At 48.6% G+C, this 59,166-nt stretch overlaps 2 protein-coding genes across 4 annotated transcripts; both read left to right on the top strand.

The window, feature by feature from the left end:
• The first annotated feature begins 861 nt into the window (after positions 1-861).
• Positions 862-27,308, top strand: LOC144724032 (SLAIN motif-containing protein 2-like). Of its 3 annotated transcripts, none has more exons than XM_078602856.1 (9): positions 863-1,587; positions 4,341-4,636; positions 9,642-9,781; positions 15,580-15,840; positions 17,011-17,295; positions 18,936-19,523; positions 19,963-20,133; positions 20,545-21,094; positions 22,323-27,308. In XM_078602856.1, the coding sequence occupies exons 1-9, from the start codon at positions 1,099-1,101 to the stop codon at positions 22,387-22,389; spliced, it is 2,847 nt and encodes a 948-aa protein (XP_078458982.1). In that variant the 5' UTR covers positions 863-1,098; the 3' UTR covers positions 22,390-27,308. The 3 variants fall into 3 exon arrangements, with proteins under 3 accessions (XP_078458983.1, XP_078458982.1, XP_078458984.1); XM_078602858.1 differs by lacking the exon at positions 863-1,587 and adding an exon at positions 1,620-3,912; XM_078602857.1 differs by lacking the exon at positions 15,580-15,840 and having other exon boundaries at positions 862-1,587.
• A 3,577-nt stretch (positions 27,309-30,885) lies between these two features.
• VAMP7 (vesicle associated membrane protein 7) lies at positions 30,886-55,131 on the top strand. Its single transcript, XM_078602855.1, has 8 exons — positions 30,886-31,064; positions 36,890-37,077; positions 38,001-38,058; positions 38,660-38,797; positions 39,327-39,417; positions 40,175-40,242; positions 42,044-42,136; positions 54,040-55,131. Exons 2-8 carry the CDS (start codon positions 36,932-36,934, stop codon positions 54,106-54,108), a joined length of 663 nt encoding a protein of 220 aa, XP_078458981.1. The 5' UTR covers positions 30,886-31,064; positions 36,890-36,931; the 3' UTR covers positions 54,109-55,131.
• Positions 55,132-59,166: the final 4,035 nt, after the last annotated feature.

Raw genomic sequence — 59,166 nt, 5'->3', positions numbered from 1 at the left:
GGTGGGCGTGGTCAGATATTTGATTGACACCCACCCTGCCCCATGCAACCCGATGGTGGGTAGGCGTGGTCAGACGTTTGATTGACACCCACCCTGCCCCATGCGACCCGATGGTGGGTAGGCGTGGTCAGACATTTGATTGACACCCACCCTGCCCCATGCAACACGATGGTGGGTAGGCGTGGTCACACATTTGATTGACACCCACCCTGCCCCATGCAACCCGATGGTGGGTAGGCGTGGTCAGACATTTGATTGACACCCACCCTGCCCCATGCAACACGATGGTGGGTAGGCGTGGTCACACATTTGATTGACACCCACCCTGCCCCATGCAACCCGATGGTGGGTAGGCGTGGTCAGACATTTGATTGACACCCACCCTGCCCCATGCAACCCGATGGTGGGTAGGCGTGGTCAGACATTTGATTGACACCCACCCTGCCCCATGCGACCCGATGGTGGGTAGGCGTGGTCAGACATTTGATTGACACCCACCCTGCCCCATGCAACACGATGGTGGGTAGGCGTGGTCACACATTTGATTGACACCCACCCTGCCCCATGCAACCCGATGGTGGGTAGGCGTGGTCAGGCGTTTGATTGACACCCACCCTGCCCCATGCAACCCGATGGTGGGTAGGCGTGGTCAGACATTTGATTGACACCCACCCTGCCCCATGCAACCCGATGGTGGGTAGGCGTGGTCAGGCGTTTGATTGACACCCACCCTGCCCCATGCGACCCGATGGTGGGTAGGCGTGGTCAGACGTTTGATTGACACCCACCCTGCCCCATGCAACCCGATGGTGGGTGGGCGTGGTCAGACATTTGATTGACACCCACCCTGCCCCAAGCAACACGATGGTGGGCGTGGTCTGCCGGCACGAGGAGGGAGCGAGGAGCGAGCCGAGAAAAAGATGGCGTCCGTCCGCTAGGCGGTCTGGGAGCGGCAGCGGCTGCGGGATGTCCTCCCCTCTCGCATCATTTGTCTCGTCTCGCTGCCGTCTCGCCGTCTGTTAAGAGCGACGTGGGTCGCTTTGTCGGTAAGGAGGAGGAGGAAGACTAGAAGGCGCTACGTTGGTGGAGGCGACAAGAATGTCAGCCCTGGACATGTTAGGCGAGCTCGGATACGTGGCCGCGGCTGGAGGCGGCGGCGGTGGAGTTGGTGGTGGAGTTGGCGGTGGAGGCGCGGCCGCTGGTGGAGTCTTTGGTGGCGTCGGAGGTGCTGCTGGCTTTAGAGGAGGAGGAGGCGGTGGAGTTGGTGGTGGTGGTGGCGGCGGAGTCGGTGGTGGTGGTTATGGAGGAATTGGCGGTGGTGGTGGCTATGGAGGAGGAGGTGTAACTGGTGGTGGTGGAACTGGTGGTGGTGGTGGCGGTGGCATCAGCGCCGAACTGGAGGTGAAGAAGCTCCAGGAGCTGGTGCGCAAGCTGGAGCAGCAGAACGAGCAGCTGCGCAGTCGCTCGGGTCCCCTTCATGGACCTAAGGCGACCAAAGCTGCGCCCCAGGGCCCCCTCCGCGAGCTGCCGGGCACCCTCCCCAGCCCTGGGAACGGCTGGGCACGGCAACCCGGACTGGCCTGCGTGGTGAGCTTCCCTCATACAGATGATTCCCCACCACCACCGCAGCAGCAGCCGCTGGTCGTGGTGGCACTTGCTATTTTGCTCTCAGCGGTGACTAAAACTAGACGTTGTTGTGGTAATGTCCACCGAAAGGTGCCTTCAAAGCTGTGAGGGTGGTGGTTGTTGTGGCCTCAAATGCTCGAGACACTTGCTACTTTGCTCTCAGCGGTGACTAAAACTAGACGTTGTTGTGGTAATGTCCATCGAAAGGTGCCTTCAAAGCTGTGATGGTGGTGGTTGTTGTGGCCTCAAATGCTCGAGGCACTTGCTATTTTGCTCTCAGCGGTGACTAAAACCAGACATTGTTGTTGTAATGTCCAGCGAGAGGTGCCTTTAAAGCTGTGATGGTGGTGGTTGTTGTGGCCTCAAATGCTCGAGGCACTTGCTATTTTGCTCTCAGCGGTGACTAAAACCAGACATTGTTGTAATGTCCACCGAGAGATGCCTTTAAAGCTGAGGGTGGCTGATGTGGCCTCATGCTCGAGGCGGTTTGAGAGGGGACGCGGTGCCGTTATTTCGTAGTCGAGGCCAGCGTGCACCGTTACTTCTTCTATCGCCTTAAACTTTAAAACGCCTTCTCTCTCTCTCGTCTCTCCTGTCATACGAGATTTTTTGTGTTTTTACCCGGGGTGTGGCAGCAACACACACACACACCACGCCTGTGGTTAGCGACAGCTTCCCCGGGGCATTCGTTAGTGGCTCGCGCAGAATTTGTAACACAAATAAAACACCCCAACCACGTTGTTTGGGCTGGGAGAGGGGCTATGATGTGACAGCACCGCAAGTGGTGGGGGGGTCATCAAGCCGTCTTGTGATCACCCGCGATGGCCGAGTTGTCATATGTCTCTTGTGAAGAATAAAAATTGTACATCACTACAGCCCTCGTGGATTTGTAAACGCTATCGTCGATTATGTTTTGTTCCATCGCAGACCTTTCTAAGGTTTCGCTTCATTTAATATAAGGGAGCCGTTTCTTCTTTTAAGTTTTTTGTTTTTACAAAGGGTCAGTCTCTTCCGAAACGTTTGGCCGGCATGGAAGAGTAGGCCAAATTACCCTCTAGGAGCAATAGAGAAGGGTTTGCTTGGGCAGTGATTTTCAACCGGTGTGCCGGTGTTGGTATTGTGAAAGAACTGAATTGTGAAGGAAAGAGCCCTTGCCACCCGCTCGCTGACCAGCGCAAGTTCTCATTTGCAAGGGGGTGTGGGGGATCATTGGGTTTTTTTGTGTACATTACTGTAATTTTATTTCATCTATCTATGTTGGACTTCTTTCGCACCGTACGTAGCCAACCGGGCTCATCGGACGTGCGAATCAATGTAATCGGTCGGACCGATGTTTTCATTTGAAAGTCTTCTTTTGCATGACGGGGAAATGTTTATAATGGGATATCTAGTTCGGCGATCCACTCGATGACTTCCTGAGATGCCGAGTGGAGTACTTGAGTGCCTCCCGCAACAGATATTAGTGGGCAGGTTGATGCGATACGTCCCATGGGCTTGGGACTCGTGACCTCAGTCGCTACTTGGGGGTCATCCCTCAACTTTCACTTGTGATGCAGGTGGGCGCTTCTTCGCCCCGTGGTCCGTGCGGATTCGGTTGAGTGCCCATCCACTGCCTTCGAGGGAAGGTTGAAGCCAGGGGGACCTCTGCTGCTGTTGGATCGGTGATGAGGTGTTGGTTATTTATGTTGCGTGAGTCCCACGATGGTTTGAAAGTGAGGTGCTGTGGAATAAGAAAGGTTGGGGAAGCACCGCTGTAGACGACGTTTGAGTTGAGGCTCTTTTTGTCGGCAGTGGCGTGTGCAAGACATTCCAGGGCTACAGCTTTTTACCTTTTTAATAATAATGCAATTCATAAGGTGCACTATGTCACAGGCAGAAAATTACCGCCACTCTTGAGTTAAGCAGTTGGTCTTTTTCCATGAATATGCGGGACAGTTGTCTCGCTCGGAATTTTCGGATTTGGGGAGACAAGTAGGCTTTGATGGCTAACGTCTCTTGTATTAAACACTGTTATCAGAGCTTGGAAAACACGATGGAAGTCGAGCAAGGCTAGGTTAAGAAGCAGGTTAAGAAGTATTTTGACTTGCAGTTTGGTGCTTGAACATAGTATGGATGAGACGAAAACTGTACAGATGTACGAGCAAAGTTCACGGGCAATAAACATTGCAGTCGTATAAAGAGGCGACTGCCCACCGGTGAACAAGTAACTGGAGTGAATTAGTGAGTGCTGGATCTTCTTCAATAAACCCGGACTGTTTTACGTTGAATTCTGTCAACTACAGAGAGGTAGGAACTTTGATCGCGACTGTGTAAGCTGGCCCAAGATTGTAACGTGGTAATTATGGCTGTTGTTGTGATGGAGTTAAAACAAATATTTCCGGCCTGGTGTTTGAGCGAGAGAGCGAGTGGCCCTTTATCAGAATGTTGCAAGTTCACTTCCTGGTTTGAGGTTGATTTAGCCCATTACCCTCTGGGGTCGATAAAACAAGTACAGTACAACTATGTGAGGATGTCAACAGTGGTTGTCTTATGATAGACTTTCCTGTGTTATGGGAATGAGGAGTTTCGACCACTCGCTCAGGGCTGCAAACATAAGATAAGCAATGCCTCCAGTGCTCATCTGAGCAGGAAATCACTGTGACTCGACTGTATTAAGTAATAGAACGATTCTGTTTGTTTGACTTGAACCGACCCCCCCCCCCCTTTACGTCCAGGCCGACCCCGACAACTGTTTTGGTGGCGGCTTCATGAGCAGCCCCCGCTTCGGTAGCCCCGAGTTGGGCCGTCGGGCCCTGCGAGACGGCCTCGTGATGAAGGCCCAGCCACAGGGTGGAAAGAACTCCCCCATTCTTCCTGCTGGCGCAAGGACGGCGCAGGGCGTGAGCGAGGACGAGGATGGCGGCGGTAGCAGCGGCAGCAGCAGCAGCGGCAGCATCGGCAACCTCACGCTGGACGAGGTGGAACTGCTGGACCTCGCCAGCCTGAGCGGCGAGCGCGAGGAGGACAGCTGGTGAGGAGAGCAGATGACTGTACCCTTGCATTAAGTGGCTCATTTAGCATCGGGCAAGGGAAAGGTTGCAGCCCTGCAATTTACTTGCTCGTACCACTGCTGGGGGAAGGGCCTCCATTTACACAATAAGCAGCTCATCTGCATGTATGCACTTTAATCAATTCCTCCCAGACCGCTCCACCAATCGTGATAATTGAGGACACGTATGCTTTCATGACCAGTATTATTATTAACATTTTACATACGCGATCTAACCCAAAAAAGCAATTATGAGTCATGTTACCTTTGTCCCGATAAGGCTAGTACTTCCTATCTCGCCCAGAATTGTTTATCCTATCTACCATTGCAATACGTCTGGTGGATATATGCCATTCGGGAGGGGTGTGTGCAGTGGGGCATGGGGTGGGAGCTGTGGAATCTGAATGGGCTTCCCGCTAGCATAATGTAAGAGAGAGTGATGCACCCGCAGTTGAACCTTATGGCGTAACCCCGGGGTACCATAGTACCCCGGCTCTCGCATAATGTCCGTGATGCAGTCATTCTTAGTTTGTTGATGGTCGGCGATGCGGCAATAGACTCATCTCGACGAGCTGTACACGATGCACTATGGAGCATACGAGCGTTCAGGGTTTCGGCGAAATCGTCCTCGCTGCGTTTCGACATCGCGGAGTAGCACTGATTTCGGATTGATTGGTACCCCAGTCGCAGAGTTAAGTACACCCCTGGAAAAAAGTGTCCCAGAAATTAAATATTTAATTGCCGCAGCCATTTTGTATTATTTTGTACCTCGTGGTACTGCCATAAGGATCAGTTGATCGGTAAGGAAAGGTCACATGTGCTCCAGCTGGTGAGAAGGATGCAAAATCAGACAAGTGGCCAATTTATATAAAACAAACATGGTCACTGCAACGCGCTCTTTCAGGTGTGCTTCTGCGACCGTCTGGAATGCTCTTCCGGTATTATTAAGAAGCCACAGGAGCTATGCACTTCTAAATCTGCGTTGAAAATTATTTCTTTAGAACTGCTTTTTTCTGTTTAGTTTGTCCATACCTCGCACCTCCGATTAGCACGGTTGGCTACGTACGATGCGAAGTTCAACATTCATACTTACGTCTTAGGTGGAATTTCTTTTAGTTCATGCTGGTTTTACATTACAGTAGCAAGGGGAAATGCCATGTAAGGTCGTTGATAGGCATGTTACACGTTACCCCCTCCACTCCAACCAAGGTGATGCAATAAACGAATTACTTGGGTGACAGGGTCATTATTGTAGTCATCAGCTTTTTTGTAAAAAAAATCCTGTCACATTGGTACAGTTTTCTCTACATGTCCAAAATGTAACCTCGGCATATGAGAATATAACAATGGATTTTAATCGATTATTTGACACATCCTTGTTTGCTGAAACGTGTCAGAAGTGGAGTAAACATTACTATCTTGTACAGTACAATTTACAACGTTTTATATGGGCTTTGAAGAGTTGTTGGCAGGAGGGTTGTTGTCATTCCTTCCATTGGGAACATTTTTTATGTTAAGTTGGTGCTTGTTGAGTCGACATTGCACGAGCTTTAAGCAGGTTACATCAAACACATTGTTAAATTGAAGTTACAAAATCTGATTGCTTTCAATGCATGTAAACTGTCGGTATTTATCCATTTAAATGTTTCAGATAAAAGATTGTGAACCTCTTCTCTTCATTCCTGGCATTGTGGAACGAGTTAATTTCACGAAATATCGGTTGTAGCGTCGCGTCAAAGCATAGGTGGAATGTTTAGCACGCTGTTGTACGCACTCACTCTTTCGAGTTCATTTCCTTGCCAGGGATAACCTCGGTGGACAGCAGCATCTGAGCTAGTCCTGGCACACTGTACCAAGCCACACTAACCAGCGTGGTGAAGCATGGTCCAACAATCCCCACGACCGACATGGCATGGGGAGGCCTTCATTCAGCAGTGTATTGACATAAAAAAGAAGGATAATTTAGTAAACCTATATAACCAAGTTATGGGGGAAGCGGTTTGATCAATTATTTTCGTGCTGCGTTCGAACATGATTCGCTGAGTTAATTTCCTTACCACGGCTAACAGCAGTGGTGAGTGATATCTGAACCGATTCTACACTGACCATGATGGGGAAGTATAGTAAAACAACTCGATGACTTGCACGGCACGGGAAGGCTTTCATCCAGCAGTGGATTGACAAAAGACTGAAAATTATGTTTTTTTATTTTAACTGAGCAATAACCTATTTGCCCTCATCATCAGCCATAGTCAATGTACTTCTGGATGAAGGCCTCCCACAGCTGTCACCATCCCTCATGGTCTCTCGATGTAACAATCGACCTAGTCCATGCGTAAATCTATGTTGGGCAAACCAGCGGCGGATATTTGTGCAGACTCAGGAGGCAGGAGATTTGGCTGCAGCAGAGTGTTCCGTGTCGTAGTGCGCTAACGCATGCGATGGTCAGATGATCACGCAGAATTTTCCTCCGCCCCCTCCCGCTAAACAGAGGCTGTAATTCACCTTGCATAGTTAGCGTGTCCATGCGTGTACTTCCATGCGTTCTTCGACTGTGATTACCCACAACATCGCCGCTGAGAAGGTTGCACGGTGGCATCTTACGCTTATTTAAATTCCTCCGCGATCACAAGTTTACAAGACCGTGGTAATTGTGATTTTTATTTAAAGTCAAGCTGACGTGTTACGAATACTGAGGTTTTCGCGGTCATGCCACATTGGCTGTCGGATATTGTTTACGGGTTGTATCGCGTGCTGTTCGGCATTACATCCAACGTTTCTCTCCAGGTGTTGGAACCCGGTAACCTAAGTTTGATTCGGCCACGGCTAAACTAAACTTAAAAACTTAACAATTTTTTTTAAACCAGGTAAGGCTCACTGAGCTATATAGCTTTTTTTCAGAAGCGACCTGGCCACATGATAAATCAACAGAGTGGCTTTTGTTGAAATTTCTAGTAGCCAAATATTCTAAACACACATTGATTCTAAATGTGGAGGGAAAAAACGGAGGACACGGATTAAAATCCACGCGACCACGGGGAGAACATGCAAACTTTAAATATCAGGCATCGGAGTCGGTATTAAACCCATGACCTCCTGTATACCGGCAAGGTAGTTAACATCTCGCCACCGCGGCTAACGTGAGTGGCGAATGTATAAACTGGTCTTGTGCCTCCCATAGGTCGACTCGGCCTTAACTGGTATGTAAACGTCAGCATTGGGGAGACAAAGGCGACCGGATGTGATACTGGTGCAGCACCTCGGACACCATGCTGGCCTTAATGTGTGCTCGCTAACACCACTTGCTCCAATTGTCCATATGGTATTGGGGAACCTTTGTTTTTGTGTGTGCGAGCATGTGAGTGTTATAAATACCTGTCGATAGATGGATGACTTATTTATAGTAAAGTAAGAGGCCATTTATACCAGAATTCTATTATTAGATGTGGCCTTGTGTTTAAATAAGTACAGCTAAAGAGCTAAACATTCGAATGTGTAAACGAAAAAAACATTCTCAAGCGATTCTAAGCAGATCTGCTCACTTCCCTTGCTGGCTCTGTAGTGAAAATTCCACATTGCTATGGGCAGAGACGAGTATATCCAAAGCATAACCGCTGGTTACTTGACAAATTAATACTTATTTTATCTAACGTAGTCAACACATGTAAACACATGTAAAGTTACGTGACGTTAGTCAGTTTATGTTGCTCAAATTTTTTTATTATCAAACCCCTGCGTTCCTTCAATCATAGTTCCAACTCAGTCTGGCCTGCGTGTATATTTTTGTTTGAAAAGAAATCCGGTTGCTAAGCGCCAAAGCCTTAACTGCACCCACAGTCTGAAGATTGTCGGCAATAAATTATTTTCACAAAAACCAGAGACGATGAGGGCGTTTAAATCCCCCAGCTGGTTAAGGCCCACATTGTTTAACAGCTGGAGGTTGTAAGTCTCGGTAAAGGCACACGGGTTGACGGAATGCGCGGCGTTGTCTACGTGTCACCCGCACAAGCGGTCACAGCTGGCACCACCGTTCCACAGAATCGCGCACTTCGCATGAACACACCGCCTCTTGCCAAAATCACCAAGTTGCCAGTCTGGTACACCGTCGCGTATCCGCACCGATCAATTAATCGCCCCCACCCAGTCCAGTATTTGCGTGCAGGACAAAACCGTGTTGCTTTCTGTAGCCGTTCACAAATCCGACCTGTTTTGCATGTCTGCCTATCCCTCAGTTTCCAGCCAGTCAAGATATGTGACGTTGCACTGCATTGAAAATTAGTAGGAAATATAATACGAGAAATGTCACACGACATACAACATAGCCCATAGCCCCATCGTCGCTGCACAGTAGCAATGTGACATACAGTATACGTTAGCATGATTATGGACATCTGTGAAATACTGAAAATCTATTAAAAAGGTCTTTATAGCTCATCGGATTTGTCCAGTATATATAAATATTCTGATTCTAAAAAAATATTCTAATGATGCAGTGGCAAACTTACTGCACTCTGAATTCCTCATCCTGAGTTGAATTCCTGACCACGGCTAATGTCAATTCCTGAACCTCAAGTCCCTCTTACTTACTGAGGTATGTTTAAACAATTTCCATGACCAATACGGATTGGTAAGGCCTCCACCTTTGCAGTGGGTGGATAAAGAGCTGTACATTATTGCAGTGTTTAAGGCATTGCCCCTTCTGCAGAGCAGGGAGAGAGAGTGCAAAGAGATGATCTGACTTGTGTTTGGAGATCGCACTGTACATTTTGAAAAGATGGGATATTTTTTTTAAAGTTGACTTGTGTGCATGAACAGATCATGCACGGAAGTGTGATGAAGACCCAGGGTGGCCCACGGTAGATGGCAACGGCATGGCGAGGCCTTCATCCAGGAGTGGGTAGACCATTGCCGATGATGAATCTATGTATGTCGTGGTTGTCCCAACGCTGGTACCTCCTTCATTGTCACCCGCCCGCCTGTCCCTCAGGCTGTACGCGTCGCCCGTGAAGGCCGGAAGCACCTCCCTGAGTCCACTGCAGTGGAGTCGCCAAGTCCTGGACCACCCGAGTCCGCAGATGGTGGCCGCCAAGCGCTCGCTCGCACAGAGGCTCGACGCCAACATGTTCGGTGAGGCCCAGCCGGTCTCGCCTGCCTCGCTCGGGCTTGCCTACTTCGCTCGCGCTCACCTCTCCCTATTTCTGGTTCGCAGCCACGGTGGCGAGAGGTTATCTCCCTCGCCTGGTGTGCAGGAGGTTGTGGGTTCGACGCGGACCCTGACGCCTGCTGCATGTTTGGAGGTTGCATGTCTCGCTCCCCGTAGACGCGTGGAATTTTTCTCCGGGTCCACCGGTTTTTTTTTTCCCCCCTCCACATTTAGAAGCATTCGTTTAGAGTACTGTATTTGGCTGCTGTTATGAATCTCCACATGATAAGCCACTTGGTTGAACTATCATTTGTGGCCAGGCCGCTTGGGAAAAATAGCTATATCGCTCAGTCGGTCTTACCTGGTAAAATTAAAAATAGTTCAGTTTCAATGGCACATTTCTGATTCGTGGTGTGTTTGCCAGTGCTGTTATTTAAGAGTCCATGAATTTTGACACCCTACCACCGCTGATGGTGTTAAACACCAATGTAGCCCAGTCACTTGCATAGCATCTCATGGCACTTTAAAAAAAATGTCGTTTATTTTCTGGTTTAACTTTGATATATATTTTTAGGCTTGTCACGATTCGATTCTATAACCGCTTGTTCTTTTTGGTGTAATATTTACAGGACAAGTAAATGTTGATACTGTGTGACTCATGTTAAGATAAAAGCTCATATTCTTAGGTCTTCTTAGGTTTTTTCGGTAAAGTCACGTAGGTAAAACATCAAAATGAATGAAAATAAAATAAAATAAAAAATCACGACGTTTCGGAGGCAACACAAGTCTCCGTCATCAGGTGGGACCGTCACAGCCAGATTAACTGCATGATGCAGCTAATCTGGCTGTGACGGTCCCACCTGATGACGGAGACTTGTGTTGCCTCCGAAACGTCGTGATTTTTTATTTTATTTTATTTTCATTCATTTTGATGTTTTACCTACGTGACTTTACCGAAAAAACCTAAGAAGATGATTCCTTGCAGTCACGAAAGCTTCAAATCTAGAAACATATTCTTAGGTTTTTTCGGTAAAGTCACGTAGGTAAAACATTAGAAGATAAGAGCTGTTTGTTTTATGGTGTTCATCTTTCTAAAAAACACCACGTGACACATTCGCTCTAAAACTTGCAATATCACACCTCTACTTAAATACCCAAATTTCATAGCCAAACAGATCATTTACTGGCCAAAAAAAAGTACATTGGCTGAAACTGTTAATTATCATCATGATACTAATTACACATCCGAGTGAAATGGGGCAGACCTGGCAGTCACGTTGACGAATGGGGCTTAACGCAGAGAGGCATGGGGCTAAATTTTTCCTTCTCGCCGCGGTACACATTGTGCCGAAATGCTCCTTCGCTGTGGAGCGAGGGGGATGGGAGGGGTATGGAGAGAGGCTGGGTGCCGTGAGTGTTCTGGCTGCTGTGCCGTGTCACTGCCAGTGCCAAGCGATGCGGTAGGAATGCGTGAGCCCCTCCGGCAGAAGGGCAGAGTAAACGACCCCCGGCCACTAGACACGTTGGGATTTGTCGAATCGTCGATTATAATTATTTGTTACGTCAAGTATTGATGCGAAATGTACCCCTTAGATTGATGGCGACAAACGAATGAGATATGAACCGTCGTGACAGGCAGTAGAGACATGCCGTAGACTACAGTTGAGACGCGGATGGTGCTGGTGATATTTGGTGCAGAGGAGAGATGCGGTGTACAATCAAGATGGTGCAGATGAGACAGCAGAGACGAGGTACAGTAAAAATGGAACATACAGTGTTAAAGGAGCAGAATACATGAGGCAGGAAGGTACAGTTAACCGTATGGACATGATGGTACAAACAAGATGCAATATGAATGTGACAGACCAGCGGTGATGAGAAAGACAGTATAAACGAGACATAGCAAAGTGGACGGATTGAGATAGAACAAACAAGGCAGTACAGATGTAACAGGCAGTACAGACAGAATATCCAAGACAGAAGAGATTGATGGTTAAGACGAGAGAGCATAGTTGAGACGTACTGTACAAATGAGAAACACTGCACCAAAGACGGATTTACTTTTGAGACAGTAGACATGAAACGGGACATATGAGAAATACCATATACACGGGACAGGATGAGACAGAATGAGAGGCATGATAATACAGACAGAAGAGTACAAAGACAATACGAAGCCGACCAAACAAATGAGAAAGAGGCTCTAAAGGGGATACAACAAAGGAGACGAGACGATTTGGAACAAACGAGACGGTGCACACGGGGCAGACAGGACATGAAGTGCAAAATCATCGGGACACTACAAACGAGACGAGAGAGCGATTCCTGAACTGGGTGGAGGGGGGGTGAATCGTTAGCGTGGTCATGCGCCCACCCTCCCTCCCCTAACTACCACACAGTCCCCCCCCCCACGAGACCCAACCCTGAGCTCTGTCAACAAATGAGCTCATCTCTCCCGCGACCCGTGACTCTTGACCCTTGTGCATTTTGGGAAGGAATTCATCCTGTCGGCATGACGACATCCCCCCCCCCTCCCCGCCCCCCTGCTGGTGCTGTTGTGAATATCGCATGAGTTGTAATACTTTGGCAATAACGGCCCTTTATTTTATCCTGGAAAGCTTCACTCACCGAGTCTCGAAACACTCTCTCCACTCGTATTGGGCACGTTTGACTATTTCCGCTTTTGAGTAGAGTTTGTTCCGGGGGGCGGGGGGACGACGACGACACCACCCTGTCAAGTCCATACAGATGGATTCGCGATCCCACTTGCTGTGCTGCCCATCTCCCTGGCCATGGCGGAATTTCACCGATCTCAGAGCGATCCGCCAAGTCTTGCCTCCCCCGAAACGCTGGATCGGAGATGAGTTCGCCAACCACGCCCGGCTTTGTCCCCCGGAATAAAAACAAACGGCTCCTTCACAAAAAAGCGTGCCTCACCAGTGAGCTGCCCACCCGCCCCATCGTGCATTTGCTCAGGTCAATAAATCGCGCCCGCTGCTCATATGGCTGCCGGACTTGTGACCCCGCGTTGTTCGAGTGCCTTTGTTCCATGTACGTGACTCATCATCAGCCAGCAGAGCAGGGGTGCAGCAGCTGTTCTTGGAGTAGACGGTCAAAGGAGACGGTGTCTGCCTGTGCGTGTGTCCGGGGAGTGCTCGCTTAACAGCACTTGCCCCAACAGTCTGTGAAGGCTATGGGGGGGGGATCTTTGTCTTTGGAGAGGAGAGTGACGGTGGCCGATGGCCATGTGTGTCAGCCTTTTGTCGGCGAGTCGCTCACCTGTGGTTCTGGTGGCTCTTAATTTTAAAAAATGTTCACTGATAATTTGATTTAAGGATTAGGCCACTTAATAATCTGCCCTAATTTGCATCGTAAGACGCTTCACTTGCCGACATAGCTTCAGCTCACCGGTACGTTGAAGGACAATTCTAACAATTAAATGTAGAAATGACATACAATGTTTTACTTGAGACTGTGCTCAGCATCTTCAGGACAAAGTCCAGGAAGTTAGAATAGCCATGTCACCTGACCCGGCTTTTAAAATAGGTATAACATCACAGGAACTATTAAATATTACATTCCTGTATTCTAATTCTATTGTAATTTGCGTTGGCCAATTATTAAAATGCATGATGTCTTATAATTATTCATGATTATACTAGCCTGTATCAGGATAGCATGTAAACTGAAGACAATTTAATTTGTTTTGATATGTTGGGTGGTGGGAGGGGGGGGGTCTTACGACACAAATTTGACCAGATTATTACGTGACCTTACAAAAAAGTGTTGAATACTTATTATATTAAATCTTGACTTCAAGCTTTCGTGACTGCAAGAATTCACTTTCTTTGGGTCTTTCGGTAAAGTTACGTAGATAGGTTCAAAGAAAATAACAAAAACTACGACGTTTCGATCTAGTGACTTTACCGAAAGACCCAAAGAATACTATATTGACTGCAAAATCTTACCTTTTTTTCTTTTTTTAAACACATCTGTCTTTTGTCTACTATTTTGTGCCACTTATCCTGTCGCTGTCACATCACGAGATGGACAGTTGGTTTGGATCTCTCGCAGAATGGTACAACAGCCTTCGTGCCAAGCTATCCTGGCTGTAGAACGGTCATTCTTCACCACGTTGGTCAGGGTGGAGTAATGAAGTGGACCATTTTGTCTCACCTCCCAAAGATTACCTGGTTGGTATGGGTGCCCCTATCCAATCGAGTTTCTCACATCTCTGAGTGACGCGGTGGTGAGATGTTAACTACTTTGCCTGGTATACAGAAGGTCGTGGGTTCGATCCCAACCCTGGTGCCTGTATGTTTGGATTTTGCGTGTTCTCCCAGTGGTCGCGTGGATTTTTCTCCAGGTCTTCTGGCTTTTCCCTCCACATTTAGACATGCGCTTAGAGTACTTGGCTGCTATGAAATTCCACCTTTTAAGCCACTTCGTTGATCTATCATTTGTGGCCAGGCTATACAGCTCGGTGGACCTTACCTGGTAAAATAAAACGAAATAGTTGAGTCGTGAAGACCTTCAAGCTTCCCTGCCTCATAAAGGCAGCGGCACAACGAGAAGAGGATGCGTTGCCTACTCGTGTTTAATATCAGAGAGTCAGCGCTCAATGTTTTTGTGTTGTTTCTTCTGTGAAAGGATGACACGGGGTCCGGGTTCACGTGTCAGACATAGAGCCCTCTGACATGTGCCACACAGCCGAGATATGTTACCAGCGCCCAGTTGTTTTGGTCCTTGTTTTTTTTGGTTAACGCTCTGGAAAGTTGTAAACAGGCCAAAGGCGGTGGTGGGTGGTGGGGGGGGGGGAAGAGTTACGTTGCTCAAACTTACAGTGCGCCGTGTATTTTTATAGATGCAGTGGGCTGGTCACATTGTCCCTACGTGCGGCAGTGTCGGCCAAAATAGGTGTTTGCCAACAGCACTTGTGACATCTAAACTGAAAGAAAATGGAATCGTCTCTCTTTCTGCGCATGCTTTGTAGAGAACCCGATGACAAAATCACCCAGAATGCACCTGTTCTTTTCAGATGTAGGAAGCTAAGCGGGTTTGAACTTGGATAGTGCTTTGATGGGCAAGCACCATGTAAAAAAACTGGTGTCGTAGGCTGTGGCTACCTTCTGGGCAGAAGTGAGTAGTGCAGCATCATCTTGTACTGTATTATGCGCCCATGCTGCCTGCCGTTACCATCCCCCTGAGCAGCATGGTGAAAAGGGTGGTGGGGGTGGGGGGGAAAGATCCAGTACCGGATCACATATCGGATATCAAACACGGGTTCATAGCGCAAGTACGCAAACCACAGACAGCATTTGTGTCAATAGTCTAATCAAAACTGAAAGGGCGATCGTTCAGTGTGTGTATACACGAGTCGTGCTTAATTTCGTTTTTATGAATATATCCTGCAGGTGGCTTTGATCACGTTTCAAAGCTGTTTAAATTGAGCGCAGCCGTGTGCGTAGCATCCCCTGTGCTCGTGCGCGCGCACACACACACACAACAGTGGTTTATGTAACGAGGACACTGGAGCCGAATTCTCTGCACAGACTTCCAATCCATCGCGTCTTGCTTTGGTCAGTGTTTGGACGTTGGCGAGAGGTCTTCTCCGAATGTTTCCAATTGCCACGGCGACTCCTGTAACAATATTAACATCACCCGACCCATCACTGTCTCCCCCCCCCTCCTCCCCCCACGTCCCAATCCTGTTGCTGTTTCTCACCCTCACTAACAAACGTCTTTGCTTTCTTTCCCTCTCTTCCCATTCCTCGCACCTCAGCCAACAACCGCCGAAGCTTCGTCTGCAACCCTTACGCGAGCGCCTCCTGCCACGGCACGCCGCGCTATGCCGGCCTTACCGCCGCTAGCCTTAGCGGCGCTGCCACCAGCCTTAGCGCCGCGCGCGAGTCCCTGACCCTCTTGGGCCACCGGCAGCAGCAGCAGCAGGCGATCGCCAGCCCGTACGGGAGCCCCGTTTCCTACAGCGACGAGCGCCGTGCGACCGCCTTCCCGATGCCGTCGTTGTTCTCGCCGTACCCGGGTCAGTACGGACAGGGGTCCACGCGGGTCACGAGGTGTCGGACGGGACGCCGAGAGCGGGCGGCCGAGAGTAGTTCATCCCCTATGGCCTGTGGGCCACATAAGGCCTACGGCAGTTTACAAACGGCCTGCAAATGATGTTTATCCACACTAATCTGGTACTAGAGTTCAATATTTTATCCGTCACTGCATGCCTCATACAACACTCATCGGGTATTAGGCGGCAATATATATCTGTCGCTGCAAGCATCTTAGCCACGCTAATCTGGTGCTCGAGGCGGGGGGGGGGGTATTTTTGACCTGGCAATACCCTGTTTCCATATTCACGTTTGTGTACTACTGGCACTGCAAGGCCCACTTGCGGTGAGAGGAGTGATTGAGTTGTGCGTTAACGTGTGGCCGCCTGCCAAAGGTTATTTGAAAGACCTTTTCGGCCCCAAGTATGGAGAAGGTTCCCCTCCTCCAACCTGAATGATACGCAGCGTACAAATCAAACGGTGCTCGTCTTGTGTGATAGCGGGTAATGGTGCGCCGATTCGTCCATTAAGATCAGTTCTGGCGCTTGCTATTCACGCGTCTAACTTTGCGGGTTAGACTCTATTCATCCCGGTTCGTAGATACGTCACACGCAATGAATTCGCACAACACCCCGGATAGCCGCTAGAGGTGCGACGATCACCATGCTGGCAAATAAAGAATTATTTAATTGGATGTTACATTTAAGATAAAAGAGTGAAAGAAAATGTACAAACATCTCACAACTTACAATAAATAACACAAATGTATCATACAAATCATGTCAGGAGCTTAAGTGTTTGCTGTCGCCCCACCTGGTTCGTGTTATGTGTCTGCGATGTGCCTCGTACCGTTTTTAATGTTTGTGATTTGTGATGCTCCATCTTTCAGAGATGCAGTTTGCGTGACTGGCGCTGCAATATAAGCTACAATCGTTATTTTAAATGTAATTGTAAAGACGACATAGATCTATCTTTGTTGCTCGCGAATCGCGCTTCTGAATCGAAGCAACTCCTCAACTCGCCCGCTGGGGGTGATTCGTGACGTCCCTGAGCGGGTTCGCGAATTCGTCACCGCAGAGCTGCGCGGCGCACGTCGCGACCGCCAACGGCGCCATCACACCGGAGCGTCTCTTCTGCCCCACCTCCCCCCTTAGGCGCCGCCGGGGGCAGCGGCGCTTGCTCGCCCCTCTCTCCCCATCCCTCGTCGTCGGCCGACAGCGAGCCCAGCGTGCCAGGCAGCCGCGTGAGCGAGCCGGGAAGCCGCGTGAGCGAGCCCTCCGTCTACGTGTCGCTCTCGCAGTCCATGGAGACGGAGAGCGACGACGACGACGACATCATCGGCTGCGTCGGCGGGGACAGAGACGACGACTTCAGCGCGGGCGCCTACAAGCTTCAGGATGTGACGGACGTTCAGATCCTCGCACGCATGCAGGAGGAGAGTGAGTGGCGCGCCCTGTTCTCGTGCGCTCAAAATCAGAATATTTCGGTGAAGTCGTGTAGAAGGGAAGTAATAAAAAATAAAACATAATAAAATAATTCTCACGACGTGACTTTACCGAAAGAACCAAGAAGATGAATCCCTGCAGTCACGAAAGCTTTAAATCGAAATCAGAATATTTATTTATGCTAGAGGAATCTCATGAGCTATGTGGCTCTTTTTCACAGATGTCCACGGCCCAGCGGTAGCGCCTTCATCGCTTGTTGCAGACGTTCACGGTTGTTGGAATTCAGCGGCTGCCCTGATCGTTACTGCGGGCGTAGTAACCGCGATAATACCTCTTCATTGTCGCCGTCCGATTGGCACTGGACGTTAAAGTAGATCCCCTGACGCCGTTCGCGGCGAGAGTTGGCCGTTGTGTGCCGGTGTCACGGTCCACATTTTGGCGAATTCAAAACGTACCCACAAAATAGCTGTGAGGATTATGCATCCTTGCAATCATCGACCCCTACTAGTAGATTGTGTCCATTTGTAGGCCAGGTGCTGAGTGTGCTTCACAGAGGCAGCTGCTACTGGGGGTGCCCCTTCCAATGTTTGAGATGAGATGTAAAGCGGTCGTGTATGGCACTCGATAAAAAAATATTACCATTATTGTAGGTAGTAGATATTATAATGAATTAAACTATAGGCGTGGGTCTGTTTAACAGCCAGCAAATACAATCGTTATCGATAAGAAACTTCACCAATTACCAAGAGAATGCACCTGACATCAGATATCAGAAACCAAGCAAGTTTGTGTGCGGATAGTGCTTAGATGGGTGACGAGCATGCATGGCAGATTGACATAGCCGGCTGCGGGGCCATACATATGTTGTACAAAGCGGGAAGCAGTGCAGCAACAAAAATCTATTGCTCTACTGTGCTTCTATGCTTCCACATATATGCTCAAGGCCTTCAAAAACCCATGTTTACCAGTCTGGTCAAATAACCCCTATGGCCTGCATGGCATGGGTAGTTCATCATCCACAAGTGGATTGACAACAATAGGGCCGTACATGTACATATAAGAAATGTCGTTTGTCCATGAGCCGTTCAGTCGCAGCACTTAAGGTTTATTTTTTACAATAAAGGGACCATTGTGATCGGATGGAATTGGGAACCTATCGTGTTGATGTTGAGCTATGAACGATGTACGACCTTTAGAATGGGTATAGGAAAAAAACGTGACCGAGGATGTTTACTGTGCTTTTGTGATCCGTGGCAATGTCGTGTGGTCACTCACATGGGTTGCAGCAGTGCAATTCATGCGACGGACCAGCCGGTGCAAGGCGAACAAGCTGAAAGGGGCTTGAGGTCACTCACGCGATGCAAATTCTAGCAATTGTAGGTGATAGAAAAAAAACGCCCCGTGCATAGAGAAGACTGCTCGTTACAACATCATTACAATTCAGAATAGTTACCTTCAATATCCTAAGAGTTTACTGGAAAAAAAATGTGCTCACAGGTCAGGCCCTACTCTACTTACTGATGAGACTAAGAACGTTTAAACCGTCCCAGGGCTCTCCCTGCTCTATTCTCTCAACAAACGACGCTCACAGACTGCGCCCACCCTCGCCCCCTTCCCCCCTGCGCGTCGCCCAGACCTGCGCCAGGAGGCGTCCGCTAGCGCCTCCCGCCGGAGCTCTGGTGCGTCGTCGGCGCAGTCGCTGCGCGGGTACAGCCTCGCCTCCAGCGACCAGGAGCTGGACCGCGACGAGCCCCGGCACGGCGCCGGTGAGCACGATGGCGAGTACGCCGCCGGCGACGACGAGGTGGAGGAGGGCGACGATGAGGAGGAGGAGGAAGAGGACGAGGGCTACGTCGTCTCGCACCGGGACCGCCGTTTGTCGCGCCCGATGGCGGCGGCGTCTCGCGAGCTCCTCGTGCGCCGCCTGGCACCGTCTCCCGCTGTCCGGCAGCAGCAGCAACGGCAGCAGCAGCAGCAACGGCAGCAGCGGCGCGTGGCGTCGCCGCGCTCGCGCTCACCTTGCCCCACCGAGCCCGGCGGGAGGGTGTCGCCGGCGGGAGCGGCGGCACCGCAGTCGGCGCAGCTGGCGCAGCTGGCTCAGCTGGCGCAGCTGTCGGCGTTTGCGGGCGCGTACGGGCAGCGCGGCGCGGCGAAGCTTTCGCTGCCCGGTCAGCACGCGCCGGTGCTGGAGCTGGTGCAGCACCGGCAGGCGCACGATGACGGTGAGGGATAGTGGTGCGAGCGTGCTCGATTGCTCGCTCGCTCAAAGGCCAATTCGGCAATCGAGTGGTTTCGGTTGCTTGCATTTGGTTTTGTTGTTTCTTACCTTTGGAAGTTTTTACTACCTTTTGTTGTATTGTTGAGATTTGTCATTTCACAGTTTGACATAAAATATACAGATGATGATGATGGTGGTGACAGTAGAAAGTGGTGTAGCATAGTTGCCAATGGTCCCTGCTGTGTGGAATGAAATGGGGCCCTCCCCTGTCTAATGTCCCCTCCTCTTTGTGGCCTCAGACCTTGGCTCCTCAAGTCCGTTACATTTGAAGCACCTGTGCACTCGATAGCTACTACGGACACAAACTGCGGATTCTGATTCTTCTCACAATTGACGTTTAGTAACTTCATGTGTCCGGTGGGCTCTGTGTGCGTGGCCCCCAGAGAGGATGAGAGGGAGCTTACCCAACCTGTTCCGCCCGCCCTCTGCTGGCTCCACGGCCATCGACGGCACGGCCCTGGGCGTCCGCAGCAGCCGTAGCCTCGAGTCGAACCTGCAACTCCCGGGAGCGGTGGCCTCCCTGCGTCCGTCCGGGCTGCGGCAACCGCAAGGCGGTGAGTGTGGCGCTGACGCGGTGACGCAGGGTTTGAATCCAGGTTTTAGACACGCGCGATTAAACTGGATTCTCAAGTGTAGTTTGTTGGTAGTGTTAGACCAGTTGCTAAAACGTTAAGTGAAATTCGTTTTGTATAACCAAATTTTGCATTTTGTTATCTCGACTAATTTAATGTTCTTGTTTGATGGATGTGCGACAAACATTATTTTGGAACGCATGTCAAATATCTGGCCCTTGTGCAGAAAAGGAGGCCATTTAAAAAACTTCACATCATTGTAACTGGTATAAAAATATCGTGATGCAAACGGTAAAATACTGCTTGAAGACTATTTTCAAGACAATATTTCCACACAATGTATTTTACAATAACCAAATTCTGAGCCAGTTGCCTCTCGTCCCACCCCCACAGCTCCATCCTCGAGCCGACTGCGCCCGCCATCCGGCTGCGGCATCCCCGTGAGCCCCATGGCACGGCAGCTCAAACCGCCCACGTCGCTTGGATCATCCGGCACGCTCCCAACCCCCTCCTCCTCCTCCTTCCCCGCCGCCGGTGCCACTCTCCCTGGTGCCAGTCGGCTGTCAACACCGCCGTCGTACGGCTCGCTCGCCTTCTCCGTGCCGGCGCCGGGACGGCACTCCAGCGCCCCGGCCGGCGGCACAGGAAGGCTCGTGCCGACGACCGGCGGCAGGCACAGCCCCGGCGGGGCCAGCGGTATCCCCATCGCGGGACGGCAAAGCCCCGGCTCCATGTCCGCCTCCGGCGCCGCCGCTTCTTCCCCGTCCTCCTCTTCGGCCTCCGGCTGCTCTCCCTCGGCGCTGGGAACCGGCGCGGGACCCGGGCCGGCTCGGCCGGCGCCGGCGGGCCCTGGGACCGGTGCGGCCGTAAGGAGCGGGCTGCCGCGGCTCGGCGCTCCGGGAAGCGGTGCATCCCGAAGCAGGCTGGCGCAGCCCGTACGCAGGTATCGTCTGCGTGACGGGCGAGTGGCTGTGCGTGCGGGAACTTTGCAGCTGTTCACTGACCGGGAATAGTCGATTAGTCTGTTGATAGAATATATTAATCGAATGACATTCAGCATGTAGCTTGCGTGTAATTTGTATAAGCAATTTCCATACGCGAAGCTCAAAATACCTTCTAGCACTGCATTTAATGGGATTAATGATGCCATCGGGTCAGAGTTGTGGTGGTTAACAGTTGTCTTTTGTATTCTTGGTTCTGTCGGTAAAGTCACGTAGAAGGGAAATAATAAAATAAAATAAACAATAAAATTCTCACGACGTTTCGATTGCAACACAAGCAATCATCATCAGGTGTGAAAACCACAGCAAGAAAATTTGAAAAAACGCCACTTTTTTCAAATTTTCTTGCTGTGGTTTTCACACCTGATGATGATTGCTTGTGTTGCAATCGAAACGTCGTGATAATTTTATTGTTTTATTTTTATTTCCCTTCTACGTGACTTTACCGAAAGAACCAAAGAATATGAATTCCTGTAGTCACGAAAGTCGATAATATACACTTCGAGTTACTGCTCTCGGGGGTTTTCTCCAGGTACTACTCTTGATTCCCTCGCACATTTTAAGAACTTGTTCATCGGCACTTAACTCAGGTTGCCGGCTTGCCTGTAGCCGGGAATTTGGTAGCGTGTGCCAACAGTGAAACAGCCTCTGCCACAACCCTCGGCCGGATCGTACCCGTGCCGGCCGGGTTATTTACCTACGAGGCACAAATGAAGCAGTAGCAAGTGCCATGTACCCATAGTGTATTGTTATTGCAGTGGGTGTACTGCATTGTGAACCTGGCGAACCATATCGATTCCCGGCCAAGCCTAACATCAGTGGTGAGTGACGCTTCACCAATCCATGCTGACCATTGTGATGAAATATGGTCAAAGGAAGGGCCTTCATCCTGCACTGGAATGATAAGGGCTGTGAATTATGTCATCATTGCGCGTCATGCTTGCTGTGCCCTGCAGTGAGTTTTCAGATTGGATAGCTGGCGTCTCCCCTTTAAAATGGTTGCCGATTCATCGCAAATATTTTTTATGTATAATTGATTAATACAATTACAGCACTCGTGGGTGGTGCGGTGTTAGCAGGCAGGTGAGTAGCGTTTTGCACGCAGTTTTGCTGTCTCATCGCCGCCTCTCTCCACGTCTCTCATTTCTCCTGCCCCCGACCCCCGCGCAGATCCCTGCAGCCCCCCAAAACCTACAGCACTTTTAGAGACGACTCGTGGAACGAAGGCTGCTACTGAGCGGGCCGAGGACGGCCGCAGTGGTGCCGCCGTCACCGCCACCAACCTCCTTCTCGTGACGCCTTCACCGCGTAACTGTCGGCACTTGCTACGCCCGCGTAATGGCTCACGGTTGCCATCTGCGTTTACAGACGGTGTTTCGTCCTCGCCACCATCGTCATCGTCACCGCCACCGCAGTCACGATCGTTGTTTATTTTTTTGCTGAAAGACGATGGTTGGACTGCGTCTTTGTCGTGGGTGAAGGGAGTGAGAAACAGGGTTTTTTTTAGAAGGGCTGTCGTGATGGTTGTTGCTGCGATGAACAAAGCGATTCGTGTTTTGTGCGAATAAGCGTTGATTCAGAGCGCTTAGGAGTCAGGGTAATAGCTAAGCATGGAACGATTCACCACCCCACCTGGCACTTTGATAAATATCACGATTCGGGGTATGAATTCCATTCAAGAACCAATCAGTTTTATTTTTTTTCCATTTTTACCGTCTTGTTTGTATTTCTCATTTTTTCCCATCCCATTTGTTACTGCTCCATTCACTCCGTGTACCTAAACGTAGAATTCGCATGTAATTTTCTGACAGTTGCAAATAGTCGATTCTCACACAAACGATTCAATGCGTGCGTCTGGAGCACGCGAATCGATTTTAACCGTCGAGTCGGTGGATCGTTGCATGCTTTGATCATGGCGGGGACGCTTGAAGGTCCGCTTCTCTGCGGTTTCTGGAGAGCGACGGTTTTGACGATTTGGGACGCGGCAACCTTCCAGCACCGCCGTTTACAGAAAACGATAATCCGTTATTATAGCTCGCGCGCCAAAATGTAACAGTTTTACTTGGTTTTGTTTTCTCGCCGTCTGAGCGCTGACGTTTTTTTTGAGCGCCACGCTTCTGCTGGCAGCCCGCTCCCTTCTCCTTGTCCCGCCCCCGCCCCAAGCGGCCGCCACGGCTGTAGGGATGCAAAATAACGGCAAGCAGAGACAATCTGGCAGCGATCGGCTAAGAGGTAGGTTTCATGGTGTACGCAGCATCTTGTATCAGTGAGTGAGGGTTAGGTCCGTACACGTTGGGTTAGGATTATATGTAGTATCACGTGAAATTGGATTTGAGATACACACAAGGTGACAGGTAATTGGGTTAGGGCTATATGCAGGATTACACTTCAGTTGGGTTAGGGTTGGAACTACAGTATGCTCCACATCACATGTCTGTTGGGTTATGGCTGTAAACATCGTCAAAAGTCAAGTGGGATACGGCAAGGGCTGTACGCAGCATCACGTGAGAGAGGTTACAGCTATACAGCACATGCAGCGTCCAGTTCATTCAGTCTTCAAACAATATTAGACATCTGTTGAGTTCAGTCTATAAACTGGATCAAATGTCATTTGGGCTAGGGCTCTGCACTGCTTTATATGCCAGTTGGGTTAGGGTTAGGGATATGCCCAACATAATGTGACTTGGTTATAGGGTTCTGCACAACATTACTCCTCAGTTGGGTTAGAGTTAGGGCTCTACACAAGTATCACGTGTCACATGGGTTAGGGTTATGGCTACACACTATCACATGTCAGTGGGTTGGGGTTAGGACTGTACATAGCATTACACTCGAGTTGTGTTAGGGTTATACACAGTACCGCATGCCACTTGGGTTAGGGACGTACTATTTACAGTGTCCACACGTCAGTTACTTCGTGCTGAAGACCACCCTCTCACGGGTCTTTCGGTGGCCGTTCTTTTCAACTGGTCCAGCCATGGTGTTTGCCGGACACTGTTGCTTCCCGTCACGGGGCCACTCGTGCTGCTGCTGGGAAGAGCAGGGGCTAAGTGGGCCCACCGGGCGACTCAAAATGTCGCACGCGTCATTAACATGGCCACGTGAGCTGAAGTGGACGTTTTTATTCCACATACCCCTCTCCCTCCATTCTACAGATGCCCTGCCCCCAGAGGTCGCAATCAGGTGCCCGATACCCCTACCCTACCCGATACCCGGCTACCCGTACCCGGCCGGGGACGGGTACCCGTTTGCGACCCTGGTGCGGCCGGGTACGGGTAAGGAATCAAAACCCGTTTGCGACCTCTGCCTGCCCCACATTCTACAGGTGGTTGAGTGCTGGTTATTGTAAAAGTTGAGTTTCGGTCGTACGATGTTGGCGCTTTAGCTAGCGGTCAAGTTTTTGGTGAAGTTGACGAGTCGATGGTTGCTGTCAAGCTCGCTGCCGTGTCATTGCACTCACCCCTTGCTGTTGCGCACAGGGGAGGGACCTCTCCTCGTTTGGTCTTGACAGAACCAAAAGGAAACCTCGACAGCTTATCATCCATTCTCATCGCAAACGTATTTTTGCTGTATTTACACACACAGACACTCGGTGGTTCCTCCCTTGGCATGTGTGTATGTGTTGCAGCTGCCATACTGTTTATCTTTATTGATTTTTAAATCGCTCTGATCTCCCAAATGGGGGGGAAAAAAAGCAAAGTTGCCATGAAATGGGTTCACCAACTATGAGAGCCCAGATGTTCTCTCACCTGAATCTCAGACTTTGTCACCCGTTTATAAGTGATGATGTCTGTTGTACTTACATTTGCGATAACTTGAAGATCACAAAGGCTCTCAAAGTATGCATTGCGCTGACAGCCGAGTCATAATATTTAATTACAAAAAGTATTATTTTCTTTTCTTTAAAGCTAAAAAGAATAATTCAGTATTTATTGATACTGCCTGCCAAACGATGTTTTATTAATGTTTAATGCATGCCGTTTATTTTACCACAAGTGCATATTAGTGTTGTTGAATCCTCTCTTTGCTCTCGCGAAGTCTCGCAAGCGGACGCGCTATTTATCGGTGTATGTGAGTCAACCTGTGCCTTGTTCATTCACAGTCCCTGTGGTTCGCTTCAGAGGTGAACGGAAGGAGCGGCAATGGAGAGATCGCTCGCAAACTTCACTGTGCGTTGTGTAACATTATGGGTTAAAGCAAACATAAGCAGAAATCCGTTCTGTTTCCACATATAAATAAAACATCTTTTTTGAAATCCATAAGCCAATTGGCTCCCGAGACCAATATTATCAAGCAAAATGTATTTAAGCAAGCAAACGCTAGACCGGTTTATTTACGTATATTTATATATAAGGCCGGTGACACGGCTTACCGTTAGTATGTTGACCTCTCGTTGCAGGGGTTCACAGTGCGAATTCAGTGGCCGTCCTGGTTATTGCTGCGGTGTGCATTCACCGTAAATATACTGCCTCGCAGTGGACGTTATAAAGATCGCTGTGACGTCATTCGCAAGAGTATGACATTCTGTGCCAGAGTTGTGACCCAAGTTTTAAAAATGGCACCTCACTTGGGATCATAGCAATCATTGTCTGTCACTGCGAAAAACTTGGCAAGACTGTCCTGAAAAAGAGTCGTGAGCCATAGATGAGGCCCTCTTGGGTAGACAAGCATAATAATATGGAGACAGAATGCAGTTCTGCTTATATTTTCGTGAACATAAATTGGGGAAGAGGAAACGGTTGCACAGAAAGAGGTGAAACGGAAAGACACTCCTTCGCAAGCGGGGCCAGGCCACCAAACTTTTTGGCCGGCAATTCACGCCCAGCGTGTAACGTCCCGGCATTGCACAACCACGTGAGTTACCACTCTTCCACCATCGAGTCTCTGCCCATCACTGGCGTCCCAGTCGAGGTGTTGCACGATTTTCTTTTTATCGAACCAAACTCGCGGGTTCCCCAGAAGGTGATGACGGCTCGAGCGGGGGGGGCGAGGTGTGGTTCATCCATGCGGCATCTCCTCGCGCGCGCGCCGTTGGGGCTTGAGAGTAAGGCGGTGGTGTGAGCCATCCGCAAGCTTGCCAAAATGCGCGTCGTGGCGAGTCGCGCTGCGTAGAGGCCGAAGGCCAGAAAGTGTAAAGCTCTTGGTCATCCCACAGTCTGCCGCACCAATTCGGGTTTAAGCCAGGCTAGGTCGGTGGATAGCGCTAGGCCATTCTTAGAAATGCATCCTCGCGAAACCTTTGCTTCATCCTTTCTAGATTTGAAGTTTTCGTGACTGCAAGGATCCATACTCTTTGGTTTTTTCGGTAAAGTCACGTAGGTTAAAAAAGAAAACAAATAAATGAAATTGCGACGTTTCTGAGGCAACACAAGCTTCCGTCTTCAGGTGGAACCGTCACAGCAAAATTACCGCATCAAGTTTCTCAAAAGAAGACTCCACCCTAAAATATGGGTAGTGCTTGTGTATGATTTCCGAGGCTTGGTGGCCCTGATCATCAGACACGAGTGAGGATTCGTTATAGAGAAAATCGACTTCAAAGTTACGGCCACGCGTGCTGCCACAGCACGCCTGAGTGATGTCACTGCATGGAAGCGTTCAAACACACGGGGATGATGATGGCACTTTGATGCCACTCAAGTGCTCTGGAGGCACGCAGGAACATATTTTTTTCAAATATATACAACTATCATTAACTTGGGTACATATCTACAAGAGCGCTTTTGGTTTTGTTGCACGTTCACTTACGACTGATTCAATCTCTTGTGAATTGAAGCCTCCTTAAGCCCCGCTTTCAACTCGTGTCTTGAGCTTTCCTTCAGCCTTTTGTTTTACACTTGTTACGATCTATTCTCAGCCTTCATCACTTGTAGTCTCATACAAACCCTGGTTTAGTCACGGAAGCATTCACTGTCCCGAATGCCTGGTTGAGTAACTTGACTGCCGTTTTAAGTTCAGCGCCCTAGTCAAATCAAGAATCTGGGATGATCAAGATGCTAATTTATAACTCGTCACGCAACATTACATGGACCGGAATTCCATGGTCTGCATCGCTGTATCCGGTTGTTATTTTCTGATTAACGTTTTGTTAAGTTCGCAACACCCTGCACTGTACATATGCCTGCTGCTGGAATAAACGAGCTGCAGGAATCGTCGGGCCTTAAGTTGTCGGACTGAGCTCTTGAGTCGTGCTATTTGAATGCGAAGTCGACCTGGGGAAGGTCCAGGATCAGCACCGCCACCACTCTCAAGCCGTGCTAGCTGCGGCTGAGAACTGAACCAAGTCGCTTGGTTCATGTTGCAGCACGCTAACCACTGCGCCACTGTTCCCCACATGCGCGTGCTCAGACATATAGAGACCGTTGGAGCATACACAAATTGCACGAATGAGACTTTTTTTTATAATAAAATAAGGCCATCGCACAGCGAATAAATAAAGGCTGGGTCACCCATGTGATGAAGAAGGGAAAGTAGATGGTTAAAGGTCTTAAATTTGGTCTCCTGTTTGTGTTCATATCCCGATATTTAAGGAAATACTTTTGGAGCCACTTCATGGAATCCCAGGGGCTATGAGGATATTTCCTCATGTCCTGTGACCGGAATCATGAGACCGGGCTGAAGTAGCCCTGGCTTGTGCAACCAAAACCGTGCAGTCGAGATGCACATTCCAAAGGTGTACCCAAAAAGATGGGGTCACAACAAATCGGCTATTTTTGTGTTCTTTAAAACAAAAATCCAGTGTATCAGCATATTGTCATGGGAATCCAGGACCTGTTCAGTTCAGGTATCACTTCACCACTCGTGCTAGCCATGGCCGGGAATTAAACATCACATCGGCAGTTTCATAATGCAGTGTGCTAACCATTGCACCACTAAACTGTAATGTAATATTACATATTCAACGAGTCCATTAAAGAAATAACAAATTTGTATAGTTAAATTGTATTAGAATTTTACTTATTGTTATTGCCAAGACAACACATTCCTGCGGAGGGAGCTGGTAGGAACGTTGGGTTGCTCGGTCAATGGCCAGGGTCAACGGCGACGTGGTGTATTCCGCAAATATGCCCGACTGAGGGTGGGCACATGCCGGCGTGATTAGGTTAAACGTTGAGTTTTATAAGGACACCACGGGGTGACCAGCCCCTCCCCACCCAGCCCCACCTCCCACCCCCCACCCAGCCCCACCCGCCCCACCCCACCCAGCCCCACCCTCTCCACCCAGCCCCTCCCCACCCTCTCCCCACCCAGCCCCTCCCCACCCTCCCCTCTCCACCCAGCCCGACCCCTCCCATTTTGGATGCACGACGGACGGACGGACACAATAATCCCCTGTGGGCTGGTGGAACCAGGTGGTTCCTACCAGTATTAAAACAACTTGTTTGAAACTCGTAGAACTCATCTTTGTCAGCCCATTGCAGGATAACTGCCTCTTCAAATTACGGGACGTATCTGACCATACTTCACCACACTGGTCAATACTTCACGGGTTAATGGAGGCGGGGAGTAGGAAATGCGCTTATCTCGCTGCTGTTATTGCACTGCCCTCTGCTGCTCAGCATGGAGCACAACTAGTAACACAACAACCTTATCGCTCGTGAAGTTTACCCATACGAGCACTATGCAGGCAAAACTTGCTTCGCTTCTGAGGATACGGCGCATTGAGAGGCACCTTTCTGTCGATTTTGTCACGCGAAACAAATGGTTGTATATAAATGTTGTTTGAGAGCATCTATTACACTATTAATCAGTATGTCCTACTCACCATGACATGGTTCAGAAACATGGTCATTGACGAAGGTAATGGAGCACAAACTGAAAAGCTCATGAGAAGCATGGCGATATAAAACACATTCCTGCGGAGGGAGCTGGTAGGAACGTTGAGTTGCTCGGTCAATGGCCAGGGTCAACGGCGGCGTGGTGTATTCCGCAAATATGCCCGACTGACGGCGGGCACAAGCCGGCGTGAGTAGGTTAAACGTTAAGTTTTATAAGGGTACCACGTGGTGACCAGCCCCACCCCTCCCACCCAGCCCCACCCTCCCCACCCAGCACCTCCCCACCCAGCCCCACCCCACCCAGCCCCTCCCCACCCTTTCCACCCAGCAGCTCCCTGCACGACGGACACAATAATCCCCTGTGGGCTGGTGTAACCAGGAGGTTCATACCAGTATAATTGATTGCAATTACATTGAGACGTGAAATGTGAACACCTGGGTAACGAGACGGAGCGCCGAGTGGCTGAATCGCAGCCACAGGTGAGAGCACAGACGGCGCACCTGTCGAGTCGTCCCGTAGCCTCCTGCCCAGACAGCCTTTCGCACACAACGTGGCCGTAAAGTGCACCTAGCCTGGCACGAGGGCCGTGGTGGCTTAGTGCAGAATGGAGGAGGGGCAGGCGTTTTTGGACACGACCAGGTAGGCAGGGAGCGGTGGTTCGTGCGCTGCGCTACTAACCCGAGTTCGATTCCTGCTCACGGCCAACACCAAGTGACGAGTATCTGAACCGGTCCTGGGCCTCCCCGAGGTCGACTCAGCCTCAAATGAGTACCTGGTGCTTTGTGGGGGGTGGGGGGGGCATCCCCCCCACCCCCCACAATATTCAAATATTCTCAAAATGTCCCCCCAATATATTGCTATAAAATAGATTTTTTTATACGAGTGTGGTTTTGGTTGTACTTTATAAATCCCTAATCTCTGCCATTACATACAATGAAACAAGAAGATGTAAAAAAAACAGAGAAATGTCATACAATACACTATTAGACATTGTAAAAAAATAAATAAAAAGTCCATCCTATGTGTTAATGTTTTAATATTGTAGGCAGGAAATTCGTTTTCAAATTTAGATTTTTTTTCTGGGGGGGGGGGGGGGGGCAGAAAGATTTGGTCCCCCCCAATGTTGACTCCATGGCTACGGCCTTGGTTGAAGGCCACACCGGGGGACATTCATCGTTGTGTGTTGCTTCGGTATTTCTGTCGTGTTCAGGCAGCGGTGGCGTGGTGGTTAGCGCAGAGCGTGACGATCCCAGCGAACTGGGTTCGATAACCGACCCACAGCCAACATCGGGTGGATCATGGTACGGGGCCGTCCATAAATGACGTCACGCGATTTTGGACGATTTTTTTACCCCCCCTCGTCAGACCCCCCCTCAAATATGACGTCACAAAGCTCTGCCCCCCCCCCCCCAAAACCATATTTCCATTTTGAAAATAAAACGTGCTTCAAATCGCTTTAAACTATTGTCGTTGTAGTGCGTATTTAATGTGGCGCTGCACTCTGATGTTGTAGGACTGTGGTTATAACAATTAGTGTTGTTATAACAATTCTACATTTATTTAAAGTTGCGCATTTTGATGTGACGTCACATTTCTCACCCCCCCCCCCTCGTCACAAATGTCTGCCCCCCCTCCTAGGTGCGTGACGTCATTTATGGACGGCCCCTAAGTGCGGAGTGTGTACCAAACTAAATACGCACACAGTACCTGCCGCATGTACTCTGCCTCTCCACACTTGCTGGAAGTACATATTTAAATGGGTGCTAAATTTAATAAGGGTCATTTCACAAAACTTCACCTACATATTTGTTTTCTTTAAAGGGGGGGGGGGGCGGTGGAGGTGGGGGGCGGTGGAAGGGAACGGTGGGGGAGGGAGGTGGGGGCGGTGAGGAGAGGTGGGGGGGCGAGGGAAGGTGGGGGGCGGTGAGGGGGAGGGCAACCGTACCACGTGATCACCAAGAACCCAATCCGCACCTCGTGACACTCACATGACCGATCAGCTGTCTCATCGCGCCAGGAGCGGAAGCGAAATCTTGCGCAGATTTAATTTAAACTCAACACTTTAGCCTCAGCCGCCCTCGCAGCTCGCACCTAGGCCGTCGCCTCTGCCCTTCAGCCACGATTTGAACGCCTCAGGTGAAGATATTTCCTCTTTTCCACCCACCCCACCCCCACCTGGTGACGCCCCGGGGCAGGCATCGGTGCGGCCTTGTTTGGCCACGGGGTGTGGCGGAAGGGAACCGCGATTTGGCGCTAGGCAAGGGACTAGGTCCTGCTTCGGCCTGTTTCTTAATTGTTATAAACTGTTGTAATTTTGTTTTACAATGACGTTAAGCTGTGCTTAAACGACGTTCTTTCACACCAGCAGCTGTTGCGTTATGATTACGGTGTGAAGTTCGCTGCGCTGGTAGGCAGCTGCGTGTATTTCGAACGCTTGATTTAAGCTGAAGGATTGTTTAAATTTCGGAACGTACTAGTCAAGAGAACTAAAAGCTCAGAAGTGCACAGAGAAACACGAAGAGTTGCACGTTCGGAATTACATATCGAGCGGAGGACACGCGCAAGTTAGAGACGTCGCGTTGACTTGAAAGTACATTTGCTCGGGCAGGAAACATCGTGGCTAGTTGTTGATAGCCGATGGGGCGAGAATGTTGACGAAATTCTAGATTTGAAGCTTTCGTGACTGCAAGGATTCATACTCTGAGGTTTTTTCGATAAAGTCACGTAGGTAAAGAATAAAGAAATAAAATAATAAGAAATCGATAAATTTTAATTTATTATTGTATTTTAATTTATTTTTATTTTATTTCTATAATTTTTTTACCTACGTGACTTTACCGAAAAAACCTAAGAGTATGTTGGCGAATGGCAGCCAAAGGAAAGGACTCGTCCAAGAGGACGACCATCGCAGAGACGGAGCGGTGAAATCCGTGCACGTGTAGGAGCGGATGGGAGCAGCACGGTGGCGAGATGTTAATTACCTCGTCTGAGATGTTAACCACCTCGCCTGGTACACAGGAGGTCGTGGGTTCGATCCCCACCCTGACGATGCCTGTTGAATATTTGAGAATTTGTCTCGCATCATCATTACGGTGGCTAGGAGATGTTAACTACCTCGCCAGGAGGTCGTGGGTTCGATTCCGACCCAGACGCCAGCTGTGTATTTGTAGTTTGTGTGTCTCTCTCCCCCCACATGGTAGCGTGGATTTTTCTCGAGAGTCCCTCGGTTTTCACCATCCACATTAGGACTCCTCAACACGCGTTTCGAGTATTTGGCTGCTGTAAAATTCCACGCGATAAGCCACTAAGTTGAGCTTTCATTTGTGTCTGGTTCGCTTCTGAAACAGAGCGATGTAGCTTAGTGGACCTTACCTGGTAAAAAAATATATAGTTTAGTTTTAGCACCGGACCGTGAAATGACGGTGGCGTGTGCGGCCTTCCACCCAGCGATGGATAGACCGAAACACAACAGCTGGTGATCAAACCCCATCGCTGTATTTCATGATTGCTATCTTTATCAACACTGCCCTCAGCCATTCGAGGCTGATGGAATGAGTGCGATTTTGTGGTGTGGCAATTGTTCGCCTTTGGATGGGTGTATCCCAGTCATAGGAATGTGGAATATCCACCAGTGGCTTTGGCTGTTAATGGCAGCTGAACACCGATTCACGATTGTCAAGAAGGGTAGGGGGAGCACGAGGAGAGGCATACATCTGCGGTGTGGCTTTACACATGGATCGGCCTGCAAGATGATGATGAGTGGCTAACAGTTGTCTTTTGTATTCTTGGTTCTTTCGGTAAAGTCACGTAGAAGGAAAATAATAACATGATAAAAATAAAACAATAGCATTCTCACGACGTTTCGATTGCAACACAAGCAATCATCAGGCGTGAAAACCACAGCAAGAAAATTTGAAAAAAGTGGCGGTTTTTCAAATTTTCTTGCTGTGGTTTTCACACCTGATGATGATTGCTTGTGTTTCAATCGAAACGTCGTGAGAATTGTATTGTTTTATTTGTATTTCCCTTCTACGTGACTTTACCGAAAGAACCAAGCATATGAATCCCTGCAGTCACGAACGCTTTAAATAGAAAAAAAGTTGTCTTTTGATTAGATAGTCCCTACCCAGCGCCTATGTTGGGTTCGTGACATGATGCCGCGAACGCATTAGCACGAATACTGATTAGCGGCGACTGATGTGGTGATTATGGAAATTGCTTGGATTATGTGTACGGGTATTATATGTGTAGTGCTACGAAGGGCGTTGCTGTTGCATTTGTTAATTGGGTCAGTGGCATCGTCTTCAGCTTGCGTTAGGGTTAATCATTTTCAACCCAACCGTGGTAGCTGTTGTGACTGTGGTTATTGTGTTGTGTCTGTGTTACGATTAAGGATTAGCAGACTTGAGATGTACAAAGAAAAGTTTACAAAATGGCTTTGTATTTACTTCCTCTCTCTCCCTATCTCTACCCCCCCCCCTCTCTCTCCCCCGTTGTCTTCTCCTACATTAACATTAGCCGCTCATGCTGCTGACACACTTGGACTATGCCCATCCCTAAACCTTGATAAACAGTTTGCCTTTGGAGGCTAACCTCCCCTTTTTCTGATGACGACCGCTTGTGTTGCGATCGAAACGTCGTGGGTATTTTAATTTTTTTCTATCTACATGACTTTACCGAAAAAACAAAAGAATATGAATTCCTGCAGTCACGAAAGTTTAAAGTCGATAATATACACTTCGAGTTACTGCTCTGGGGGGTTTTCTCCAGGTAATACTCTTGATTTCCTCGCACATTTTAAGAACTTGTTCATCGGCACTTAACTCAGGTTGCCGGCTTGCCTGTAGCCGGGAATTTGGTAGCGTGTGCCAACAGTGAAACAGCCTCTGCCACAACCCTCGGCCGGATTCGTACCCGTGTCGGCCGGGTTATTTACCTACGAGGCACAAATATGGCAGTAGCAAGTGCCATGTACCCATAGTGTATTGTTTTAAAACACAATTGCAGAGCACAGGGCCAAAAACATCAAGCGGCCAGCAATAAACAATACTATATAGCCAGGTGGTGGTGGCACATGCCTGTAATCCAGCACCGTCGAAGTAAGGTTTGGTGGGTCACACATGTTGTGAAACTCCCTTCCCGTGGGCATTAAACTGTCATAACCTAGCTTGTCAACAGAATGCGGTACAGCAAACGTGAACACCATCTATCTCTATGCAATGGGTGGAGTTGCCCCCTCGTATGCCACGCATGGGTTTTCTCTGGCTGCTCCGCATTACTCCCACATGCAAAACTCATTATTGGATGATTACACCTTAATATATGAGGACTGCAGAGCTTGGAGCAGAATTTGCCGCCGGCTTATCGCTTGACTTCTTTTTTCGCTCGCCTTTGATTCTTCGTGTCTCTGAGGCATTCTCTCTGTTTAAGAGTGGATACCATGCACGTTATGAGTTGAAATTGTTATAGTGGTGGCTAAATATTCTAATGCAGGACCCTTAAAATTATCTTGAGAATCGATCAAGCTTTTCTGCATTATTAATTGGCATACGCTGAAGTGATACAATCACAATACGGTAGTTTCCCCCATGTTGGTATATTTGTAGCAAGTGCATGTGTAGTGGGTCTAACTGAGTCGGAGACGTTGTTCCTTCTGTAATAAATGGACTCGACCACAGTATCTGGTCTGGTGTCCTTTATTCGGGTTCGTTTCTGTTTCCCACACGGCTGTCCTTTATCTGGCTCCTTCCACACGGTGCCGACTTCGCTGTCGCTCCCGTCACCGCCAACAGCCCAGCTGTTGGTCTCCGTCGCTCCCGTAGCTCCTTAGCAGCCTTGCTGCTGTTCCCCCACACGCAGCCCCTCCGGCTGCTGTCGCTCCCGTAGCCCTCTTGCTCTGCAGCCCCCGGCTGCTGTAGCCCCTAGCAGCCTCGCTGCTGTCTCCCACACGCAGCCTCTCCGGCTGCTGTCGCTGCTCCCAGCTTTCGCCCTCCGTGGCCTCACCCTCGTCCAGTCTCCAACCAACTCTCTTCCATCCCGCTGGCTGGCGCTGTCACCGAGCCCCTCAGCCACCAGGCTGAGGGCACGGCGACCACCCAACGCGGTCTCCACTCTTCCCTCGCCCGACTGCCCCGATCTCTTCCTGTCTCACCGCTATACCATCTCCCTCTCACGTGACCCTGACTCCTCCCCCACATGACGTCACATCCGCCAAGCCCTTTACGCCCGCATTACACTTCTAGAGGCAACACTTTTATTTCTAACATTGTAACACAAAGGGGTAACTGCCCCTTTACCAGACTACAGCGAGTTACTGCTACGAAGGGTCGATCCCTCACTCGGGTCTCCAACCACGTGGTTGCCTCGTAAGACGGAGAGCTGCAACTTGAGACGTTGAGCTTCCAGCTTGTAGATGTTGAGCTTCCAGCTTGTAGATGTTGAGCTTCCAGCTTGTAGAATGCAGCGACCCCGGTCCCTCTCAGGGACCCGCCTTCTATCCCTCTACGGTCGGGGCTGCTCTGCCCTCAGCCCGCCCACCTTCTCGAACATTCTTGTTCCCCCTCCATCCTTCTCAAGAGCTCTCTCTCCGGACACGTGGTCCCCACGAGTCCCCCCCACCTGGGGCCCCCTGTATGGGCATTCCAGATCACGTGTCTACGGGGTCAACCAGAGTGGCACGGCCCGGGGCAACCCTGCCCCTGGGCTGACACTCACCCCCTCCCCCTCGGGGGAGTCCCCACCACACGCTGTGCGTGGTGCCCGCACTATCCCAGTGCTCGCCAAGCCCCGCTAGGGCTTGTATTACACACAGCCACCCACACGGTGCTGTCCACGATGTAGGAACATCGAACGGCATGACCCTTTCGGGCCGGCACCATACAGTGACATCCCCGATGTCACTACACCTGCACCGATACACTAATACAACACAAATTGGCGGTGCATGATCCAGCGCTGTGGAAGCAAGGGTGGATCAGTTAAGAGATGTGTGGCCTAAATCCCTCAGGCTGCAAGGTTGCTAGGGCAGTACAGCAAATGTGTTTGTAAATCCAACTGCTGATCTTTAAGCATTATCCCCTTGTATGCGTTTGTCTCCAAATACCTCGCGACCCACTGCAGGACTCTCCTGTAAAACATTTGCCAAACTCGGTGAAAGTTTACAGAAGCTGAACAAATTGAGGCGTTTGATGAGCCTCTGACCCAATCACCCCTAAAGTTTTTTATGGCTTTAATTTGACACAGGTAAAACCCATTGAGCAATAAATGCAATTTTTTTATGGGGACCTGAAATATCCCTGATCTCATCAGGCAATGGCGGAGTCAGGATTTTCAGGTAGGGGGGGCAACCCCTCCAGCAATGAAAAATGATAGGAGTTCTTAGTAAGTAAGGACTTGTGTTGCAATCGAAACGTTGTATGCTAGTATTTAATTTATTATTTTATCTTTATACGTGACTTTACCGAAAGAACCAAAGAGTAAGTGATGTATGTGTTCGAGGAACTCATGTTTTTGAGTCTCTAAATGTGGTCATATCTTAAGACACTACAAAAGATTGAGGGAAGAGGTGTATGACATTTCGTAGAGGCAAGCAGCGTCACACGAGATGGTAAAGGTGGGAGAGTGCTTGTAGGCAGGGGCGAGTCCGTAGACGATCTGGCAGTCGCCTGATGAAGCTAGTTGTAATTACTGGCGAAACGTCACGTTCTTTTTATGTGAAAACGCTTACTAATTGGCTGTGTTGGGTGGTGGCGGGTTTAACAACATTTATATTTACGCGATTTAAAAAAAACTATTTTATGGATCCGTAGAGGATCTTGGCAGACGGTGGGCGTGATCTTCCAATTGATCTGGATTTGGATTGGGTGCCAGTGGAGGGATCGGAGTATTGCAGTTCGTGTTGGTGTCCTGTCCCGATTCCACCTGCTGCTGGTACCAACGTCGTGCTCTCTCGTGGATGGCAGGAGCCGGGAGAGTTGCGGGCCGCCTAGACGGGAGCCGGTGCCATGGCCATCCTCTTCTCCGTGGTGGCGCGAGGCACCACCATCCTTGCAAAGCATGCCAACTTCAGCGGGAACTTTGTGGAGGTGGCGGAGCAGGTGCTCGCCAAGATCTCGCCCGAGAATGCCAAGCTGACGTACTCGCACGGCAGGTGGGTGTCTCCACGTGTCTCCTTTGAGAGGCGCGGAGACCAGGGATGCAGTTCGTGATTGAACTCTATTTATAACCAGATGGGGAGACCGTTTAGACTCGCCAAGGTCTGTCTGCAATGGAGACGTTTCAACCAAAGTATTAATTGTTATGGTGAGAAATGGGGATCGGGGAATCATTCATGAGCTTGATGAGTGAGCAAGAGCTCGCTCAAACAAATCTTCAATCTGTAATTGGGCACGTCATTGTGGAATTCACGAATTATCACTCTGTCGCGACTGCTCCAATATTTTGAATGGATCGGTCAATGCAGTGATGTTGCTGGAGTGTGATACCAGATTCAAACTCGCGCAGGACACACAACCTAGGTGTGTATCGACAAGATAAGAGCTCTGTGCATTTGGGTTGCAGCTTCTAACCCATGAGGAAAGAAAAATGCGGTTAATGTTTCCTGACCTGGAATGGCAAGTCATCGAGGCAGATGTGGGAGCATACACTGAGATGGCGGCGCATAGCAGCATCCACAGTCCCTCTGCAACCCCTAGGGTCCCTCTGGGCAAAGCTCCCTAGCGAGAGCCCCCTTCCTCTCCCCCAGTCTCCACGGTAATGACCGATCTGATGCAGCCACGAGGTTGTGGCTGCCCCCTCCCTCAGTCTCCTCCTCCCACGAGGTTCTCTTGCTCGGAGGCCCTGGTGGGCAGGATCGGCCAAGGGGAAGCGAGGAGCCACAGGGCCCAAGTGCCATAGTTGGTGTTCCTGCATCACTCAGGGTAGCGGCACAAGCCTCATCTTGGGTCTCCTGCAGTAGCCTATATGGTTAGACACGGTCGTTGGTCCAGCAAAATTCATCACAAGTCTTATAGCTGCGTTTATGACTGTGGTTATCGCTTACGGCAGTTGTAAGATTAACTCTTTGTGTTTCAGCTATCTCTTCCACTACATCTCCCAAGACAGAATCGTGTACCTGTGCATCACGGACGATGTAGGTGCTCGCACAGCCAATGTTTGTTTTTTCTCGAGAATGTTGAACTGAAGTCATGTTTTTGTGGTGTGCTTCTCTGTCTCGGAGTGTCGTGTTGCTTTGCGTTGCTGTCCCTTGTTGCCCTGCCTTGTTGGCATTGTGTTGCCTTGAGTTTAATTTGTTCTACCTTGTGGAGTTGTGCTGTGTTGTCGTGTGTTCTTGTGGAGTCATGGTGTCTTGTATTGTCTGGTTGATGTGCGTTGGTTGTGTCATTGGTTTCTGGTTCCTTGTGTTGCTCCTGCCGTGTGACTTGCATTGCCTCGCGGTGCCATGTCATGTTGTTGCCTTATTTTTCCACCTTGGGTTGCCTGTTAGTGTTGATTGTTCTTGTTGCCTTTTGGCTACGCGTTGCCGCGTCGTGTTGCCATTGCCGCATCGTGGTGCTTTGTCGCGTTGCCGTATCGTCGTGCTCGTGTCCGCCGTGCTTTGTTGCTTTGTGTCGTCTTGTCGCCATATGTTGCTGTGGAGCATCGTATCGTCCCAACGTGTTTTGTGTTGCCGTGACGTGTGACCCTGTCATGTTGCCGTGTTACCGAGCCACACGGTCCTCGTTCCCCCTCAGGACTTTGAGCGCTCGAAGGCGTTTGCGTTCCTGGGCGAGGTGACGCGTCGCTTCCAGACGACGTACGGGTCGCGGGCACAGACCGCGCTCCCCTACTCCATGAACAGCGAGTTCTCCTCCGTGCTCGGGGCACAGATGGTGAGCGGGCACGTCCCTCGACGTCCTCACACAAACATCTGTTAACCCTCGCCTCCTCCTCGCCTAAGCCTCCACACCCCAACGACTTCGCCTTCCCATCCTGGTTTCCACACTCCTTGCAATGTGGACTTGTATTTACTTTGAGTAAATTCCTTTCCTATACTTGGCACTCCGATCGCTGTTTTGCATTGTTTGTTGTTGTAAGTTTTTTACCTGCCGCTGCTGGACATCTGTGAAAAAGAACTTTGTAGCGCATCGGATTCCTCCAGGATGAATGAACATTCTGATTCTGACACTCCAGCCCACGGAGTAGTCCATACCCTAGTCTCCTCAATGCACTTGCCCCCAAACCTCCACACCTGAAGCTCCTCGCTCCAAAATACTCACGCCCAACCACTTCACCCAAACTGTCTCGCCGTCTGTTGCCTCCGTCTCGCCCCCCGTTGTTCTCCCCGTCTCTCGCGGCGCTTCCCATTGTAGTTCCATCTCTTACGTACCACACCCCCCTCCCCACCCCGTCCCTCCGCAGCGCCACTTCTCGGAGGAGAAGAGCACGGAGCGACTGTCACAGGTGCAAGGGCAGGTGGACGAGCTCAAGGGTATCATGGTGAAGAATATCGGTGAGCGGCACCGCTTGCGTTCACTTCCCAGTTGCAGTACTTCCCGCTTTCGGTTCTGCAATGTAACAAACGTTGTCAACGTGCAGATTAAGGCCGCCCCGTTGCCATGTCCGGTTGTGGGCGTTGTTTGGCCATAATTCGCCACGCTTGTCGTGTAGGTTGGCGGATGCGGTGGGGGGGTGTCCACGACTGGTTCAGATGTCACTTGCCACTGATGTTAGCCGTGAACGAGGAATCAAGCTCCTGTTGCTGGGCTCATAGAATATAATGACGGGTAAAAATATGTATTCCATTGAAACGTTTTAAGTCATCGGAGGATGAATTTGCATTTATTGAGTTTTGAGTTAAACATTTTTACGTTGCATGGATGGTCCCGTTTATCCAGTTGCCGGGCTATTTTACACGGAAGATCCGTGTGTGCTGCGTGAGCACAGCAACAACAACAAAACAAAAGCATCGATAAGGAATATTGCACAACTAAGAAACGTATTTAACAGCTGTCGTAAACGACCACATTTATCCACACTAAGTGGAAAACTCAACTTCAACGTCATTTTTTTCTGCAATAATTGTTAACTAGGCCGATAACACTTACACACGCTTTAATCAAGATCGGCTTTAAATCAGGATTTCGGCTCCTGGCCTGAGCGGTGCCGGCTCGGAGCGTCTGACCTCTGGGGTTTTGACGCGAGTGCCGCGTCGCGTGCAGTGGCTCTCCCCCGAGCCACGTGGTTTATTTTTTCTCTTCTTTCCCCAGACCTGATCGCTGATCGGGGCGAGAAGCTGGAGCTGCTGATTGACAAAACGGAGAACCTCGTGGATTCGGTGAGTCCACAGGGAAGTCCCGATCCCCGCGGCGTCGTTGCGCGAAGGACGGAGCGACAGACCCCCTGTAACTCGGTCACAGCTGTGCTTCGAGCTTCATGTGCGATCGCTGGGCAGCCAAACCACAGCCACCAGTGGCACGGTGGGAAACGCGCGTTATGTGCATCATCTCAGCCATTTAGTCCATACTGCCTCGGTCTGCCCCGTGACCTGTGGGCAAGCCTTGGACACTGTGGTAAGACGTTAAAGGTGGCGAGATGTTAACTCCCTCGGGAGGTCGTGGCTTCCATGCTGACGCCAATGCCGAGTATATTTGTGGTTTGCGTGTCTTTCTACCCGTGGTCGCGTGGATTTTTCTTCGGGTCCTCCGATTTTTCCTTCCGCATTAAGAAATGTGCTTTGAAAGTATTTCGCTGTTATACATTTGCACGTGATAAGCCGCTTCTTTGAGCTATCATTTGTGACCATGTCAGCTATGTAAAAGAGCTATACAGATAAGTGGGCCTTACCTGATAAAATAAAAATAGATTATGTGCATCCACCAGTAATCTAAGACATTTAGTCCATACCGCCTGGGTCTGCCCCGTGACCTCCTGTGGGCAACGCCTTGGACACATAACGTGGCATTTAAATCAGACTTTGCTTGTCACGAGCTGTGTTGATGTCACCGCGGTTTTAGTGGAGAATGCCATTTGTTGTCTTGTGTGACTGAGCATTTGCGACGTCTTAAGCTGTACATGATATGTTTGAACATCTGTGAGCTGTGATGTCTGTGAACATATGTGATCTCTGTGAGTGCCTCTGCTATGTCTGAACGTCGGAGGTGCTGTGATGTCCATGAGCATCTGTTAATCTGTGATGCACCTCGTATCTCCCCTGTGAGCTGTTATGTCTGGTCCATCCATTCGTGAGTGTGTCAACTATAGAGCAGGGATTTTTTTGTCCACTATCTTTTCCCGAGTCTACAAAACAAATACATATCCGTGCAAGCGGCAGTGGCTTCCGCATCGCTTACAAAGTCTCTACGCACTCGAAGTGTAAACATTCCGCATGCGACACGGCGTGCAGTGCGGAGCCTCAATCGCTCTTTTGTAACCCGCGGCATTCTTGCACGTCACCATCCTGCTTATTCAGAGCACAGGCTGCACATTCAGATGTTGGGAATTGCGTTTTCAAGAATATATTATGTGGTGGTGGTCGTGACGGTTATGATTTTGACAGGATGGTGGTATTGATGATATGATGATGATGGGTGATGCGATGAAAATGCGGAGGTTGATGATACCAATGATCGCCAGTGGTTTTATGTGACCTGGAAGGTGTTTTTTACGTGTCTGATGGCGGTAGTGATAATCATGATACTGGTGAACATGATCATGATTGTGGTGATGGCATCAATAACGATACTGATGATGGTTTTAATGATGATGGATTTTAGGATGTTCATTAATTTTCTGAGAACACTTGTGATGGTTGTCCTGCTGATAATGGTAATGCTGACGTTGATGATGACACTTCTGATGATGTTGCTGCTGTGGATTATTAGAATACTTATACATTTTGTGTCGATGGTGTGATGATGGTGAAGTAGACAACTACAATCTCTATTTACAAAACTTGTGACTTTCATACGCTACTGATGATGATGGCGATCGATAATCACGACAACGGTGATGACACGAGCATGACTTTCACGTAACTGACGATTGTGCTGACGAGAACAATGAGAAGCCCGTTTCCTGTGCTCCGTACGTTATTAACGTCTCCTCCCCCCCCCCTCTCCCGGTCTGCACGTTTTCAGTCGGTGACGTTCAAACGCTCCAGCCGGAACCTCGCGCGTGCCATGTGCATGAAGAACCTCAAGCTGACGCTCTTGCTGGCCATTGTGGCCATTGTGAGTAGCGACGCCGGCCGCGTGACACCGCTCGTTTTGATGTCGTCGTTTTAGGTGTTGTTTAAAAATAATTCTTCAGCTTCCTCGTGCCAGCCATCGTCCCTGCTGGTGACGTGTCTTTATGGGTCTTGCCAGTTTCATTACGCGTGCAAGAACGAGGAAGTGTCCAACGCACGCCAAGCAGCATTCTTCTGACAGACGTCTTAAAGCTCATTTGAGGTTTACATTGTCAACATCGGCATCATTAACAGCATCAGCAGCGACCACGATCCATCCACTGCTGGATGAAGGCCTTCACAAGCCATTGTCCTGCAGTGTGAACGATCCATCTAGTTCGGTGTCTTTATTTGTACTGGAGGAATCCGATGAGCTATGAAGCTCTTTCTCACGGATGTCCAGTAGTTCCTTCTCGTGAGTTCCCGAGGTGGATGTCCTTGAGGGTATTGTTGTATCCTAACCCTTCTTCCAAACTTGATATTTTTATATATTATCATCATTGATATATAATGAATAAAAACACCCCAAAAAGCAGCAAACTGCAAAACACCAGGTGTTGTTAAGTAATGAACTGGAGGAGGGCTAGGATGACAGAATTTGCAACCTTGCTTCAAGGAAGGAGGGGGCCTGATGAACGGGCATATGTCACCCGTGCAGGCGGCAGAGACAGTGGGAGAGTCAGCCAGACATAATTAAGGCAAAAAGCCAACCATCCTGCATGGTTTTAAGGAATTAAATTATTAAATCCAGGGTGAGTGGTCAAATGAAGTGGGTCAGCAACGCTGTGTGCACAGGGGAGGGAGCTGATTAACAACCCTGCGCGGCTGAACGTGAGGGGGCCTTTGACCTGAAGTTAAGAAGGTTGGATGACCACAGTGAGACGAATAAGAGCGTTGTATATCAAGGATGCAGACTCAGCTGAATAACAAGGCTGCGGAGGTTACCAGGAGTTCGCGTTCGCCTAGTTAAGTCGAAAAGCTCAAGTATTCTGTATTGCTCTTAAAGTAACATTAAAGTCAGAATTTAACAACAGGGTAGGCTAAAGTTATCGATATTCACACCCACTCCAATTAAACCAGGCCACAAGTTACGCCTACTGAACCATCACCATCATTAAGTCAATATGAAATGTTATTTCCATACTTTAAAATACAACTCGACCCAAAGCATATGACAATCAGAACCTTCCTAAGTCAAAATTGAATCGCACCCAGACAGGAGCGAATAGTCGATATAAGGTTGAAGAGGGAAGGAAATTAAGAGCACGGCGAACTGCAAACGTAAGCGAAAAGCCGGGAACAACACACAGCCAGCAACAGCGAGTCGGGCTTCGACAGGCCATAAAGTAGGAATGACAACTCCCGGGGTCAGGGGACATCAGAAAAAGCAAGCAGACAAAAACCAGAACTGACTCCAAGGTACAACCGCCCTCACCTACAAGGAGTGACGGAAATTAATGAGGCCTTGAGTTAACGGCGTCAGCTGGACAGCAACAACAACGGCGAGCAGAGACAGAGTGAGGCAAAAACCTGCGAGGCTATGAAATGCAACTTCATGTCAGTGAAGCCTGACCAACAAGTTAAGTTAAAGACATCACAATACATAATATCGTACATAACATCAATGTTAACGCTATTCACCGTCAACTATATTCCGCTTATATAACCATGCAGACACCAAGGAATACGAATTCCTAGGATCAAGAAACTTACCCCTTAACCTAAGATATCGGAAATAAATTAATAATAATAAGCCTATGCATGAAAGACAAAAGTAAAACTTATGAAAAGCCAGGATAGCGGGATAAATCACCACCAGGTCGAAATAAAGTACATAATAAAGAGCGATGTTAAACCCAGGGTCGGAGAGAAAGGGAGATCCCGGCCGTCTTTGTATCCCCGCAGCGCGGGATGGGAGTGTGTATGTGCTCGGGGAGGCACCTCCACTTGGGTCAAGCACCACGATGGGAAACGACACACCTTAGGCTACATACAGAATCATAACTGGGAAATGGTAAGGGACAAGTGTTAATTTAAAACTTTTTAACCATGTCTGTGTGCTGTGAGGATCGGAGGGAGTGTGCCCCTCCCTCCAGGTCGTGCAACACGGACAGACCCGCCTGTGAGACGATTTGTAACGTCTGTGTTTTGGTTCATGAAGGAGGCCAGACAAGAGATAATATTGCACCCAGACAGAGAGACGACTTCGAGGCAATTTGTAACATCTGATTGTTTGCTCATGGATTTTATGGAGGGAGTATGACAACGGAAAATACCATGGGTGATGCACACAAGGACACGGACGTACTGACACACACATGAACACACATACACACGGACAGATCCTGACACAGTAAATCAAAAGGAAACACCGCCTTGTGGGCAGGACCCAAAGGGATTTTTCGGCATAAAAGAAAGGACTCTGAGCATTGGAAACCAGTTCGACCAGGAGTCAACTCATCACGAGTTCGACCAGTGGGTCGGCTCCGGAGCGAGCTCGACCGGAAGGGTCGGCTCGACTCATCAGCCGAGTTCGACCAAGAGGGTCGAACTCACCAGCCGAGCTGCGACTAACGGGTCGGCTCGACTCTTCAGCTTCTGGGACTCAGCCGAGTTCAGACGGCTCTCGGGGCTCGACTCAAGCGGCTCCCCATCTCCTCTGCAGGCGGGCAAGACCCGCTTGACAGCTCAACTCGGCCGCGACAGCCAACCTCTGCCGAGTCGGCGGTTTCCCTGCTGCCGCGAGAATCGCGGTTTGGCGACGACGCTGCGAGCGAGCTGTGGGCGCCACCTACCGACCGGGTTCCGAATTACGACAGCGTGTCAACGGACATCCGAACCAAATTCACCACGGCGACAGAGGAGCGACTAATACGTATGACGCGCACCGCCCCCTCACCACACGACCACCTGGCGTCTGTTTGACATAAAGAACCGACTCCGAACACTGACTATTGAAGACAACTCTTACCACTCAAACCCACTCGAACCCATAAGCCATCCGTGGCTGTGAAGAAAAACTCGAGACCGAGTGATGGCCATCCGTCATTTGTAAGAGTATTATCTTTAATATTTAGTGGACTGTACTCTTAATCGCTTAAATTCCCAGCAGATCTTCGGAAAAGGAGCGCCGTTGCAGGCCTTTACTCCGAGCATTCTGTTGTCAGATAACCTGCCGATGTATCTGTTGAGATTGGTGCCTTTAAGAATAATAACTGTTTTTGATTGTGTTTTATCGCCGTATAATCTTTCAAGTATAATCATTCATTAACGTTAAGGTTTTCTTAGCATAGTATTTGCATGTTTTAACGACTCTCTCTCACTAACAACCATCGCGTTACGCGGGATCCATGTGCCGTTGTCAAGTGAAATCAGACAATCATTGATGATACTGTATTGATGCCGTGTTGACGTTCCGGGATTGAGAGTTCGCATACTATATCATAGTTGAGGTTGAATTAGTAATAAATTGATTAATACAGAAGTGGTTGTGTGATTCTTTCCTGAACTATGCATAAGATCTGCTTCTGCGTTGAGATCTGAACTTGGTGACCTTAATAAACACACTAACACATACTCAGTAAATGTTAAAGCGATAACGGGGCGAACCGGGGACCTAAATAAGCGAGAATGAGACGAACCTAGACAACGATGCCGAGTTAATCTAAGTTAATCTTGTATACTTACACCACACCTGCATAACTGCATACGATTAATTGCCTTATTCCGATCGATAACCCACCCTCGTCACCGAGGCGGGGTCTGGTTATCATAACGACTTGCATTATCATAATTACACCCACTCGCATAATTACTACAATTACCTCTCGAATTGGCATAATTAAATGTGCGTAATTACATGGATTAAAGTATGTCCGGATAATTACACCTTTGGCCAAATTTCGATTGATTATTATTATTTTCACTGAATATTCATAACCCACATATACAACATAATAATTTCACCCACGCACGCATACAACACATCAAAATTTTCACACCCAACATATACAACATAATGGGGGCTCGGGTCCGGGATTTCTCGCAGACAGTTTATGCATGAATTCAGGAACGAATCACTGTTGTGTTAATCAAAGTGTTGTGAACTGACGTTGCCTTGTGATTGTAAACGGGCGTAAAACAAAACAAAACGCGCTCTGAAGGGAAATACCAGAGTAGCAGAGTATAACAAAGACAGCTGGGCTGAAATTATTTGCTCGAGTTGAACTGACGCATCCTGTGATACAATTGTGTATAAGTACTCTGAAAAGGAATGTCAAAGTAACTCCTGCCACTTGAGATGATAGGATTAAGAATAATTTTTGAATGGGTGACGGGGTATGGGGAACTTGTGTTAAAACGTAACGACCAATCTGTTACAAAGCAGTACAGTCAGAGAGACATATGGGGAGGGAGCTGTATCGATAACACGAACACACCTCGGGGGAAACTAATTGACTGGATAAAATGTAACAAAGGCGAACACGATGCAAAAACTACAGGAAAGGCAGGACAGGACTCATTCCTCCTCACACAGGCATACAGACAGGGATGGTGGAATAAAGGGAAATTTGGAAAGGAAACGGGAGATAAATCGTCTCTAATAAACGAGGAAAAATGTCCTCACACCATCGTAAGGGAGGAGAAATCAGGGCTCGCGACACCAGCGGAACTCACAGACGTGGATCCACAGAATAAATATGGAAGTAACATTAAATCACACTCATTCGAGAGAAGGGATGGAGAGATACATATGCAAACAAAAACATGTGAGATTGACAACTTCACAGATAGAGGGAAGCAAAATGTTAAAGTAAAGTTGACGGGACGTGCTCCGCTAAGGGCAGAGGCAAAAACTGAAGGGAAATGGCAACACGAGCGACACGGCACTGGGCACGCACACAGAAAATGCACACCGCTTAATCACGCCCCACACAGAACAGATAAAAGTGACAGATTGCCTGATGATAACTTGTTTGATGATGACGCTGACGGCGACCAACTTTCGGAATACCTATTCACCAGTAAAACCCTTAAATTGATGGACAAGGCTCTAGTCAGAATTCCCGATTTTGACCCCCACAATAAGTCCATGGATATCCACACACATATCGCGACAGTGGAAGAGGAGGCAATGATTAGAGGGCTGATGAGACGGGATGAAAAAGCGAGTTTGTTGAAACGAAGCTTAAATAAAGATTCTATTACATGGGTAAAGTCACTACCACACAAGGTTAGAAATGATTTTAAACAACTGAGCCTGGCAGTGATTCGGAAGTTTGGAGAATATTCGACACTCACTGAGGGGTTTTATGCTGTAAAATCGATGACCCAGGGCATGGACCAAGATCCACGTGACTACCTCGTACAATTTAAAAGAGCGTATTACGCAGGCGATGTGAATCAATACCACGAAGGAGATAAAATGTTCAAAATTATGTTTTTTGAATCCTTGAGCCCAGAGATTACCGAAAGGGTGAGAATGGTTGTGAATCCAGAAACCGCATCCTTACGCCGCATAGAGAGCAAGGCGTACATGGCATGGTTATACAGAGCTAAGAATCATAATTCGGATCCAGAACACAGGGAGAGGGATAAAGAACCCAGCCTCTCAGAGAGGAATAAAAATCACCGAGCAGTCCCACAATGCAGGGCGGAGCAAACACGCACGCACACATGGCAAAATAACCCAGAGAGAGGTTGGCACGAGAATGAGAGCGGCATAAAGCCGAACATGCAGGAGAATCGTAGGGGGGGGAGGTTCAGAACAGAACCATATCAACACCCCATCCCACGACACACACGAGGCCAAAATTACGCACAGAGATGGCGAGATAACCATCCAGCGGGAAGGTGTTACACAGACCGCGGAGGTATGGATGCGAACATTCAGAGTAATCGCAGGATGGGAGGTCAAACACAATCGATCCAATTCCGACCAATTCCTCCACCGGCTATACCAGGAGGGAATAGAGGAATAACACAGAATGCGGTCCAAAGACATGATGAACTACCCACAGTGAGCGCGAGCAAGCGGCCAACACGCGTCCCACCTGTCGAGGTATTAAACCCGAAGCTCAATGAGGAATACAGGCAGGCAGCAAGTCACAGGGCGGGCAGAAACGTGGACAGTACTCCCGTAAATGACGCGCGGATTGAATACAAGGACAGGGTTGCATTGAAGCGTGATCGGACAGTACAAAAACCGACAGCAGGGACACGCCCTGAGGAGCGCAGGCATGAGCCTTTGAATGGAAAATATCCAAGGGAAACCAAAATTTATGTGGATCGGAGTGCTAAAATGGAGACGAATGTCTATGACGTATCGGGAATGGTGTTGGAATCCAACACACTCGTAAAAACAAAGAGGGCAACATTACGAGGGACAGAATTAAATCGACACACTGACTCGGCAAATGTGCATGTAATCGCAGAGAGAGCGAATGCCAGTGATGACGGAGTACAGAAGTTGGTTGTGTGCGCGAATTCCGATTATGTGCAGCACAATTTTACACCACACACTCCCACGACGCGAGAGAGTGAGAGGGGAAATTACAAAAACGAACCGGAAAACCGTGATCGAATGATCAAAGTGATAAGTGGTAAACCAGACACTCAGAACTTGGTAAAAAGATTGCCAGGATGTAACAGGAGGGAAATAACGCAAAAATGCGTTCGAAACCGCTACATAGCGTTTCCCAGGATTTAACAAAAACAGGGAAAAATTAATATCCGTCGGAGTTATGAGGGATGAGAACCATGTAACTGGTGATATCGATGTTCAAGTTTTGTGGTATTTTTTTTTTTGTTATTTCAAATGTAATCTTGTTAAGATTGTGATACATGCGCTTTGGAAGGAATGCGTTATGGATTAGTACCGATGTTTAACGTGGTGTTTTATTTTTTTTTTGCGCTTATTTCAAAGTAACCATGTTACGATGGTGATGCATATGCGCGCGTCGTAAGAATAACCGCCGAGAGTGAGGGCGGCTTATAGATTCATAACACAAAAGAAAGGGGCATTTACGTGGTTTGAAAATTCGCCAGTGGCCAAATCGACCCCTGATGATAATTTTCAAACGGGCGGATTGTTGTGTCTATTTTTTTTTATTAAGAACAATTCAAAAAAATATAATAATTTTTTTTAATTTTTATATATATATACCTTTTTTAATTAATTAATGAAAACAACTCACTTCTCCTCACAAGAACACCAGGAATCCATGAAACATGGAGGGCGGTTAAAGTGTTGAGAGTTCAGTCACAAAGAGGTCATGGACATCCAAATGGACAAAAGATGTATGGACTAGCCTCCCAAGACATCTAGAGATACAGATAAGGGCAGAATAAATAACGGTTGAAACTTCGCGTTTCTTAACGTTTTCCGTACCGAGAAGTAGAAACTTAACAAAGATAATTAACCAACAAACAATAATATTTTTTTTTTCTATTATTATATGTTTCCTACCTACACGACCTTCCAAAAAAAATAAAAAATAAAGAATACGAATTCCAGGAAGCTTAAGTGCATAGTACACTTAACCTTAGGACATAAAAAAATTAACTCAGAATAAAACACCAATCTCTGGGGAACTAAACTAATGGGCATATCACACTACGATAATATGTAACATGTTTTCCAGGAAATGGCAGCCCTCCTGCTCACGCTCCTGCTAACGTACCTTGCCAAGCTAGAAGGGAGCCAAGGCCTGATGATGCCACCCAAGAATAACCGTAGAAACTATATTTTTAACGATATCTCCTATAACACGTAGTCAATAGAATAATTTCTCCCTCCCTTATCGTGTTACCTTCCTTTAGAATTTTTTTTTTTTTCCTCCTCTCTCTTGTCACATATAACCATGTTAAGTTGTGACACGTACGCGCGCGTTGTAAGGAAATAGCAGCAAAACTTGAGGACAATCGATGGTTCATGATGGAAGAAGGGTATACATTTTTTTAAAAATAACCCGTGGCCATTTGACCACTGGCCATTTTTAAAAGGGCGGAATGTTGTATCCTAACCCTTCTTCCAAACTTGATATTTTTATATATTATCATCATTGATATATAATGAATAAAAACACCCCAAAAAGCAGCAAACTGCAAAACACCAGGTGTTGTTAAGTAATGAACTGGAGGAGGGCTAGGATGACAGAATTTGCAACCTTGCTTCAAGGAAGGAGGGGGCCTGATGAACGGGCATATGTCACCCGTGCAGGCGGCAGAGACAGTGGGAGAGTCAGCCAGACATAATTAAGGCAAAAAGCCAACCATCCTGCATGGTTTTAAGGAATTAAATTATTAAATCCAGGGTGAGTGGTCAAATGAAGTGGGTCAGCAACGCTGTGTGCACAGGGGAGGGAGCTGATTAACAACCCTGCGCGGCTGAACGTGAGGGGGCCTTTGACCTGAAGTTAAGAAGGTTGGATGACCACAGTGAGACGAATAAGAGCGTTGTATATCAAGGATGCAGACTCAGCTGAATAACAAGGCTGCGGAGGTTACCAGGAGTTCGCGTTCGCCTAGTTAAGTCGAAAAGCTCAAGTATTCTGTATTGCTCTTAAAGTAACATTAAAGTCAGAATTTAACAACAGGGTAGGCTAAAGTTATCGATATTCACACCCACTCCAATTAAACCAGGCCACAAGTTACGCCTACTGAACCATCACCATCATTAAGTCAATATGAAATGTTATTTCCATACTTTAAAATACAACTCGACCCAAAGCATATGACAATCAGAACCTTCCTAAGTCAAAATTGAATCGCACCCAGACAGGAGCGAATAGTCGATATAAGGTTGAAGAGGGAAGGAAATTAAGAGCACGGCGAACTGCAAACGTAAGCGAAAAGCCGGGAACAACACACAGCCAGCAACAGCGAGTCGGGCTTCGACAGGCCATAAAGTAGGAATGACAACTCCCGGGGTCAGGGGACATCAGAAAAAGCAAGCAGACAAAAACCAGAACTGACTCCAAGGTACAACCGCCCTCACCTACAAGGAGTGACGGAAATTAATGAGGCCTTGAGTTAACGGCGTCAGCTGGACAGCAACAACAACGGCGAGCAGAGACAGAGTGAGGCAAAAACCTGCGAGGCTATGAAATGCAACTTCATGTCAGTGAAGCCTGACCAACAAGTTAAGTTAAAGACATCACAATACATAATATCGTACATAACATCAATGTTAACGCTATTCACCGTCAACTATATTCCGCTTATATAACCATGCAGACACCAAGGAATACGAATTCCTAGGATCAAGAAACTTACCCCTTAACCTAAGATATCGGAAATAAATTAATAATAATAAGCCTATGCATGAAAGACAAAAGTAAAACTTATGAAAAGCCAGGATAGCGGGATAAATCACCACCAGGTCGAAATAAAGTACATAATAAAGAGCGATGTTAAACCCAGGGTCGGAGAGAAAGGGAGATCCCGGCCGTCTTTGTATCCCCGCAGCGCGGGATGGGAGTGTGTATGTGCTCGGGGAGGCACCTCCACTTGGGTCAAGCACCACGATGGGAAACGACACACCTTAGGCTACATACAGAATCATAACTGGGAAATGGTAAGGGACAAGTGTTAATTTAAAACTTTTTAACCATGTCTGTGTGCTGTGAGGATCGGAGGGAGTGTGCCCCTCCCTCCAGGTCGTGCAACACGGACAGACCCGCCTGTGAGACGATTTGTAACGTCTGTGTTTTGGTTCATGAAGGAGGCCAGACAAGAGATAATATTGCACCCAGACAGAGAGACGACTTCGAGGCAATTTGTAACATCTGATTGTTTGCTCATGGATTTTATGGAGGGAGTATGACAACGGAAAATACCATGGGTGATGCACACAAGGACACGGACGTACTGACACACACATGAACACACATACACACGGACAGATCCTGACACAGTAAATCAAAAGGAAACACCGCCTTGTGGGCAGGACCCAAAGGGATTTTTCGGCATAAAAGAAAGGACTCTGAGCATTGGAAACCAGTTCGACCAGGAGTCAACTCATCACGAGTTCGACCAGTGGGTCGGCTCCGGAGCGAGCTCGACCGGAAGGGTCGGCTCGACTCATCAGCCGAGTTCGACCAAGAGGGTCGAACTCACCAGCCGAGCTGCGACTAACGGGTCGGCTCGACTCTTCAGCTTCTGGGACTCAGCCGAGTTCAGACGGCTCTCGGGGCTCGACTCAAGCGGCTCCCCATCTCCTCTGCAGGCGGGCAAGACCCGCTTGACAGCTCAACTCGGCCGCGACAGCCAACCTCTGCCGAGTCGGCGGTTTCCCTGCTGCCGCGAGAATCGCGGTTTGGCGACGACGCTGCGAGCGAGCTGTGGGCGCCACCTACCGACCGGGTTCCGAATTACGACAGCGTGTCAACGGACATCCGAACCAAATTCACCACGGCGACAGAGGAGCGACTAATACGTATGACGCGCACCGCCCCCTCACCACACGACCACCTGGCGTCTGTTTGACATAAAGAACCGACTCCGAACACTGACTATTGAAGACAACTCTTACCACTCAAACCCACTCGAACCCATAAGCCATCCGTGGCTGTGAAGAAAAACTCGAGACCGAGTGATGGCCATCCGTCATTTGTAAGAGTATTATCTTTAATATTTAGTGGACTGTACTCTTAATCGCTTAAATTCCCAGCAGATCTTCGGAAAAGGAGCGCCGTTGCAGGCCTTTACTCCGAGCATTCTGTTGTCAGATAACCTGCCGATGTATCTGTTGAGATTGGTGCCTTTAAGAATAATAACTGTTTTTGATTGTGTTTTATCGCCGTATAATCTTTCAAGTATAATCATTCATTAACGTTAAGGTTTTCTTAGCATAGTATTTGCATGTTTTAACGACTCTCTCTCACTAACAACCATCGCGTTACGCGGGATCCATGTGCCGTTGTCAAGTGAAATCAGACAATCATTGATGATACTGTATTGATGCCGTGTTGACGTTCCGGGATTGAGAGTTCGCATACTATATCATAGTTGAGGTTGAATTAGTAATAAATTGATTAATACAGAAGTGGTTGTGTGATTCTTTCCTGAACTATGCATAAGATCTGCTTCTGCGTTGAGATCTGAACTTGGTGACCTTAATAAACACACTAACACATACTCAGTAAATGTTAAAGCGATAACGGGGCGAACCGGGGACCTAAATAAGCGAGAATGAGACGAACCTAGACAACGATGCCGAGTTAATCTAAGTTAATCTTGTATACTTACACCACACCTGCATAACTGCATACGATTAATTGCCTTATTCCGATCGATAACCCACCCTCGTCACCGAGGCGGGGTCTGGTTATCATAACGACTTGCATTATCATAATTACACCCACTCGCATAATTACTACAATTACCTCTCGAATTGGCATAATTAAATGTGCGTAATTACATGGATTAAAGTATGTCCGGATAATTACACCTTTGGCCAAATTTCGATTGATTATTATTATTTTCACTGAATATTCATAACCCACATATACAACATAATAATTTCACCCACGCACGCATACAACACATCAAAATTTTCACACCCAACATATACAACAGTATGTTCCCTCCTTGAGCTACCCCTGCATCTCGGCCACCGGCCGACGCTCCTGCCAGCGATGCATCTTGCCCCAAGCGCCCTTTTTTTTCCTTCACAGTCAATACGAAATCTTTAACTCGCGTGCGTTCCCTAACCCATCTGTCCTCGCGACCTGCACCTTGGTGTAATTGCAAGCGTGCACCTCCTACGCTTCTTAACGACTTCCGTGTTTTTGTTTTTACTCGCGTATGAACTGTTGTTGTTGTTGTTCCTAGACGGGTTGCCGAGCTGAGTTTTGATGCTGTGACCCCCTCTTGACGCTGTTTTTTTTTATCCTCTTCGCCCAGGTCATCATCTACTTCATCGTGTCGGCGGCCTGCGGGGGCCTGGCGTGGCAAAAGTGCGTGAAGAAGTGAGGGCACGGGGCGACAACGGCAGACGGAGGAGAGGGGGTGGGGGGAGGTGGCCGGGTGGCCCTCGTTCTGCAGATACCGGGCGGGGGAGTGGGGTGGAGAAAGAGGTGAATGAGGATCTCGTGTCCTCCTGTCCTTCGCTCCTCCGCCTTGGATGAAACAAAAAAAACCTCATGACGGTACCTGCTCCGCTATCACTCAGACTCCACTCCCCCCTTCCAATAAAGGCCGCTCCTGACAGTGTCGCTAATTTAATCTCGTGGCAGCAGCGTGTGGGACAGTGGTGGCGCGTCTCGCCAAACGTGTGCTGCTGTTATTTTTCTTCTGTGCATTTTTGCGCTTTTACTGCCGGGCGAAAAACCAGCGAGGGTTGGAAGGAGAGCGGCTGTTGGAGTGGACCCACGTACTAACGTGGGCGGGTAATGATTTATAAATTAAAACGTAATGGTTGCGCCCGCTATACAAGCATCCACTCGTCTGCACGAGATTGGATTATTTACAATTCATGCGAATGGTCTGCTCTTACGTTTATGCAAATGGAAGCGAGTGAAACTGAAAAGGAGACTGGGAAAAAATAGAGAATGCAACGAGGTGTTTAAGTACGAAACAAAAGGCACGGATTTGTTGTTAAAACCCATGCCAATTGGTACGCAGCATCACCATCCATCGAATCACCTGGGGCGGTGAATCTTTACATGCCTATCACAAGGGGCAGGCGTCTTGGAGTCTGCGTGTCTCCCTCTGTCTTCTCACCCACACTTGCTGTGAAGCAGTGCGGGAGATGCTGAGAAGCAGGTGACACCACGGATCCATATGCGGTAGATTTAACCTTCGCATCCTTCAAACCTTTCTCGCCGAATCCCGTGTTAGTGTTCACCTCTACAGCCTTAAGTAGTGGTGATAATGAATTCTAGATTTGAAGCTTTCGTGACTGCAAGGATTCATACTCTTAGTTCTTTCGGTAAAGTCACATAGGTAAAAAATGAAATTAAAATTGGTAAAAAATAAAAACAATAAAATCAGGAAGTTTCGGAGGCAACACAAGCTTCCGTCTTCAGGTGAAACTGTCACAGCAAAAAAAATCTGTATCAAGTGGTGGTAATGAAGTCTTACTACGCGTCCTTGAAAAAGTTGACATTCAAACCGGGCCCGGGGAGAGGCACGAGGGGTTGGAGTTTGCATACCTGTCGACCCCTTCTCGGTGCCCGACCTTATTACTGACCAATTCAGAACTTATTGGTCACTCCGTGCCCTTATAAATCTCAATGCTTATCTTACAAAGTCCCATCGCAAGGGAGAAACACAAACAAATAGACGAACATATATTGTTTGCCTGTAACGAAACGGTTGTACGCCGTATGGACCTGAGAACTCTTATTTCCCTGTTCAAGAATACGGGGTAAACCGGTTGGCTTGGCCGGTTTGAGTTTGAGAAGCCTCCGTCTTGGTTCTGTCGTCAAATTTGCGATTTTGTCGCCACCAAGTGGGAAAAATGTGAAGGTGACGAGCGACATTCAGCGAATTTTTCTGGGCCGAGGATGTGATGCAGATACACACATATAGGAGTGATTCCAGTGACGTATGAAGAAATAATGATCCGTTTACTTCGTGTAACGCTTGCTAAATTGTCTAGTTACATGGCTATTGGTATGGTTTAAGGATCCTGTATCGGTTTACGATGTGTGATGCTTGGTAAATTGTCCTGTGATATTCTTGACAGCTTTAAGATGGTCTATCTAGTGACTCGGTTGGGTTGGCCGCTTTCAGGATTTGGCAACGCCTTTGCTGGCGGTGCCTTTAGTTCTAAACCGACGGAAGAGCTCTCCTCCCCCGCCATCTCTCTCGCTTCCCTCGCTAAGAAACCCCCTCCATACTTCATCCTCTCCACCCTGTCTCACCACAGCCACCCGTCCAGTGAAGCTTACCGACTGGTGGTACCGTTGCGACCGACCGGCGGAGCAGCGCTTTGCCGTCGTCGTGTAAAGCACTGACGCGTTGCCAATTGTTAATTCCCATTCTCATCCGCGGTCCAGTCGCCGCCGAGATCCTCTGTTGCCAAGGGCGATGCGGGAGGCAGATTTTTGTGGGTGCTGCCGCTGCTGCTGAGCATTACAAATTCCTTCTGCGCACTTGCGCTTGTTGCAGCCGCGTCTTCGGAGCAGTTTACTTAGCAGTGAATGTTTGTGCCACGATCGCAGCCTCGCGCTCATGCCGATTAGCCAAATGCGTTGTACTGTCCATCTTGGGGGGTTCTGTTGAGTGTTGGGCGAGTTCAGCGGTTAGCCACGCCCTCACCGGATTATGCAGATCGCAAGTTCGCTTCTCCACGTCGTGCACCGTTCCGGTGTGTTTGACTCGCCGGCCGGTTTCAGGAACCGCTAATTGTGCCGCTTAGTTTAGCGGAATGCCGTCGTTGCCGGCCGTGACTCGCAGTGACGGCTGCGTCGAAGTTCGCAAGCGGCCAATCGTTGGCGCGACTCGCGCTGTGACGCGTGCCGCTGCTGGATTGTTTTTTTTTAGCAGTGTCTGTCCGGATCCTTTGCCAGGAAGGATAAAGAGCAACACCACTCTCCCGTTTTTACTCCCACGCCGTCTTTCTCTCATGTGCAATCTCTAGTTGACGCGGCCTCCACTCGGGTGTCGCCCGTGGTTCCCGTCGCCTGCTCTGTTGTTCCGAGTCTGTTCCCCGTTTTTCCTCGCGTTATCTACTGCAGTGAACGGCAGCGTCGACCGCCCTTAAAGCTGTTGCTGCACATACGAACTTATCGTCGAATCATTACTTACTGTTTTTTTTAGGTGCACCTGAGAAGTTGTAGATTGCCTATTTTATTTATCCGTTAATCGATGCTTCTCTGTTGCCACGTCTGTCTCGTCGTGTCACTCGTTGGACGTGGAGGAGTATCACGTGAGTGTTGTGAGCGTGCCATCCAAGTCGGCCCCGTTCACGTTCGCACCGCTTTTGTTGCGAAGCTTTCCCACATTTTTATCCCCATTGCTGCTTTTGGGTTTCGCGTCACGAGACACGAAGCATCCACTTGGATTTTTCAAAGCAGTGCCACCGTTGTTGCAGAACGGCTGACAGATGTGGATACCACAGCAACCTCTGAGATTCCCTGAAGTGACCACTGTTGCACACACAAGAGGGGGGTAACACTTTCTCTGCACGGGAGAGTAATGTGACGCCGCTTGAATGTAGCCAAATTGAGTGTGGAACAAAATTTGACGCTATATTGGACTTTGTGCAGTGATTGGTCAACGGGCTGAGACCATAGACTTCACTGCACGAAAGGCACCCGTTAAAATCGCTTGCGGCCTGCCTGAATTCAAGCCCAGGCTATCAGTGGTGAGGGCTTGGCGCTGTCACCTGAGCCGCCACCCAGTCACAGGCTCCTGGTTTTTAATACCCAGACTTCACTCGAAAACGATGCCACAACGTGTTGGCCTGTAGATCTAACCCCGCCACCATCCCAGCATACACGCGATACCGAAACAATCGCGTTTTTCTGCTTGAACGGCGAGCCGGTTATTTGCAACAAAATCTGTCCGAGCGTGTCAAATTGGTGGCGAATGCACCCCTCCCAAACCCTCCGTGCTGCGGGACCTTTATGGGGACGATGTAGTTTGCGTCACTGCAGATGTCTTGCATTGTTCGTTGCACCTTTAGTGCCATGTGTTATTTCCAGTTGCAATTAAAGTTTTCTTGTGAATATATTTGCTGTGTCATTTTGGACTCCCTTCTGCCTTCTTGTTGACTCCTGGCTTGTGCCAAAATGTATATTGGTTAATTTGTAATGTTATATATAACTCAAGGTGTGCAGTGTTTATATGGTTTAGTAATTTTAGGACAATTTCGCATTAAAAAATTAAACGTTACCACTTTCCCCTCCCAAAATAACAGGTTAGCATGTTGGATTTTGACTGGTAGGAACCTCCTGGTTACACCAGCCCACAGGGGATTGTCTGTCGTGCAGGGAGGGGCTGGGTGGGGAGGGGCTTGGTCACCCCGTGGTGCCCTTGTAAAACTCAACGTTTAACCTACTCACGCAGGCTTGTGCCCCACCCTCAGTCTGGCATATTTGCCAGCAACCCAACGTTCCTACCAGCTCCCTCCGCAGGAATGTGTTTTTGGCCAAATGTTACAATGTTTGTCTTGTTATGTAGCTGCAATTTGTACATTTTACCAAGTTTAAGCTGTTTTTGTAAAAGAAAAAAGGCCTATTTTTCACTTTCAAGCAAAAAACCCTCAAGATTGTTCACTTTAGTGTATTTTATTCCTGGCCACTGATGTCAGCCGTGGCCGGGAATGGAACACAGGTCTCGGAGCTCAACGCAGTGCGCTAATTACCATGCCGCCACTCTTCCACCCCAAAACATTAACTAATTAAAATGAAAACGCACAAGCATTGTTTACAAATACCGTTTAATACTTTGCAAATATACAGAAGTAACAAAACAGTTTTCTTTAGCGAGAGTTTGGGACGTTTTACAAGCCAACTATCTCTGAGAAAGCCACCGATTAATAAAGGAAGTCTCGACCTGCACCACAAACAGCTGCATAGTAGTAGGTTTTTACCCTTTCAACTGGTACAAAAACTAACACCTTTATACAAGGCATCATGTTTGCAATAACCACAACACAAGCAGTCAAAATGCAAACAAAAAGAAACAACTCTGATGATGATAATGATATGCACTGTCCTTGAAGTTGATTGGTCCACACCCGAGACAGCTTTTCTTAGAGCCTAGTCTCCATTTGTGTTGGACCAGATGACGCCAAAAGGCGTACAACTCAAAGACAGCGCACTATCAGAGTATTGAGAGCTCGGGGTGAAGCATTTAGACTGAGACATCTCCTTTACCAGTGGCAAAATATAGTAGTAGGTTTTTACCCTTTCAACTGGTACAAAAAGACTAGGCTCTAAGAAAAGCTGTCTCGGGTGTGGACCAATCAACTTCAAGGACAGTGTATATCATTATCAGTTTTCTTTTTGTTTGCATTTTGACTGCTTGTGTTGTGGTTATTGCAAACATGATGCCTTGTATAAAGGTGTTAGTTTTTGT

This window comes from Lampetra planeri, chromosome 19, assembly GCF_965212315.1.
Source record: "Lampetra planeri chromosome 19, kcLamPlan1.2.h2, whole genome shotgun sequence".
NCBI classification, from domain to species: domain Eukaryota; kingdom Metazoa; phylum Chordata; class Hyperoartia; order Petromyzontiformes; family Petromyzontidae; genus Lampetra; species Lampetra planeri.
The sequence above is the reverse complement of the archived record's forward strand: the minus strand, read 5'-3'. Positions and strand labels throughout refer to the sequence as shown.

Coding starts and splice junctions, on each gene's coding strand:
- LOC144724032 (XM_078602856.1), top strand. CDS start 1,099: ATGTCAGCCCTGGACATGTTAGGCGAGCTCGGATACGTGGCCGCGGCT. Junction 17,296..18,935: donor CGCACGCATGCAGGAGGAGA/GTGAGTGGCGCG, acceptor CGCGTCGCCCAG/ACCTGCGCCAGGAGGCGTCC. Junction 19,524..19,962: donor CCGGCAGGCGCACGATGACG/GTGAGGGATAGT, acceptor CGTGGCCCCCAG/AGAGGATGAGAGGGAGCTTA.
- VAMP7 (XM_078602855.1), top strand. CDS start 36,932: ATGGCCATCCTCTTCTCCGTGGTGGCGCGAGGCACCACCATCCTTGCA. Junction 37,078..38,000: donor CTGACGTACTCGCACGGCAG/GTGGGTGTCTCC, acceptor TTTGTGTTTCAG/CTATCTCTTCCACTACATCT. Junction 38,798..39,326: donor CCGTGCTCGGGGCACAGATG/GTGAGCGGGCAC, acceptor GTCCCTCCGCAG/CGCCACTTCTCGGAGGAGAA.